At 37.3% G+C, this 72,089-nt stretch overlaps 3 protein-coding genes and 2 pseudogenes across 4 annotated transcripts in view; 2 read left to right on the top strand and 3 right to left on the bottom strand.

Annotated features, from left to right (window-relative positions):
• Positions 1-5,103, top strand: part of LOC143609249 (polyadenylate-binding protein 2-like) — a 6,150-nt gene extending 1,047 nt beyond the window's left edge. The window contains exons 2-9 of the mRNA XM_077084054.1: positions 875-993; positions 1,136-1,792; positions 1,867-1,944; positions 2,210-2,299; positions 2,912-3,046; positions 3,159-3,326; positions 3,404-3,583; positions 4,697-5,103. Coding sequence (XP_076940169.1) covers positions 875-993; positions 1,136-1,792; positions 1,867-1,944; positions 2,210-2,299; positions 2,912-3,046; positions 3,159-3,326; positions 3,404-3,583; positions 4,697-4,927 — 1,658 coding nt within the window. The 3' untranslated portion in view covers positions 4,928-5,103. The remainder of the gene's footprint in view (positions 1-874; positions 994-1,135; positions 1,793-1,866; positions 1,945-2,209; positions 2,300-2,911; positions 3,047-3,158; positions 3,327-3,403; positions 3,584-4,696) is intronic.
• A 1,173-nt stretch (positions 5,104-6,276) lies between these two features.
• LOC143609220 (wax ester synthase/diacylglycerol acyltransferase 11-like) lies at positions 6,277-11,098 on the bottom strand. The gene is made up of 6 exons (XM_077084034.1): positions 10,189-11,098; positions 7,617-7,689; positions 7,473-7,540; positions 6,893-7,105; positions 6,572-6,709; positions 6,277-6,496 (listed from the first exon to the last, which is right to left on the bottom strand). The coding sequence occupies exons 1-6, from the start codon at positions 10,933-10,935 to the stop codon at positions 6,350-6,352; spliced, it is 1,386 nt and encodes a 461-aa protein (XP_076940149.1). The 5' UTR covers positions 10,936-11,098; the 3' UTR covers positions 6,277-6,349.
• Positions 11,099-36,735: 25,637 nt separating this feature from the next.
• Positions 36,736-37,348, bottom strand: LOC143609240 (small ribosomal subunit protein uS9-like). Its single transcript, XM_077084047.1, has one exon. The coding sequence runs from the start codon at positions 37,266-37,268 to the stop codon at positions 36,831-36,833; it is 438 nt and encodes a 145-aa protein (XP_076940162.1). The 5' UTR covers positions 37,269-37,348; the 3' UTR covers positions 36,736-36,830.
• A 19,177-nt stretch (positions 37,349-56,525) lies between these two features.
• LOC143609237 (uncharacterized) lies at positions 56,526-60,032 on the top strand (annotated as a pseudogene). The gene is made up of 3 exons (XR_013149386.1): positions 56,526-56,664; positions 57,286-58,952; positions 59,869-60,032. The product of XR_013149386.1 is annotated as an uncharacterized LOC143609237 (transcript).
• Positions 60,033-62,383: 2,351 nt separating this feature from the next.
• LOC143609239 (U-box domain-containing protein 26 pseudogene) lies at positions 62,384-63,905 on the bottom strand (annotated as a pseudogene).
• Positions 63,906-72,089: the final 8,184 nt, after the last annotated feature.

The following is a 72,089-nucleotide window of genomic DNA, read 5'->3' as shown; positions in this document are numbered from 1 at the left end:
TGTACACATAAGTTATCTATATGTCAAACCACATATAAAGCTTATTTATGTTTTAAGTTTTGGGCAAGTGATGCTAGAAACCTGTAAAAAATATATAAAAAAACAATATGCATTATTCACACCTAGCATACCGAAAGTGGTGTGCTTTTGCACTTCGCACATCAGCCCGATACTCTATCGCCTTGGTGCCCCTCACGCTTTTTAAGACTAAGTGTGCGCCTAGGTGCTCAGGTGAGGTGAGGCGTATTTTAAGCACCTCAAATGCACTTCGGTGTATCATTTGCGCTGAACCTGCCAAAAATGGTCTGGAACAGATTAAGCAGGGCTGCATCAGCCTTGTGGTTCCTTCTCTCGACTTGATTCCCTTTTATATCCATCTCAAATTTCCTCACATGACGGCTATAAAGAAAACTAAATTAGATCTTTATTATATATATTTAAATTAGTATTAAATTATTAACATTATACGCCTATAATATTACATTTTTTGTTTTCTTATTATGGCGCCTTTCTTTGCTTGGGCGTGCGCTTTTTTAGCCTAGGCAACATGAAGCCTTTTGTACTTTGGGTGCTCCTTGTGCTTCTAACTACAATATATATACCTAAAATGAACCACACCAAGAAGTTACTTATGATTAGGATGCCATGTTTTTGTTGAGCTTTTACTGAAAGTGGGAAACATGCGAGAAGGGTGATCCCTGCCATCATTTTGTAAATCTTGCAGTAGAACATGCCATCTTTTGTTGCTACTAACAAAACCCATGTTAGAGAAGAAATTACATCGACGTTTGCTGTTGAATGAAACACATTAACCTTTTTTTATATAATCTTTCAAGTAAGCAGCCCCATATATTTTTTGTTATGCTGATGACAGCTGCAAGAGCAATGGAGGTGCTGAACTTCACTCCTCTGAATGGCAAGCCAATCAGAATAATGTATTCCCATCGAGATCCTAGTGTACGCAAAAGTAGTTCTGGAAACATATTTATTAAGGTATCTAAAATTCTAAATTCTCATTTATGCGTTTTCGAGTTTTTTAGTAAAGAAAATAGAGGAAACATAAATATGTATTCTCATCACTATCTGCATACGTATCTTTACTGACTTGCTTATTTTGAAAATTTGAATAAAACAGAATTTGGATAAGGCGATCGACCAGAAGGCACTACATGACACCTTTTCTAAATTTGGAAACATTCTCTCATGCAAGATAGCGACGGATTCAACCGGTCAATCAAAGGGCTATGGTTTTGTGCAGTATGACAGTGAAGAAGCTGCACAAAAAGCTATTGAGAAGCTCAACGGCATGCTTCTAAACGACAAGCAAGTGTACGTGGGGCCCTTTTTGCGCAAGCAAGAAAGAGAACTTGGTGTTGACAAGTCAAAGTTCACCAATATCTATGTCAAAAACTTGTCAGAGTCCACAACCGATGAGGATTTGAACAAGATATTTAGTGAATACGGAACTGTCACAAGTGCTGTTGTGATGAAAGACGCTGATGGGAACTCCAAATGCTTTGGATTCGTTAATTTTGAGAGTTCTGACGATGCTGCTAAAGCGGTTGATGCGTTAAATGGTCACAAGTTTGATAATATAGAATGGTATGTTGGAAAAGCGCAGAAAAAACATGAGAGGGAACTAGAATTAAAACAAAAATTTGAGCAGAGTATGAAGGAGGCGGTTGATAAATCACAAGGGCTAAATTTGTACATAAAGAATTTAGATGACACGATTGATGATGAAAACCTGAAGGAATTGTTTTCTTCTTTCGGTACTATAACTTCATACAAGGTTTGTGGGTCCCAAAACATATGTTCGGGATATGGTGATTTATGGTTACAGTATATTTTATATATTTTTAACAGGTTATGCGAGATCCTAATGGAGCAAGCAAAGGATCAGGTTTTGTTGCATTTTCAACTCCTGAAGAAGCTTCTAGAGCAGTAAGTAAATGTAATTTATCATTTTTTTAGTATATTGTAGTTGAAGGCCACTCAAGTATTCTACTTTTTTCATTAAGGCCACCTGTTGATTTGACTTAAATGAAACTGGATACGCATACTTGGTGGCCTATAAACTAGTTTTAATACATGGGTGGTAAAAAAAGTTGAATACTTTTGATGACCTTTACATACATTATGCTCCTCTTTGTTACATATTTTAGTTCAGTGTATACGGTATAATGTGAACTTTTTTTTGTTGTGGTAGCTTTTTGAGATGAATGGAAAGATGGTTGCTAGCAAGCCTCTTTATGTTGCACTTGCACAACGCAAGGAAGATAGAAGGGCAAGGTTGCAGGTATGATTTCAGTTTGTTTATATGCAGTATGGCATTGTACTAGGTCAAGAGAATGTTATCATATTAGTTGAAATATGTTAGAAATTTAATGTAGGGATAATATATTGAGAGCCACCTAAGTATGTTTTTCTTCTACTGAAGCTATCCATATATCGAAACGAGTTTATAGACCCACAAGTATGTATCCTTTTTTTTTTATATAAATTTCGAGGTTGCTTTTTATAATTGAAAGAATTATTTAACTGAAGGGTGTAACTTATCTTTGTATTTATATTACTATTTAAATTATTTTGTATTATTTATGTTAGGGGGTACCTTTGTCATTTTACAATTTTCCAGCATACATTTAACCGGAATTGGTCTAAATCAAAACAAATACATATTTGATGGCCCATAAAGTAATTTTGATATTGTGGGCCTGAATGAAAAAAGTTAAATACTTGGGGAGTTGGGCGGCTGCCAAATACACTCTGTTATCAAAAATTCACCATTAAAAGGCATATTTGTCATTAGCCTATACGATACTGGATGATGATGAATAACAGTTGATGTCCATTAAAAGGCAGATTTGTCATTAAATGGCTGATGACAGTTGGACCTTTTTCTATGCAGGCACAATTCTCACAGATGCGACCAATTGCTATGGCACCTACTGTAGCACCTCGGATGCCAATGTACCCCCCTGGCGGTCCAGGTCTTGGTCAACAAATATTTTACGGTCAACAGCCTACATTCATTCCTCCCCAGGTAAAATCCCACTTACATTATTTATCTTGTCTATAGTCTTCAAACACATATTCTTCGCTCTATATTATTTATTCAGCTTTTACTCATTATTTTCTCATTTTATTTTGGATAGCCTGGATTTGGGTATCAGCAGCAACTTGTCCCAGGTATGAGACCCGGCGGGGCTCCAATCCCCAACTTCTTTATGCAAATGGTTCAGCAAGGTCAACGTCCGGGTGGCAGACGTGCTACTGGTCCTGGTAAACAAAACCAGCAGCCTCTTCCACTTATGCATCAGCAGGTTTCTTTCTGACAGCCTGACGTATTGGTGTTCATTTATTTTTGTAAGAGTGTGTTTAATTGCTGAAAAATAAGCAGATGATGCCACGTGGGAGGGTGTACCGGTATCCCCCGGGACGTAATGCGGCTGATCCTTCGGTGAGTGGTATTGGAGGTGCTCCATATGACATGGGTGGAGTCATTCCAATCCCGCAACCAGTTCCTATTGGTGCTTTAGCTTCTGCACTTGCAAATGCTTTTCCCTCTGAGCAGAGGACGGTATGCATTTTTATACTCTTTTAATATACACACCATTTTATCGGTCGAGTATACTAAAAAATCACTATATATATGGATTAGGATCATGTGTGAACCATTTTGAAATTGAGAACTTTGAGAACCATTTTGGACCACAAAAAACTCTTTTTAAAAAATAAATAAAAAAAATTATAAAACAAAAAAAACGCGAAAATAAAAAAGTAAAAAAACTAAAAAAAATATTTTTCCTCCCGGTTTCATAAAAAAAATAAAAAAATTATAAAACAAAAAAAACGCGAAAATAATCAATCAATCAATCAATCAATCAATCATGCCCAGTAAAATCCCACCGACAGCAAAGCTATAAGTAGGGTCTGGGGAGGGTGGGATGTAGGCACACCGTACCTCTATCCAAAGGAATAAAGAGGTGGCTTCCAGAGAGACCCTCGGCTCTAAGTACATGTGTATGAAGCAAAATAAAGGAAATCAAAGTTTAACAGTTATATAAAAACTACTACTACTTATAATAATATTAATAATAAGATCACAGTTTAACAGCTATATAAAAGCTAATAATAATTATAATAATAATAATATATGTAAGGGAAATACCATTATAGTATGTGACCTAAATAAGTTAAGTCTAAGCCCTAAGGTATTCAATTCTCTCTAAAAAACGCGAAAATAAAAAAGTAAAAAAACTATAAAAAATATTTTTCATCCCAGTTTCATAAAAAAATAAAAATATTAGTTTAGCAAAATTATACACATATGTATAATACTTAATTTATTAATCTTAACATGTTATTCTTTACACATGTACAATTAAGATAAATGTAATGTACATATGTGTACATTATGTAAATCGAGATTAAATACAAATATACATGTGTATAACTAGGTTTATATATATATATATATATATGAAACCGGGATGAAAAATAATTTTTTTTGGTTATTTTACTTTTAAAAATTTTCGTTTTTTTCATTTTATAATTTTTCTTAATATTTTTTAGGCTTTTTTGTGACTCAAAATGGTTCTCAATTTCGAAAAGTTCTCTTAGAATCCTCACCCTATATATATATATATATGTTAGTGATGAATTTTAATATTTTAATGTGTCATATATATAGATGTTGGGAGAAAATCTATACCCACTAGTGGAACAGCTGGAGCCCGAGTCGGCAGCAAAGGTAACAGGGATGCTTCTAGAAATGGATCAAACCGAGGTTCTTCACTTGCTGGAATCACCTGATGCTCTCAAGGCAAAGGTTGCAGAGGCTAAAGAGGTGCTGAGGAATGTTGCACAGCAGGCGGCGGCTGGTGGTGCGGCCAACCTGTTGGCGGGTCTCTCATTAGAGTGATGTAAGTGTTCAGTTGGAAGCAGCAACGGGATGTGGATGGTTTGTGGTAAGACTTGTTCTGTAGTTTAGGTAGTGTGCAAATGATTTGATTTATTTAATTTGGTTTGGGTGTTTTGGATGGTTGGATTGTTATGTTTTATAGATTGTTGGTTGTATTGTTAAACTTGTGATTTAAATAATCTATTTGTTGGTTTGTTTATTTATTTATATTTTTAGTTTATTGTCATTAAGCATGTTTTATGTGAAAAGTTAATGATAAGACCTTTTTTTTATTACATCAAGCTTTTGTTCAGTTATCATTTGATGGTATTGATTTGTTACAACTACAAAACTTTACCTTTTCTTTATTTTATGCTGCAATCATTTTAAGATTGAATTGTTTCAATATGTTATTTGAATTCTCAAATCTCAATCGGATAATTCAGAAATCAAGAACCGGTAATTATGTATCTGTAGCATCTAGATGGTAAAAGACAAAAAGACCAAACAATGTGTTTTACAAGATGTGAACCACCACATGTTTTTGATGAAACGACACTTCATGAATCAGTGCATTTGTTTGACAGGTAAATCAATTAGCGTGAATCGACATGTCAACTGACTTTTAACATGTTAATTCTGAGGCAGGTCAAAGAAATTGTGTTTCATAGTACCGCACTACTGCTCCCTGAGGCCTTGACCATGCTATTTGTGTGGCTGGAAATAAGATTAATATCGAAGCATCATTCAATCTGCACCTCCTAATTGTAGTTGTTGAACCCAAAATCTGCACTTGTAGAGTGCAGATGAATGAACAAAAGTATATGGATTTTCCAGGTTTTGTTAGGTACCAGACTAGACAATAATAAATTTGGGTTTTTAAGTAGTTGAGAGAATTGAATGCCCTTCTCAGATGGAGTGAAAACTTATATATGAGAGAGAGAGCCGAAGAGGCCTAGTTCATGCGTTGCATTCATTATGTTGAGCCATTGGGGGCTCTTTAGTTGTGTAGCCTCCACGGCTCCACATGTCCCAACTATTGTCCTATGTTGGGGGATGTCGTGAGTATCCTTTCTTCCGGAATGAAGGTACGATGCGTCGCCGGCGTATATCTCATTGGTAACGAAACTTATTCAGATTTCCTTACAATATTTAGTAAACGCTAATATAAAAAATGAATTGATAAAACTAAAATCACCAACACTGGCCCTAGACAAAAATGTGTTCACCCATTTTCGAAATTAAATTGCAAAATAAGCCAAAATACATAGGTATAAAGACGTTCACTATTTAGTAACTCACAGTAATTGTTTCACATTTAAAAAAAAACCTCGGATGTTACACAAATAACCTACCCCACCTTATGTGGATAGCAAAGAATATAGGATCTTTTGCATTCTAAGAACTTGCTTTTATTTATTTATAATTTTGAAAAGAATTTTGTCATATTTGTACCGAGGCTTGTTTCATTTCGAGTAAAGCATCTTCAAAACACTTAGCCAAATTTTCAGGGTCAGGAATGAGGTCTTTAGCAACTAAAATCTGCATATCAGCCTTTCCAGAGTAACTCACCATATGCATTGTAATTGCCTGCATTCAAAATAAAATTTAAATTCAACTCAACCCCTTTTACAAATATATATTGGTATTGATGTTTCTACTAACATGGGATAAACTTGATGATGTCGTCCTCATGTAAGTGACCGGAATGCCTGCAACCGTGACCTCTTCTCTTGGGCCCACCACATTTGAAATCGTGAAAGTCGTGTTACAAATTACTCTGTAATTAAGCACGCTCGCAACCTACACATAATAACACCGTTAGCTAGAAAATAAAGGCCATAATTTCAAAGACTGAAAAAAAGAGAAACAAACAATTAACGAACTAAATGGATTATTTTGGCCAAACTACGAGGACTAAAAAGAGTAATTTACTCTAGAATATAAAATAATATTTAATAATAAAAAAAAGGATTAAAATGTGACCTTTACTCCAAAGAACTTCATAACAAAGTATCCAATTTGGTGTGACAGAAAAGCCTCCATAGACAACTTCTTTCTATCAATCATCATTTTGGCTCTCTTCAAATATTGAAGTGGATCAGACACATTTCTATGGTAGTATACTGGTAGCAGCATGATACCAACTTTATTTCCCCACCCTGACACTACATTTTTCTTCATTAATTCTTTTATATCCTGCCAAAATTACAAATTATCTTAAGAGTTTGACCATAAGGAAATTAATTTATATTCACCAAAAGTGTAATAAACTTTCATGTTTTTTTGTCAATGTATGTTACTTTTTTTTCACTCTTTGATGTAACAAACTGTGATTTTGTTAACAGAGCGGGTAGAAAAGTCAGGATTTTATTTTTCTTAATATAAACAACATAATTTAGGTGAAGAATTTATTTGGTTTGAATCATTAACCTAAGCATGAGAATACTAAATTTGGTTTCTTTCTTATTTTTATCAAAAGATTCAAATTGGTTGTCTTGTTCTCAACTTCCTTTTATGGTTCCTAACCGAACATGCTACCGCTATGATGTTCAAGATATGTAACCTGGAGTCCAGGTGACGGTCTTAGATTAACCAAGGCAACACCGGTGATTTGAAGGCCCTCTTGAAGAGCTACAAAACACAAGTAATTGAATAATGAATTGTAAAAGAAACTTACAGTCTGGCGAAAGATGTAAAAGAAACTTACAGTCTGATGATCGGTTGCCCAAATACTTTGATAGTCCGAGTGATATTACGCCAAAAAGTACATCATTTATCGTCTGCATTCAATATATAATATGTTAAGTTTTCACGCTTTCATAATCAAATACTTCCAACACAAATGAAAAATAAATGGCATAATAAGTAGATTATGGGTACAAACATTAATGGGTGTGTTGTAAAAAATTAGGACTATCAAAAGGTTCGATTTAAATGGTTTAAACGTCTTTGAAATTGTGAGTTTGTATTAATCTTTTTAAAAATACAAAAAAATGGTTCGTGTATGTTATACAGATACATAACTTCCTATTCAAGAATGACAAAATAAACAAAAAAAAGTTCAACGACCGGTTAGGTTTACAGGGCCCATTTCAAGTTCCAAACTACCATAAGTCATATAAATCTCAAACAATGCTCATTTACCTTTGGACGTTCGAGGTTTCAACTAATAGCCGAGAAATAAAAGCTATAATCAAACTATAGATCCTTTACTATATCAGACATTATATTGTTTTCCCCTTCGAATACCAGAAACGGCTGCATCCATTACATTTGACTATTTGAGGCGTTTAGATATGTACTGTGAAAGTGATCTTATGATGACTAATAATTGGGATAAAACAAAAGATTTATAAGGTTTAACTCACGTTTATACTTTAAAAAACTAGTTCTAATGGTACAACTCAAAGTGCGCCACAGAAACCAGTTTTTTTTTTTTTTTTTTTGCCCCACTGGAAGACTGTATCCATAAACTTAGCTTAAGGAATAAGGATATTAATAAGCATCATATTAGAGAGAGGCCTATTAATTATTGAATTGACCCAATTACCGTTTTGGCCCAATCACTCCTATAAGACATAACCCCATTCACCTCTTTCTAAGAGGAGATGCGTGCTTCGAGTGAAATTTCGACTCTAAAACCAAATCCAGACGTAAAAGTATAATGGAAAGTTGGAAACCATAGAGACGAGAGAACTAGAAGGTATAATCACCCAAAAAAGACTTAAGACCATCCAAAGTATTAGAAAAATACTAATTCTTCAAAAACATCCCAAAAACAACAATAAGAAAATATAAAATCGTCCAAAAACATTGTCCCATCATCACTACCTTTTTTTCTTTTCAACCACTCATTTTCTCTCCATATAATATATATATACTATAATAACATGAAGCATTTTAATGGTTCTTGGCCAAAAACAAGATGGTAAAGCATGCCATCAAAACCAACAACGAGAATGTGAAAAAGATGGAAAAAGTTGGCACATCACCCTATTCCCAACTAAAAGCCGCCTAATTGGCTATAGAAAGTGGACCACGTAAATGGTTTTCTGGTATCCTATTATCCTTCACCTACTCATTAATGTAATGTATGCCTTTAGAAAGAAACAATCAATCAATCCATGTGTCTAAAAAACGATAATAGTACAAATTTATAAAATAAATCTTGAAGACGTGAACGATTTCGTTTGCACATAATATTTTTCTCACCTTTTAGTTATTTACTTCTGTATCTAGCTTTCAATTCGTTTCTTAATTTGGAGCATGCATAGTTAGTTTCCTATTTTTATTTTACATATATTGAAGGTTAATTTTGTACATTTTCTTACATGAAAATGATCTAACAAAGTAATTAATATTTAGATAACAAGTCACTTAAAAAGAATATAAAGACAATAAAGTAGATAGATAGAGAGATAAACTTATTGGTCATGTTCATTGCCGTAATATTTAGCCTACACGGTGTCCCTCTGTATTAGATTGAGACAGACAATTAGGAGTGTAAACGAGCTGAGCTACTCGAGATCGGCTTATGAAAAACTCGATCGAGCCCAAGCTTGAGCCTAAAAGTAAGCTCGTTTGATGAACGAGCCGAGCCTGAGCTTCACTTATCGAGCTCGAGCCGGCTCGCGAGCCTAAATGAGCATGTAGTTTATATAATATTTTAATATATATATTTAATAATTGTTAATTAATACATATGATGTTATAAAAAATAACTAAATAACACATATTTTTTATACATAAATTATAATTGAAAAAAAATGTACAAAATAATTATATATATATATAAAATAAATAATAAACAAACTGAGCTCGAGCTCGAACTTTGAACATAAAGCTCGAAATGAATCGAGCTCGGGATGGCTTGTTTGAATACCTACGGACAATAATATAAACCGGATTTTATATATATTTCAAACCAGTCTTTGTTTGGGCCCTTTTTAAAAAGTTTATAAAACACTCTAGATTAAAAATGTCACGTACTAAATTATGAATTAATGTTAAAGCTTTGAGTTACCAAATTCCAGCTTTTTAGGACATAGTGGCGTTATCCCAAACCCGAAAAAAAAAATAAAAAAAAAGTGGCGTTATCCCAAACCCGAAAATACAGTCATATTTGGTAAAGTGTACCTCACAAATGAACATGCCATAGTGTTTAGTTGGCCAAACCAATTGGACTACGATTTTAAATGACAACACAACACACACCCACCCCCATACCCAATGCATGCATAAAGTTAACGGAAAATCTAACAGACACATTCAAAACTTACCGCCTCCGGAACGGCGTTCTTCACCGTCTTCATATCATCCAAACTAAACTTAGCCGTAGCCAACTTTCTCGGCCACATCTCCACCCCTTCACCACCTCTGACCACCGTCTTACCATCCTTAACCACCACTCCTCTCATTATAAACTCAAACACGTAAATCAAACTAAACCAAATCACTTTCATTAACTTCCAAATTTCACCTAACGTTCCTAATTTACGTCTCCGTGTCGACGAAACTAACGGCTCAATCAACGGCGTCTGATTTAAATCATCCAGCTTCCTCGTCAACGTTAACATCAACGACATAATGGATATTCCGTCACCGAGCGCGTGATGCACACGCAACACCACACACTTATGCGCATTCAACAAGTGAATCTCCCACAGCGGCTTATCGATACTCAACGGAGACGATACAGTGAGATCGGACACGTAATCGTTGACCGCTGACTCGTCGTCGTCTTTATCGTAATCACCGACCGGTTCGGACCGGAGGATGATGTGCCGGTCGATGTCGAGTTCGATTTGGCGCCAATACTCACGGCCGTGGTGATCGGTGATGAGGAGACTGGAGAACCTAGGGTGTTTGATCATGAAAGAGTTTGCGATGACGTGTCTGGCGGCGGTAAGTTCGATTGGACGTTTGAGGCCGAGTGAGCAGTTGATGATCTGGTGAGTTGCTGGTTGTACGAATAACCGTCCGGCCGGAGATAACGGCTCGTCGTTGTGAATATTAATAATACTCATTTTGGAGAGTGTGATGGTGCTGTTAAACTGTTAATGTTATTGTTATATTATATCGGCTTTTATTTATATTTCTTGTTGAAGTATGGATATTTGGTTGAGAAGATAGTTTCTATTTTGTTTGGTTATTTTGTGTAACAAATGTTATTATTTTTTTTAGGAGTCATGAATATAGTTGTTTATTTAGTGGCCTTAAAAACATCTCATAAAGTTATTTATTTACTTGCCTTAGAAAACATTAAATAAACACTTTTCAATTAACACCGCGAATGAGACGTGTAGTTGTTCGGTTAATAATTGGTGCTAAATATCATAATAGATAGTTAGATACAACTAACGCTTTTAATGAAATGAGTCAAATGACCAAAGCTTATAAACAATCTCGTATCTTTCCTTCCTTGTTGTATGTATAAAAAATAAGCCAAAATCGTATAAAACAACTTATTTTGCCTTATTAATGTCAAGTTGTCAATCTTCAATAGTTAAATCAACATATCGATCTTTTACCGTCTTTTTGCAACTTTGCATGAGGGCCGATTGTGACATTCGTCAATTTCGTGTCTCGTTTGTATTCGTTTTTGTATTCGTTTATCATGTAAACCGACCCATTTTGTAAACCAAAGCTTATGCTATAATCAAAATGATGGATTTTATGCTACAATATTGTTTTACACTTGTTGGGTCTTGAAAACATTCATTTTGGTCCTTAAAACTCCTTAAAATGACTTAAACCAAACTTTGGGGACTATTATTGCCATTTATCAAAAACTTGTTTGACCATTTCAACCATCACATGCATCTTTACCTTATTTATATGAACCATACTCTTACCATTATAAAAGCAAGGCTCCATACACCATTTTGGGTGTTCATCTTCTCCAAAATCTCTCTCAAATCCAAGTATTCATCTTCAACATTTTGTTATTTTAATTTCTTAAGGTCAACTAACTATAGTCTTTCATTTTAACTTGTTCATCTAATATTACTAACACTTGAATATGGTGGTACAACATATATATAATACACACCCCTTGTTTCCTTTATTTGTTACTTCACCGACTCCAGTTGATTAAGTTTCGAATGTCATAAGGCAAGGCTTCATGGAGGACTTCGTGTTCTTGATATATATTTACACACATAACTTATTATACATATCACTTATGACTAACTTCTAACCCTTTTTAATTTGTTCATCTTATTTACAAGTTTCATGGTGTGGGTTTGTATAGGACTAACCTCGGTTTAACCGAAACTAGTCCAAACCGGAAACCGAACTTTTGTTTACTAGTTTTGTTAAAATAGTTTTTTAAACATGTTTATTGCTAGATTTGAGTTTCAAAAATCATATTTACAAGTTCTTTGATATTGAGCATATGGAATCCATCTATGAACTCATTGGGAGATGGAAACCGAACTAAACCGAAACTTTTGCTTAAAAGACTTGTAGTTAACTTTTTAGTTGTAAAATTTAAGTTTTCTTCATTTATAAACCAATATACAAGTTCTATGATATTTGGGCATGTAGAAACCATCTATGAACTATTTGTGAGATGGAGACCGAACCAAACCGAACTATACCGACTTTTACTCGCTTAAGACACACAAGTGTGTTTTTAGCTATCAAGACTTGTATATTTCTTTAAAAATAGTTTACAAACTGATTTTAATTATTTTCTTAAGTACTTGGAATTGTTGAATCCAACTTGATCTCATCACATAGTTTGGACCGACAAAACCGAACACTCGCTTAACGTGCTTTGTTAGTTCTAAACAATAGATCTACATACTTGGTTAAGTGTTAGTATATTTTAATAAGTTATCTCATAACAATTAATATGTTGGAAAGTTGACTTTGGATTTGACCATTTGTCAAGACCCGAACCGACAACCCAAACACTCGTTAAAAACCCGTTTTAGTATCTTTGTCCCAACGGAACTTGCATTTTAGCATTTTTCCCACCTCATTACTTAACATTGGTTAAGTAAATATTAAGGTTAGATACTTTAACCCGGTTTTGAGCAAACTCACATTTTTAAAGGGTTATTATTATAAATTATTAAATAGTTACATTTTAAACCTTGAACTTTAAATTGTTTACTTTTTGCAACAATTATTTTATTTAAAGATCTTCAAGACAACCTTCTAAATCCAAGACTTTCTTTTATTTAGGCCTCATACGTTAACTCGTCGTTCCGGCAAATCTACAAATAATCAATCTTTCAAGTTTATTACTTGAACGTGAGTAACTTCATACCCCGTTTTCTATATTTTGTTTTAGGGTGACATTTCATACTTATTCAAATCAAATGCTTTATACTTGAGTCTTAAACCACAAACGTTGTTGTATACTTTACTTGAATAATTGCTCGATTTGGTGTTCTATGCTTATATGCCTATGTGTTTATCGCTTTCGGTTGGTGGAATCTATAAATCCTAGACTACTTGGCATCCCCTTGTAGCAAGGTGTTGTTAACGTAATGCAATTAACGATATTCTATTAAATCCTAGACTACTTGGCAATCCCTTGTAGCTAGGTGGCGCTAACTTAATTCTATTAGCGATTGTCAATTTATCCAAGTTTATAGCTATTATTTATGGTTTTGTATACTAATTTTGTGGCTTTTCATACTATATATCTATTGTTCAAACTTATGAATTGCTCACCAACCTTTGTGTTGACAACTTTATTTTATGAAATGTTACAGGTTTGCATCTAGGTTGATTATGGAGTTCGGTGAAGAAAATGACACAAATACCGTTAGGATATTAGCAAAAATGGACAATATTTGATTTGCTATATTTTGCTATATTTTGTTGTATTTGACTTATGAATATTTGGTTATGTGACATTTTCGATGTTGTGAAATGAAATGAGTTTGTTAAATATTGTCGCTTTAAATAGTGTTACGCGCTTATGGGCAATCGTTACACCTCGGCATGTTCCGCCGCCTTTGGCCGGGGTGTGACAGATTGGTATCAGAGCCATGACAATTAAGATAGGTGGTTAGACGTAACGACCTAGAATTGTTATGCTTAGGGTCCTATACGTGTGTTCATACGTGTTTACTCTATTTTATTGTTCATATCGCATGTTTATTTATGAACTTGTTTAAAATTCACCAATATCCTAAATGTTCACATACACACACTTTCAGAGTATTTCCAAGGTATCCTTACCTTAAAACGCAAAAAGTAGATTTTTATTTTGTTTTATGGATTACAAGATTAACTTCGATCCCGTTGTTTCAAATCCCTTAAAGGTTGCGTTTATATCGGGTTTGTAGCCATCATAGAAAATGAGACATTATAAAATGACCATTTGACAAAAAGATTCCAAGGATCGAAGGTGATTTATTTACCCAGGATGGTTGAGTTATAATGCTCGTTTTCTAAGCCATAAACCGTGTTAAAAATGTTAATTCTTTAAGTAGTCGAATGCGAGCGTTCCGGTCGCCATCCTAATTTTTCGGTGTTAAAACAATAGGGCTACGGTGATTTCGTGGACTAGTGTTTTGGCATGACGTTGCATCTCGATTTATTGTGTTATCATTGTTATTTAAGTCTAAAACATGAAAAAGTCGCGGTGGTTACGTGCACATGTTTGGACTCCAACGTGGTGTTTTATAAAACCTTTTATTTAGTGTTGGAATATCAAGTCATGGTGATTTCATGCGCGATTCTTCCGACTCTATAAATCTCAAAATCTCAAATTTTCAAGCCTTAACTATCTCAAAAAAAAGAAATCATTTACGTTTTGTTTACGGTTTTGTTATTTATAAACAAAGTTTTATATATTATCTAACACTAACATCTTAATCTAGGATTCACAAATCAAAAATCGAAATCTCATTTTATTTTATACACCTTTATATTCATTTCCTTTTATCCAAAACTTATCCCATTTTCTTTATAAATGTTAGCATGCCTCCGCTAAGACGCCAACCGCGATATGACTCCACCCGACGTATGGCCGCTCTCGTCGCAAAGCAAATGGCCGCGGTGATTCCCGAACTTATGACCCAAATACAAGCAAACCAACCCGCACTCGTTGTTGCACCTATTGAACCCAAACCCGCATCCTACCTGCTTAAACTACTAGTGCCAACCCGTCTGAATTATTTGGAACCAACTGTGCGACTACCTTGTTGCAATGGTTCGAATCTGTGGAGAATGTGTTTTTACACAGCGAATGCCCCGAAGCGAAAAAGACAAATTTCGCTTCAAGCATGTTTGGGGGAACCGCCCTAACATGGTGGGGTAGTGTTATGCACCTCCAAGGTACGGATGTGGCCATGGCTCTTCCATGGGCCGAGCTTAAGGCGCTTATGAAGAAGAAATTCTGTCCCAAATACGAGCTCCAAAAGCTTGAGGAAGAATTTTGGAATCTAAAACAAGAAAGTGGTGATAACGCCGCTTACTCGCTCCGTTTCCACGAGCTAAGCGTTCTTGTACCTCACTTGGTTACCCCACCCGAACGTGAAATTAACAAATATATTGGGGGTTTACCGATGAAAATCCGGGACTCGGTCATGAGTAGCAAATCCGTGAACCTTGAGGAAGCCATCACGTTAGCCGGTTGGCTATCGGAAAATCACGTGAAGGCGGGTACCCTAACCCTCAAGAAAGCAAGTGAGAAAGACAAGCCCGAGCCCGCACCGCAAGCCAAGGTTGAACCCACACCACAAGCCATAAACTACTCAAACTCCTCCCGACACAACAATAACAACAACAACAACAAGAAACCGAAAACAACTACCAAAACTTTGCCGTTACCCAACCTCAACAACAAACCCAAGCTCCCCAAAACCGAAGACCCTATACCGGTCCTTACCCGCTATGTAACGCTTGCCAATTTCACCACCCAACAAACTCGCCTTGTCGCCAATGTACCATTTGTAACCGACTTGGCCATCTCAACACCACTTGCCGATCCGCCCAACGAACCCAACCCAACCAACCTAACCAACCAAACAAACCAGAACTTTTCCCCAGAATTCCCAAAACCGATATGCACCCTACCCACCAAACCAACCCCAACCACCCCGAGCTTGTTACAATTGTGGAGATACAAACCATTTCCGCAACAATTGCCCTCGCCTCACCTTTGCTAACCAAACCATGACCGTACCTTACTACCAAACCCAAGCTTACCAAGTCCAAACCTATCAACCCCAAATTCCCCAACTCAATGCACCACTCATCCAACCCATCCAAGCAATCTAAGCACCACCTCCACCTCCACAACAAGCACCTCAAGTCAACCATGGTAATCAAGGGTGAGCTTTTATGATGAATGCAAATCAAGCTCAAGTGGCAAACAATGTTGTGAACGGTATGATTTTGGTGAACTATCATTTGGCTTCTATTTTATTTGATACCGGTGCCGATAGAAGTTTTATTTCTTTGAAATTTGAGTCGAAACTTGCGATGCCTCGAACTAAGCTTTCCCGACCGTTCTCTGTTGAAGTCGCCAATGGCAATTCTATTACCATCAATTCCGTTGTCCACGATTGTTCTCTTATTCTTTCTAATAATAAATTCTCCATCGATCTCATCCCGATGCAAATGGGTAGCTTCGATGTCATAGTAGGCATGGATTGGTTATCTTTGTACCGTGTCGAAGTCGTTTGTTTTGATAAATTCATTCGCATCCCGCTCATCAACGGTAAAATTCTTAAGGTCTTTGGAAACACAACGTCACGAAGGCTAAACCTTATGTCGTGTGCACAATCGCAAAAGTACTTACGCCAAAAGTACGTTCCGTTTCTAGCTCTCTCGGTGACAAAAGACAAAAAGGAAAGGAAGATCCAAGATATTTCTATTGTTCGTGATTTCCTTGATGTCTTTCCCGATGATGTTACCAGTCTCCCTCCCGTTCGTCCGATTGAATTCCAAATCGATCTCGTGCCCGGCGCCATGCCCGTGGCCAAGGCTCCTTATCGTCTAGCCCCGTCGGAAATGCAAGAACTATCAAACCAACTCGAAGAACTTTCCGATAAAGGCTTCATTCGTCCAAGCTCTTCTCCTTGGGGCGCTCCCGTTCTTTTCGTGAAAAAGAATGATGGTTCGTTTCGTATGTGTATTGATTATCGTGAACTCATCAAGCTTACTATTAAAAATCGTTATCCATTGCCACGTATCGACGACTTATTCGACCAACTTCAAGACGCAACTTGTTTCTCCAAAATTGATCTTCGATCGGGTTATCATCAATTGCGTGTTCGCGAAGAAGACATTCCTAAAACCGCTTTCCGTACTCGATATGGACATTTCGAATTTTTGGTTATGCCCTATGGGTTAACAAATGCACCCGCGGTATTTATGGAACTCATGAACCACGTTTGCAAACCATTCCTTGATAAATTCTTTATTGTCTTTATTGATGACATCCTTATCTTTTCTAAATCCAAACCCGAACATGAACATCATTTGCGTTCCATTCTCGAACTCCTTAGAAACAAACAACTCTATGCCAAATTCTCAAATGTGAATTTTGGCTCGAGGAAGTTCAATTTTTGGGACATATCGTAAACGACAAAGGTATTCATGTTGATCCCTCTAAAATTGAGGCCGTTATGGATTGGAAAACTCCAACGACTCCCACGGAAATTCGATCCTTCCTTGGTTTGGTCGGATATTATCGGCGTTTCATTCGGAATTTTTCCAAGATCTCTTTGCCTCTTACCTCTCTCACCCATAAGGGACAACCCTTCGATTGGGGTTCGAAGCAAGAGGAAGCCTTTTGTATTCTCAAGGACATGCTTTGCAATGCTCATATTCTAAACCTTCCCGATGGAAACGACGATTTTGTTGTATTTTGTGATGCATCCCATCAAGGCCTTGGTTGTGTTCTCATGCAACGAGGTCAAGTCATCGCATACGCATCAAGGCAACTTAAGGTCAACGAGAAGAACAATACGACTCACGATCTCGAACTTGGTGTCGTCGTTTTCGCTCTCAAAATCTGGAGACATTACCTTTATGGTACAAAATGTGTGGTTTTTACCGATCATAAAAGCCTTCAACACATTTTCGACCAAAAAAATCTCAACATGAGACAACGACGATGAGCCGAATTTCTTAGTGATTACGATTGCGAGATTCGCTACCACCCCGGTAAAGCGAATGTTGTCGCCGATACCCTAAGTCGAAAGGTTAATGTTAAATCCATTCTGCTTCTAAGCGTCATTGTTCAAACCGATCTTCAAATTCGTATCTTTCAAGCTCAACGTACCTCCGTCGAAGAAGGTAATATGTACGACGAAATGTTATGTGGAGCCGAACTTCAAATCGAAACCAAACCCGATGGCCTTTTGTATTTTCTCAATTGTTTGTGGGTTCCCGATCGCGATGACCTTCGTACTTGTATTCTCGACGAAGCTCATAATTCGCATTATTCCGTTCATCCCGGTGCGGATAAGATGTATTTCGATCTTCATGCTATATTTTGTTGTATTTGACTTATGAATATTTGGTTATGTGACATTTTCGATGTTATGAAATGAAATGAGTTTGTTAAATATTGTCGCTTTAAATAGTGTCACGCGCTTATGGGCAATCGTTATACCTCGGCATGTTCCGCCGCCTTTGATCGGGGTGTGACACCGATGAAAAGGTGATATTGTCTTCTATCTTTAAGTTTTTACCGATCAACTAATATATAAAAGCGAAATTAAACCTATAAATTTCCAATAATTAAACATTATGGATATTTAATGATACGTGAAAAAAGAAAAAGTTTGATTACTTTTATTTTTAAACTAGAACAAAAAGTATTCTTTTTTTTTTCTATTTAGTTCGTATTAAAAAAATGTCAAATACAAAATTTATAAACCTATAATTTATTTAAACTAAGTTTTCTATATTATTTTCCTATTCAACTTTCATTCATCTTCTAGCGATTTCGTCATTTCAATATTCGACAAAGCCAATTGTTTTGCTTTATTCATAACCGGTTAATTGGATCTAGCCATCTAGGCCATGTGCCCATACATGTATCGCCTACAATTACCCCAATCAAAGACTTTTTTCATTCTTGTTTATGTAGTACATACATGCAACTAACCGATAAGCACCAAGCCACCAACTAAATGGCACAAAATAAACATGTTAAATAAGTTGTCCTATCATGCGTAGTGTCTGTTTGATAATGGAAGAGACGGGTGATGAAATTAACAATGGAATTATTTTGATTATTATCATTCTATTGTTATGTTTGGTTAGCATATGTGAATGAAATAAATCAATACTTTATGTTGTTCACTTGTTGGTGGACAAAATAAGCTCAATAGATAAAATAAATGACAAAAATTAGTTTGTTTAAAAATAAATCAAAATAAGAAAAATGGTAATGACAGTGGGGCGACGACGAAGGTGGCAACAGAGGTGGGTGGTGTTAGTGACGAGAAAGTAGGGTGAAAGAGTGGGTGGATGGAATGGAAAAAAACGAGTGCGTACGAATGGTTTTGATGTGTTTAGACTAAGTGTTAGGCTCATTCCACACCCTTCAAGGGTCCTATGTAGCAAGAAATGATGATGATGATGATGAGAATGAGGGAAATGATAATTGTGACCCCTCCCGGCTCCCCCTAATGAAGAATGACGAAGTGCAAATGAAAGCGGTCACGCGAGTCCTTTGACCCCTCATCAAATCATGTTTTTTTTGTTGTTGCTTTTCTTTTCATTTCATTTCCATTGTTATTAAATAAATAGAATGGCAGAGAATTATGGAATAAGGTATAACACGAGTTAAGTAGTGGAGTTGAATGATGGAGAAAAATCTGAGTTCACACTGAGGTAACGCAGACGTGACGAATGATGGAAAATGATGGAGAAAAAATTAGAGTGAATATGATTTCCTTTGTATATTTAATTTCATTTCATTAACCAACTAAACATAATTTGTTCTATTTTGTCACAATGGTATATTCCATTGTGTTGCATATCAAACAAAGAAAACACTACCCAAAACTCATTCCTGACTAGGGGGACTGACGAAACAAACGTACCAGAGAGGTATTCGAATTGGTGTGAGAGAATGTCGAGGAAGGCGTCAAGATACGGATCTTCGAACTCGTAAATGCTAGACTACAAACACCTCCCACTCTCACCATTTCCACTTCACAATTCCCAATCTTCCCTTCAAAAATCACCTCATTTTACAATCTCTTCATATTTATCATATCATTATTATTCCATAAAAACATTTTGTAACACTTGTAAGTTTGTAATCTATAATAATAATCATCACCATGACTCAAAAACACTTACACGAGTTACTCAAAGAAGATCAAGAACCATTCCACCTCAAAACCTTCATCTTCGGCCGTTGATCTCAGCTGAAATCCGCCGGCACCAGCGTCAGAAATCGCCACTAGTTGCAAGAAAACCAAAATCCATTATCAATTCTTCATTTTCAACCACCGTACGCAACTTCTGCATCAACCACGTCTGTCTTTTCTCCTAAAACGACTCACCGGCGTTTAAACAGTCACCGTACCGGAGTCCAAAAATAATAATACGACGTCGTTTTGGAAAACCGGGTCCAAATCGAAGCAAATCGGGTTTGGGTTATTTGGGACTTTGCTCCAGCGGTTGAAGGATCGGAGTGTTCAGGCTAAACGCCGTGAAATTGAACAGGCTAAAGCTCCGGCGAGTTGTTCGGTGGCGGAAGCTTCATGTAGTTTAAGATCAGTTTATGAGTTTGAGGAAAATGTGGGTTTTGGTTCGAACCCGTTTCGATTCTCATTGCATGGATGAAAAAACCGTAAATATAAAAATTTAATATAAAAGTATATATGAAATAGTTGTTTATATACTTCACTGGAAATGTGTTTTGGTTAATTTTTTTTAAACGGCCAACTAAGTAACGTCGGGTGCTCCGTACGCGGCCCCATTGGCTAAAGGTAGCCCGAGCCGGCCATTACTCCGGACGGACGGAGCCCCTAGTGGTCCACCTGTTGAGGGATTCACCGGATAAAACCCGACCCCCACGCCCGCCAAACGGCACGACAGCGAGGAGCCGGTAAAACTGGGTGAGATCAGGACTCGAACCCTGGCAAGTCAGGGTCATCCCTCATATCTCCCATATAAATTGATGGTAGTGAGGTTTAAACCCCATACCTCTTACTAGTAAAGTGAGTACTCTACCATTGATTTTGAAAGCAACGAAAGAAGAGTTAATAATAATTGAAATAAAATAATGATAACAATAGTATCATTGATTAGACAATACAAGTCTTCCAACCCATTTAAGACTTTCATACTTGTAGTATGTAACTTTGATAAAAAGAAGTGAGTAAAGTAAATTAAAATGAAAACAAAGATATGTTTTCTTAAGTGTTTCTTTTATTATTGTCCACAAATATAACATAGCCATCCAGGGTAAAAAGTTAAAATACAAAAGATAAAAAAAATGAAAATGATAAGAAGTAATCCAGTCCATTGATCTTAGGTTTTAATGGTTGAGATTAATTTAATAAATAAAAATTGATGGAAAGGGAATGAAGGTAATTCCCCCATCATTTTAAAATGTCATAACTTTTCTATATGACATTATTTTTTTAAAAAAATACTTCACCATAATAATAAGCGTTTTTTTATCTTTAATATGAGTATCATATTGTTATATAAAAATAAAAAAAATTTAATGGGTTTTTTTAATTGTGTTTTTTTGTTGTCCATGTGTCTTTTAGTTGAGTTTTCATATGAATTGTACTATAGATTTTGATCATTATATTTTTCAATTGGTACTCATATTAAAGATAAAAAATTAAAACAAAGATTACGTCATTATGTCGTTTTGTTCGTCATTAACTTTTAGTCATTGTGTAATACGTTCATTGTTTTTTATTCGGATTGACATATGACAAATTCATTTAATTTGAGAAAAATAGTATTGCGTTCATTGTATATTATGTTCAAGTCATTTTGTAATATGTTGTGTCCATTGTGTTTTACGTTTCAAGTCATTGTGTTATATATATTCACCATTGTGTCTTACGTTTTAGGTTATTGTGTTATACGTATTCACCATTGTGTCTTACGTTTCAAGTTATTGTGTAACATGTATTAATCATTGTGTTTTATGTATTAGATAATTTGTTGTTAATTTATCATTATTTTTACATATTATTATGATGAGTTAAAAGACACAATGGTGTGCGAAAAGACACAATGACGAAAATGAACACAATGATAAGCGAAAAGACACAATGGTGTGCGAAAAGACACAATGACGAAAAAAGACACAATGACGAAAAAAGACACAATGGTGTGCGAAAAGACACAATGACGTGATTTTTATTTTAAATTTTATATAACAAAAATCATACTCATATTAAAGATAAAACAAACACTTTTTATTATGATGAATTTTTTTATTTTTTTTTTAAATATCATACGAAAAAGTTATAAACATTCTAAAATGAAAGCTGTATTAACATGTGCCTTGCATGTTGAGAGAGAAAATGTGTACAATTACCTCTATATCTTTTTTCTTTTGGTCCCCACTTGACACATGTCAATTATTTATAGCTTCTCACGCTTCTCATTTTTGTTAACCTTTGTAGAATAAGTTGACCATAGCCATCTAGCCATCCATTGTATTTTTCCTTTAAATATGAACTCTGTGGAAATTAAGAAACTTTTGCTTGTACGCAAACACAAAAAAAAACATGAAGAGATGGGGCCCATGTACAATACTTCAATCATTCTTTTTGCATGTAGCTGTTGAAGATATTTTCTACTCCAACACTTATTATAAGAACCGATTTCACCTACCAAAAACTATCCTCAAGCAATATCTACATCCGGCCACCAGTTTAACCTTCTTCAATCAACCTGTTTTCACATACCAAAACCTTAACCAGCCTCTTCGACGTCGCCATCGTTTCCCAGCGACCATGAAATCACGTTTACCAGTATAAGATACATGGCTACAATGTAGGTCGATTCAAAGAGCGTAGCATATATCACTAATATGTGTGAGACAACTTAATCAGCGAACAAGGTACGGATCCTTACCACCCCCCTTTGTTATCTGATTCGATTGTGATAACCCCTATGACTAAGACCTGGAATTCTTGACGTCTTTGGCTTTCCTTTCGTTTCATGTTTCTTATGATTATTTTGTTTCATTGCAACAAGACATTTGAAACTTGTATGTTCCAGGGAAGTAATATGAATTTCGAACATCACGGGAAACCAAAATTTGATCACATATCTGGGTGTGGTGGATACGATGCGGTATTTCATATCTACAAACACTCGGCTATATTATCAAAGTACTGTTAACCAATATGTGCGGGCTTCATGTTACGCTCAGTTTAACGATATGTTATACATTGTTTTGTAGTATGTTATTTGTTTGTCACGTTTTAATAAAAACAAGCATGTGGTAGATTTAAATTTATTTTACTCATTACCGCATGTCACGATACCGAATTTTAAATGCTTCAAAAATATATATTTTAATGCTCCATTACCCTGAGTGCTTCGCTTCTCGTGGAGTATCCCACGATCATGTTGTTGTGGCACCGGCAACATGTGCTCCCAGTGGCGGACCCAGGATTTTTTGCCAATGGGGTCCCATATTTTCGGTGTTCAAATTTTCCGGGTCGGTCGTTGTTCAGGTCGGGTCGAGGCGAATAACATAATAAAAAACAATATCATAATAAAACTTTCTTTTCAATCATCACTACCTGAACGGGTCAAAATTGGTCGAGTTGACACATAAACACTTTGTTTTCCCTTTCTTAAACATTTTTGAGATAGAACCTAGATCCACCCTTTCATAAGCATGTGTTGAAAACCATTAACTTAAACTAGTGAAAAATAAAACTGATATTTTAAAGTGTTTGAATGTTTCTAAAGAAAACCATGCATAAAGTTGAAAACAATGATATGTATTTTAGAGGTGTTTGAATGTTTCCAAAGTTATCATTGCAACATTAGCAATCAAATGATTGATTAACACTAAAAATTAACACAAAAAACCAAAAACTAAGCCTTGTAAGACTTGAACCCATGACCTTTCAAAGATAAAACAAGGGACTTTCCACCAGACCACATCAACATTAATAGTATGGGTTCCAAGTATTAAATCTTATGGGGTCCTCAAAAAATTTAATATACCGCTTCTAATAAATTTTTAAAAAACATTGGTGTCCCGGGACCCCGATCCACACTATGTGGGTCCGCCCCTGTGTGCTCCTTCCGTTACGGAGAGATTAGTTCACAGTGTCCCTAGGTACATGTGTGGTACAAAGCTACCAGGAGGCGTATGGAGCAGTCCTAGCTATGTCAGTTTCTGTTTCTAGGAATGGATGTAGGTGTGCCAACCTGCCCCATTCCATGTGATTGGTATACAGGAATGGCCTGTGTATATCGTTACCTCTGTTTCTGTTACTATTCGGCTCATGGGTACATCCGTAAGATATGAACTATCTGTTAGTGTTTAAACTATTTGTTATTGTCATGAATTATTTGTTACCATTATGAATCATCTGCTACTTATCTGAATTATTTGTTGCTATTCTTACTCAGAAGTTATTGTGATTGACATATCCGAAAGTGTTTTGGCTTACTGTTTACGCGAATTTTTTTATTAGCTGTGTACTGTTTAGAAAAAAAAAATGTTTTATTGTTATTGTTACTAAAACTGTTTTGTTGTCGCCATCATAAACTATTTTTTTAAACTTACCGTTTTTATCAAAAATGCTTTAATGCTTCAGTCTATTATTCCGTACTGGGCATTTGGCTTATTTCATGAATTTTTCCCCTCTCAGGTTCACAGCTTACTTTGGGCGGAATGGAGAAAGTGAAATAAATGTTAGGATACTTATTAAGATTTCTAAGCAATGGAATTATGTCTTCTGTCTCTGTATACCTTCGTAGAAAGCGACATGTCAACCCTTTCTGGGTTGGGGTGTTACAATAGAAGTCCGTCGCCAAATCGCCGGAAATCGGATTCTTCGTCGTCGGCGGAATCTCCCAGTCAACAATTCCAACAGGTTTTGTCTCCACTCTGTTTATTATATTATTATTTGTTATATTTAAATTTAGGAAAGTGGGCTTTAATATTATGAAAAACTAATCCCAACTAAATATGTATTTATACCGAGGAGGTTCTTTCTACTAGACTAACAGAGTTAACCATCCGTTAGGTGACGCATTTAGTTTTCATTAAACATACATGTGGCAACATTACGTAAAGAAAATTGCTTTTAAATAGTCTTAACTATGCCTTATTGACAAATAACGGTCTCAACAAAAGGTGTATTTTTTTCAACAATCTATGTAAGCAGCAGTTTAACTCACCATCCGTTAGTTGCGAACCTTTGAAAAAAACAAATATACCTTTTGTTTGAACCGCTACTAACCAAATGTGAAGTAAAGACTCTTATTTGCCGGTATGACATTTTTGGCATTATTTAAAACCATTTTTTCTTTAGTTTAATTGTTCACCATTTGTTTTAATTTATGCAATTCGGTCGGTAGTACAAAGTAAGGATGAACATTTTTTTAATACCGTTATAAATATCATGTTGAACAATGCAGACTGTTTTTCATGCTTTTGGTATCAATGCACTTCGATTTTGGTACTTTTTGATATTTTCAATGATATTGGTACCGAACCGAAATAATCGGTAAGATATTTGTAATCTATAGTTTCAGTCGTTTTCTGCATTAGCATATTTAGATTCGTTACCGTTCAGTGTGATACCAATCTCATCCCTCGTATTCGGCTAGCCAATAAAGGGTGCTGACAAAAACACCCTTGGTTTGATTTTCAGTTAATATGTTAAATTACATGTAAGGGGTGTTTTTGTCTTGTTACTGAATATGTCAGAAAAATTCACGAGTTTAATAAAAATGATTTTAAAGTAGAGATTTTAAAGTGGTAATTATGTGGTTTGTTTACTAAAAACGGTTATATCCTTAACATTCTTTAAAAACCAATTTTATTAGGTAATTTCTAGTTATTTCATTGTTGAACTTACTATTTTTTATCTTTCACAGTATATGGAATATTATATATCTATTGGGAAAATTCCCTAAAAAATTCAAATTAGGAGAGAGAAAAAATCCTAAAAGTAACAAAATTTTCAAAATAACTCAACGAACTTGTACTGAGCCGACGCATTAGAATTATAACCGACAGGATTGTAGAGCCAATTAAAACTTGACAATTACTCTGACAAACCCGACAAGATTTTTAAAAATTTGGGGTTTTCGTCCATATTTCTAATTTAAATTCTTTTGTAAAAAGCAGTTTCTCCATACGGTTTTTTATGTTTCTTATCTGGTCCGTTCAATTATATTTTTCTTGATAAAAGAGCTTTTTAAATTTCTTCTTCCAAGACGCATTTTGAATGAATTTGTTCAAAGGTGATCATATTCTTATCTTTTGTTTTTATAAGTTTTAAAAGTTTAAATGTCGTCTAAAACGATAGGATTTTTTGTATTTCGTATCGACCTCGACTGACAAAGTGTTTAAATATTCCGTCTACTCCGACTATATTTCTAATTAGGTTTCAGGTGGATCCCACTTTCTTAAATTAAACTATCAATTATATCTAATAATAATTATCTTCATCTTCTTCCATTTCTAGCTTTGAACAGCTTTAATAATAATTCAGCTTTAATAATTCAGCTCACGGGTCTTGAATTAGGAAAAATAATTTATGTGATGCAGCTTTAATAATAATTCATTTGATACATCTTTAATAATTCAGGATGGCAGCATGATACATGTGAAGCTTTGCATGCATGAGATGAGTGGGCATCATTCATCAGATTTTGGGGTTATCTTCACTCACTAGCAAACAAAACTTGGTTAATTAGGCTAGTAGTTTCGTTAGCGTGGTTAGTTTTTTCGTTTGTTTGGTTAACCGGACATAACGGGGTTAAATCAATTGTTCTCCTAATCCGCTATTCACGTAAGCGGATTAGGTTCCGATCATTGGCAAATGCAATCCTCCATTGCTATGGACGTATCACAATGCCAAGTTTCTCCTAATCCGCCATTCACAATGGTGGATTAACCAAAATCCTTTTGTTTTTACTTTCCCGTTATCCTTTTTTTTCGATAACACACACCATTTCAAAAAAAAAAATCATGTTCGGACGTATAGTATGTACGGACAACATCATTCAGTGTCAATTAAGCTACCAAATAATCTCTATATTCATCAATTTTCCGAATTACAACTTAACATATGTAGTATGTACGGATGTACAGTATGTTTAACATACCTAAATTATAGACTGAATTAGCATACCTAAATTAGAATTCAGTATAAATTAACTGCAATAAGGAAATATCATTACCGTACGTTTGAACATTAGCTCGTCGGGTGACGTCCTCAAAGCTTTAGATAACCGAATTCTCCGTGAATATGAAGAAGCAAAACCTAATCAGAGGTGACTCGCGTTGAATCAAAAAGCGAACTTGTGTTGACGAGAGAGCATGCGAAGAATTGTGTTGACGAGAGAGCATGCGTGTGTGTGTCGTGTGTGTGTGTGGTGTCGCTTAATATCTCACGCGAAATAATGAAACGTGATTTTACGTGTAATTTATATATTAGCGCAAGTTTTAAGTGTTTGGAAATGACATTGCAAACCACGTCGTGTTAATAAATAGATAGATGTTCGTTAAAAAAATTATGCTAGGTACGTTATCTATTAATATATAATAATATTGTGTTCAAAATCGGATCGAATCTTGTAGTCTGGCAGAAGGTTAAACTGTATGTAACGTTTATAAGGTCATTTCAAGTCTAGATCACGACTATAACATGCATATACAGTCGTTAGATATTTGGGAAACAATATTAATGAGCAAGTCGATAATGTACCAATAACCAAGCATATATATTACAGAGATTTTAGTTAAAAAAAGATACAACTGAAAACTCAATATTCAGTGATGGTTGAATTATGTTTTTCTCGAGTTAATAAAAGGAATTCGTTATCATAAGAATAATGTTTGATACGTTTTTGTTTTATTATTATAAGTACTTATCTAACCTCACCGAGGTTGACATCTTATTGTACAACAAAACAAGATAAATGAACGTTAAAGTAGAGTTTTTAAGTATGTTTTACTCGTTTACACGTTTGCATCAGGCCCGGCTTCAAGAAAGCAAAAAACAATTTGGGCCGAAGGCGAAAATATTTTTGGGCCTTAAGTAAAAAGATTTTTTTTTTGTTTAAACAATTATATGGGTTTATTTGGTTATAATTGGGTTGTCTAAAAAACTTTTGTATATAAAAGGGATTAAAATGCTTCAAATGAGAGTATAACTCATTACCTTTGGGTTAAGACTTAAGAGTAATACCCCTTTGCCACTGACCAAGATAATGGTTATGTAATTGAGTCATACATACACTATATATACATATTGTTTTGATATAAATACATATATTTTGTTTTAAATTCGAGCCAAGCGGGATGTCGGGCCTGTGACCGTCGACTACCCGGCCACACCTTATGGTCGGCGCTGGTTTGCATACGTGTACTAATGTGTACTCGCCTACACGTTTGTAGAGGTGCACAAATCGGGTATTATGAAAAACCGGGTTCGGGTATGAAACCGGGTTCAGGTATGATCGGGTATTGAAAATTCGGGTATTAACAATAATCGGGTCGGGTTCGGGTCGGGTATTGGCTTGAAAAACCATACCCTGTGTACCGGGTTCGGGTAGGGTATTAAACCGGGTCTTCAATACCCCGGTATTTGAAGACCCTATTTTCGGGTATTGAAAAAAACCCGTTTTATGGGTTTTGAATACCCTATTTTTCGGGTATTAAAAAAAACCCATTTTCTACAGTTTTCTTCTATTAACAGGTTTGCTTCATTTTTTTTATCCTAACTCCATTTTTTTTGCATACAAACTTCAAAGTTCATTCAAACATACATAACAACTAAACAATGATACAAAAAACATATATTTAATGTGTTTTCAGTTGTTGTTTGGTATATCAAAAGGTGTTGCTCTAAACAAGTATTTATATCATATACGTGCTCCAAAAAAGATCCGTTGGAGAACGACTATAGATCTGTGGACAGTCACACAAAAACATGTGCACAAAAACTAATATCCTAGCATGCAAAAAATCCGGTTCGGGTATGCAAAAAACCCGGGTTTCGGGTATAACTAGAACCGGGTTTCGGGTATAGTTTAAATCGGGTTTCGGGTATACCTAGAACCGGGTTTAGGGTATTATCGGGTTTAGATCGGGTTCGGGTTCGGGTTTCAACATTGAAAGTCATACCCTATCCGTACCCTACGGGTAGGGTCGGGTTAGGGTATTAAATACCCGGGTTTTAGAAAAACCGGTTCCGGGTTTTTTTTTCGGGTCCGGTTCCGGGTTCGGGTTTTTTGTGCACCTCTATCACCGGGTACAACTCGGGTCCGGTTCGGGTTCGGGTTCGGGTTTTAGTACCGATATGCATACCCTATCCATACCCTACGGGTAGGGTCGGGTATTAAAAACCCAGGTACTAAAAAAACCGGTTCCGGGTTTTTATTTCAGGTTCATTTCCGGGTTCCGGTTTTTCGTGAACCTCTAGTAACACGTATGTATGTGCCGATTAACGAGACCATACCTAACTTATACTTAACCCGGCCCAACCTTTGATTTTATATTATATAATCCAAGCCAATTTTATTTAATGAGACAACTGAAGTTTGGTGACCAGGATCGATAAACACAAAAACAAAAAGTTAGATCATAAGCTCGATCTTTGTAATTCTTATTAGCTCGAAAATTACAATACACAATTCTCTTAACTCATAATGAGATAACCCACAAGCTCGGTTGTATATACTTATTTAAATTTGAAAACCCAACTAGACTAGAATACAAAAACCATAATCATATTTAAATACTAACTAGAATGCTTACCCGCGCTTCGCTTCACGAGCGTGAAATTTCTGAGTAATAAACAACATTTTATTATGTATATGTGTAAAAGTACAAAAAAAAAAACAACCGCAACGGCCGGGTAAAGATATTATGAGAAGGTGGGTAAGTTTCGATCTCACTACAATTTGATGAGCACAGTTAGTCGAATCCATGCTTGCTGCTTGAAAGCCTTCATAAGCAACAATGAACCCATGGATAAATATTTGATTCACCTCGTCTTGAATGCTCAAATGATTACTACATACTTTTATCTACGACATTCAAATTCCTTGCATGAGCCTCATGTCATTGCATTCAAATAATGGTTGCATAAAAGTATTTAGTTAGTTCACTTGAACCACTGATAAAATAGAGTAAAAACAAAATTTGGTACGTAAATTTGACATTTAAACATAAAGCACATGCAACAAAACCTATAAAACTTTTAATAAAGTCACTAAATTCTTAATTTTTATAAATATTACACAATGGCATTAAGTAACATGCCTCTGTATTTTGTACACTTTTTTTTTCTATATATTTACTCAAAACAAAGATTTTGTATCTTTTTTTTGTAAGTTGCATATATTGTATTTACCTTTTAATATCTTGTTTGGCAGCTTATCTAAGTCAAAGTATAACCCTAAACTACGTGGACAATAGACTCTTAAAAACAAAACAGAGAAGACAGAATCATTATCACAAAACCCGAATAGTGAGAAAAAGCACCGAACTTGAAGAATCCTTGAGTCCAACTGTCAATCAACTCTACATAAAGCAAACCTAAAAATACATTAATAATTTGTAAACTCCTTTATCCGCTTTCAAATTCGTATTACGAAAATAAAAATGCAACAACTCAATAACGAAACCTAATTTGTTTCCATATCTCCCTACACACATTAAGTTGATAGTAGAAAGTAATGCATACATATTTAAAGCGCAACCTACACAAACTAAGACTATACAAAATACCATAAGTTATAAAATTGTTGTGAACCTGTAACGACCCAGATTCATGGCTGCGTTAGGTTGTCTATTTCAAGTGACCTCGGACTCATAATCTACAATACCAAATCATTATATCATCTATTGTGACCAAGGCAAATTTCAGATGAGTGGACACCATACTCATCGTCATCGAAATCGACATAAAAAACCAAACTCAATGGATCTCAGATGAGTGTAAACTCATCATGATCGGAACCCACATAAAACTGAAGTAAATTACAACAATCGATATCAACGTCCTCAATTCCCCCCAAATTGGAAAACATAATCTAAACGAAAGTTCATCGGCTTGGAACTCTCACATGAGCTTTGGCTCAGCATCATCAACCTCTAGCAACAGAAGGAGATCGAACAAACGCAGCCACCATTTAAACCACCCTAAACGGTGGTTCCCGGCAACAACCGTCAAGCGGTCCCGCCATGGAAATCCCAGCAACAACCGGCGATTCGAACAAACGCATCCACCATTAATGACAACTCTCGACCGCCGCCGCCACGGGAAACTGCACAGTAGCCATTCAACCGGCGAACGCAAAAGCCATCTAGATGAACGAAACCAACCAGTCATACACAGCATGTATGAAATGGAAGGCAAGGGAGTGACATCTTGGATGGAGTGCAAGTGTAACCAACTACACGCAATAATGACTTGTACTGTACGCTTTAGAAACAGTAGGGCTAATACAGTAGAATATTGAGAGAAAACCGTAACTTCTCAATTAATATATAATAGTAGGTAACCGCGCGATGTTGAAATGCCGACAATTTGCAACGAGGTTTTTTTTGTTAGTTTATCAATTCGCTTGTGATATATTGTATAGGCATTATGTTAGTGGGTATTACCCAAGCGTTTCAGTGTGCATTCGTTTCCTATTGATGCCTATACACGCTCAGAACTGCTTGGTCCATTAATATATCTAGCCACCTATTCAACAATCTTTGCTCAGAACCGGCAATACATTTTCAATGGGCTACAACTGGAATGATCTTACACAATATGTTTACCTACGTTGTCTTTAAACACAGCTTTATCTGAGGCTTTATTTCTATTTTCCCTACAACCTACATTCACACATTCCATCCATTTAAAACAATCACATAAATCATAATCATGAAAGTCTAATATGCATTTGAAGCCCCAACTGACATAAATTTAAAGATTTGTCATACCTTAGCTTGTTTTCGAAGTTTTTTTTATATAGTCAACACTGAAATCCAACATGTTTGATGTGTTTGTTTGTTGTAAGCTTGGAGACCTTAACTATGAGCTTAATAGCAATAATAGTGTTACACTATGTTTTTTTTTACAACATTATTCTTAACTTGTCCTTACTTGGAGCAAAATTTTGCAGCTTCCTCACTTATTCGGGTTCATCTTACCTGAAAATATCCAAAAAGAAGGATTCAATTATCCAAAGAGTTAATTGGTCAACAAAAATGGAAAATTATTGTTTGCAAGTCAACGGACCCGTTTTAACTTGTACTAAAAATTACTTGTTTTGACCCAAATCTATATTGGCCCGTAATATAATTACTCATTTTGACATAAACTCATTTTGACTCATTTTTACATAACATATTAGAAAATATGGATATAACAAGACTTTTAAATAAAGTTGTCAAATTACGGGTTAAAGATGAAGGGAGCAATCGCGTGATAATTTTAAAAATTTACAAAAGGTAATAAAAGTTAAATGTTAATTTTGTAACTAAATTAAATAAAATGGAAAGACACGTGATATTTAATGTCACAATAATCCTTTTATCCATCTTTAAGCTTATACTATGGGGGTGTTTGGGATTGCTTCTTAAAAGTGCTTATGGCTTTTTAGAGAGGCAAAATATCCAAAATGCCCCTCCAAAAGCACCTAGAGCTTCTAGGTGCTTTTGGAGGGGCATTTTGGATATTTTGCCTCTCTAAAAAGCCATAAGCACTTTTAAGAAGCAATCCCAAACACCCCCTATGTGATTTATAAGTAGTAAAACTATTAAAAGCAACACTTTTACTTTTTCTTGTCACTCTTGTATTTTATACCGGGTGCCCCTACGATGTCACGGGGTATGCGTGTAAACACTAACATTAAACGCTTAACCGGTATTAGTACGCACCTAACCTCGCATCGGCATGCGTGTAACCCAACAATAGTGTGTGTGTAACGCGACATCGAGCGTGTATCCGGTGTCGGTACACGCTTCACGCAACAGTTGTACATGCGCAATCCGGTGTCGGTACATGTGTAACCGGTCTCAACCAGACCTGAACCAAATTTAATTTTTATGTATCATGTGTTTTGTTTGTAACCATTTTTGACCCACGACCCGAACCCACTCGACGGGGCCCGTTTCCCGGTCCTTACCGGTAATCACATAACACGTTAAGTTTTTAAAATTAAAAAAATATAGCAATATCATACTCAAATTAAAGAGCATAAAATGCTCGTTTTGATGGAGTATTGTTTTTTAAAAAAATATTAACGTGGAAAAAGTTTTAGAATAAGGTGGTAAATGTGAAAATATTATATATATTAACAAAATGTGATTAAAATTAAAGGACTATACTTGTAACTATTTTTGAATCAATAATTGTTTATTAACCGTAGAAGTGATCGAAAAGTCCATGTTACCCCTAAAGTCTCATAATTTTATGCATTATGCATTTGTACATTGTGCATAATTGATTGGACCTCTTAAAATTAAAGAGGTCCTTCACTCACTCTTTATATATAGTAGAGATATAATTGGTAAAAACAAATATAAATAATAATTAATAAATAAATTCCTTGTTGTCCAAGTCATTGGCTCTATTTGTTCACAAAATAATTTATTCCATGTAAACCAAGTCACGTGCTTAAGTTGATAAACAAGACACCAATCCATCATGGGTAGGGGTGTTCTTCGGGTTCGTTTTTCGGGTTTCAGGTTTTTCGGGTCGGGTTCTTCGGGTTTCAAAGTTTTAAATCTTAACCCAAAACCCAACCTGAATCTCTCACGGGTTTTTCGGGTTCGGGTAATTCGGGTTCGGGTTTTTTCAGGTTGGGTTAATCGGGTTTCGAGTATCATAGAAAACAAAACAAAAAACAAAAATAAAAAAGTAATGCTAAAATTAAAACAACATATTACTCTTTACTCGTAATCAAATAATCAAATAAAAAACCAACATAACTTGATAAAACAATCCAAATAAGAGTACAACTAACTTAAATCACAATCATCTTCGATCGAGCGTGATTCGATTTGTTCGATTACGGTTGTTATTAGCAATAAACGGAAAACATAAATTAACAATAAACAAGCGATCTATAGTAGTTGTAATGACAACAATCGATTAGGGAAAGGTTCTGATAACGTTAGTAGCTAAGACTAAGCATATTATACCTAAAAATATATTTAATTTCAAAACTAAAAGTTTATTCGGGTTAACCCGAAACTTATAAATCAAACCTGAGAACCGACCCGAATTACTTCGGTTTGGGTTCGGGTTAGTCTTTTATCGGGTTTGGGTTTTTCAGGTCGGGTTAGTTCGGGTTCGGGTACATGTTTTCTCAGGTTGGGTTTCGGGTTTCGGGTAAAAGTGACAGCCTTAATCATAGGCTTGATGGGTCAGCCCAACCCGCCTTATTGACTCGAGGACAGAAATTAAGACCAACAACAACCCCGAGACTCGATATTACTTGTCACCTATTCAGGCCATTTCTCTTTGGTTAATCGAACATGCTTGGTTCGAACATCCGGTTCACCTCATGATAATTATCCTTGCTTATTTACTCATTGGCCCAAATAACTCTAAAGACCACATTTTTTGTCATGGTCATCTAGCGGAACAGTGGTTCATTTTATCCTTGTTAAATTATATCATATCGCACCTCTTTGTACATGATCCTCTTAATATAAATTAATACTATTTATTACATCGAAAGTCGAAACATAACGAACAACAAGCCAAGTCACTATCTCCTCTTGAAAAGAAAAGGAAAAAAAACAAATCTCAGCTTGCGAGAAAGAAGTGTATCATAACCCAATATGTGGATGAACAATTCAGCTTTGAGTAGGGGTGAGCAAAAATCGGTCCGGAACACCCGATGCCTCAGAACCACAAATGCGTGTTATCTTGTGGTTCTCGGTTTTCAGAATTTTCATTAAACGATTCCCAGTTCGGTCCCGAGTAAAACCGACAGTTCTAGACATGGAATCGAAGAACCGGAATATTAAAAACGTTTTAACTAAATTTACTAATCCCCAATTTTTATAGGGTAACTTATTAACCGGCATTCATTAAATCGTTCTTTCATTCAAATCTTATTTCTTTGTGTTCAATACCTAGCGGCCAAGATAAATTTTTAATTTAAGCTTTCAAGGTAATTTAATATAAAATGATATAATCTTCTATTAATTTATCACCGCTAATGTTAAACTTCAACAATTAGGTTATAATAAAAAATATAACCAATGTACATGTTATAATATAAATTAATTTTACATTGAAAAATAGAATACATTTGTATAAACTTGTTTCGCAGTTTGCAAAGTTTCCACAACCCATTTACTATAATAGGTTCCGTTCTAGTTCTATTTTTCAGTGCGCTTTTTTTTTAAAATAGAGCGCTTTTTTGCGCTTTTATTTTGGGCGCCAGGTGAAGCCTCAACGCTTCCGAGCGCTTATCGCTTTTGATAACTATGTAAAATTCCTAATTTTTCTGATGACTTGTTATCAACTAATTTTCATTAACATAAAACCATTTATAACCTGCTTGTTCCAAACCACACTCATTTTGTGGAAAACCTATTCGAGGCCAAAACCAAAATGACCACTATTTAATACAGCCATTTCTGACTTGACTCATTAGCCCGCTACACCAAACCTGCTCGTTTGGCCAAGAATTACAACTAACCTCAATATACATCCTAAAGCCCATGCATGCAACTTCTTAATTCACAAAACCTGCCAAAGCACTTCCTTACTGCACCTCAAGTTTCTTTATGCCCGTTTCATGTGCACTTTGGACAACCGTCATATCAAGCAGTTGTGCAACATGGCACCAAATCCAAACTTAAAAGGGCTGCAGTCGAGACCCAAACCAGATTCATTTCGGTACCCACACAGGTTTTTAAAAAATAAATGGTTTTAGGCAGTTTGCTAGAATTTAAGTGGTTTTAGGTAAATTGCAATCCCGAGTGTCAGATTACTAGTACACGTCAGCTTACTTTCCACGTCATCCAATTGTTTAACAAGTGTTGTCTACATCAACATGGTAAGACATGTAGAAACCTCTATCTAAAATAGCGGACTCCAGATGTCACACAACGTTAGCATAGACGATACATGCTAAAAATTTAATAACGTCATACAAACACGTGAAAAACAAAAAAAGCTGACGCGTGCCTGTAATATGCTATCTGAGATAGCAAATTCCCCAAATCCACTTACTCTAGTCAACCACCTAAACCCCCTTTTTTTAAAAAAATCACCTAACGCACCTAAAAATTCCAGCTTATACAAATACACAAACTTTAGTTTTAACTGTTATAAGTATGGTTAAAAACAGATATCCTTATATACCACTACTAAAACAACCTAACTATGCCTTTTTATATTATAAACCTCTAGTGTTCTAACAGACAAAAAAAGATAAACAAAAACTAATCATGGACAATGCAAGTATCATCTAAAGCACAAAATAAACTATAGTGTGTTCTAACATACTAGAAAGATAAATAAAACCTAAACACGCACAAAAAAGCCTAACACACTATTGTAAGCTTAAATTAAGTCAACCACAGAACAAATAACAAAAAGCTCTAACCAATTGCAACATTATTAATCATATCAAACTTTAAACTAACAGATTCCAAATGTAAACAAAACAAGCATCCATAGTCTAACAAAATTAAACAGCATAAAGTCTCAAATTACTCAACGCAACAAAACATAATAATAAAAGATGATCCAACAAAAACAAAACAATTACTCTTTGTTTAACGGTACGACTTCTGGAACCTAGCACGAGCACCACGTCCTCCAAACTTCTTCGGCTCACAACGTCTGGGATCAGCCACAAGCAGAGTCCTATCATACCTGACCAAAATATCCTTTATCTCCTTCTTCTGTTCTTCATCAACAAACTTCTGGTAGTACGCCACAAGCGCCTTGGAGATACTCTGACGGATAGCATAGATCTGGGAGGTGTGACCTCCGCCTTTGACTCGGATCCTCATGTCGACTCCGGCGAACTTGTGGCGGCCGAGAAGGAGGATCGGTTCGAAGGCCTTGTAACGGAGGATCTCGGGCTGGACGAGCTCGATTGGGACGCCGTTGATCTTGATGAGGCCACGCCCGGCCTTGCAGTGAGTCACGGCTACAGCTGTCTTCTTACGGCCGAAGCATTGGACGGAGTTGGGTGGAGCTGCCGCCATGTTGTTGAAACCCTAGCTTTTGGAGTGGTTGCTGAAATGAGAATGAGAGGGTGTACCGGCGTTAGGGTTTGGGCTAATATGATACTTTTTAAGCTGAGGGTTGATATGAAGTTTTGAGTTAATGGGCTTTAGTTAAACTATAAACCCAAAACCCACTACATGAGGAGCATAATGTTAAGCCCATAAATAAAAAGCTTTGTACCAGAAGTTTACCCTGTATACACAAGATGTTAGTTTGAAAATTAATATTATACTAGTGTTTTTCCTGGCGCGTTGCGTTGGGAAAGTCAGTAAAACCCAAACGTTGTTGGTACCAAGCGTTGACGATAAGTCGAATCGCATTCGGTCAGTTTTAGTTACTTGCGCTATTATACCGGAACTAAGACAAAAAATAAAACAAAGAAATTATAACAATTGGAGTAGACCAATGGTGCAGCGTCGGTCGGTAAAACTCGATCATAGGTAAATACCTCGACCGTTATCGATCCCGGGCGTTGATGCGATGAGTCTACAAGAGTTCAGCCAGTTTTCGTCATGTTCGTTACGGTACCGGAACTAAAAAAAGGAAATCAGCATTCGGTCGTTTTCGTTATGGTACTGGAAGGAAAACAAAACGCGCGAATTCGTTCAATATCCACCACGTTTCGTAACTAAAACCAAATAATAAAAAAATAACAAAAACAAAATTGGCATTCGGTCGGTTCAAATTACGTTTATTACGAACCGAACTAAAACAAAAAAAAAAACAAAAAGAATACCACCAATATGGTGCCGCAAAGTGGCCCAATGGGGGCTTTGTGGCACCAAACTTTGAAATTATTATATATAATAATACATTAACATGTTTGTCATGGGTCATTTTAACTCTAACGTGATCCTGACCATTACCCTGGCAGCTATGATTGCTAGCTCGAGACATGATCCCGAACTAATTAACTATGTTTCTTATTTATGTTGTGCTTGTTAGTTACGCAAGACTCAAACGGTCTGCAACGGCTAAATGAATTATTCCAATTAAAAGCTCGATGAAGCAACTGAAATATATATGGGATGAAGATTGAGTCGTTCTTTATTCATGACGGCTAGGGTTCCAGGATTTATAACACTTTTTGTTTTTTTCTTTTCCTATATAAATGGGGCTATTGAGAACGTTATATGACACACATTATGCACTCACATTACTCACATTTGTTAACTAGCTTTCTTTTTCAACTAGTTCCCGAGTTGTAAACACCATTTTCATTAATATATCGAGGCATTTGATAATTTTCCCCTCCCGATGTTGTTTTCCGAGGATCCTCACTAGGAGCTAAGGTTTTTTCCTCGTTATATCGTTGTGTCAATCTTTACTTTTACTACATTTGCTAACTACATTACTAATCATTTACCTCACTACTGAAAAGCATACTACTTCACTTCACTAATTTGCTCAATTATTGCTTCGATAATTTTTTACCAAAACAATGTTTAGTTAGCTTTTTAATAAATAAATGAATATATAACAAAAACATATTTGTTCTTGACTTTTGAAGTTGGGCCTCACAAGAAGCAACATATTTGTTTTCATGTATAAAGGTAAAATTTTGTCTACACCTCATTCTCTTATATCTACTACAGAGTACAAACTACTAGTAAGCTTTTTTCTATGAAATTTATTGGGTACAATAGTGATTGTTTATTTTATTTTTTCTCTACGATATTTTTCTTTTCAATTTGTTTTCTCTTATTTAAACAAAATGATAATGTACAAAACATGTTGACTCTATATACTGTATACACATATATGCATCAAGACGAAAGTATTAAATTTACATAATACATTTACAAACCAATAATGTTATATCGAAAACACATTAAACAAAATACATTTTTTTTTTGAAATGACTAGGTATCTAATAACATTTATATCCAAACTGTTATAAAATGTTATACAAGACTGTTGAAAAACATTTTTCTTAAAAACTAAAGGTAAAGTAATTAAACAAAACTCGAATTATATATAGAATTAATTAATTGTTTGAAAAAAAAAAGAGAAATTATATCAATAACCAATAAGGTGATGAAATGTGTTAAAATAGTTAAAAATAAAAAAGAAAGAAAGTTGGTGACCGTGGTTTGGCATGCGGAGCAACACTTTTGTTTTTTTTTTCTTTTCTTTACAATTAACACGTTGGGCCTTTGGGTCTACAACTCACCAAAGTGTTTGTTAAAACTTTTGTTTTGTGCTTACAAGCTACAAGTGTTGGTTAAAAAGGTAACATAAAAATAATAATCGGTTTGGCATTTGTAGCATATAGGTTATCCCCTCACACATTTATGCTACAATAAATCTTCATATCATCTGCTAAAAGCAATTTAGTTAGCATCATATATGTTCATAACACTAACTAGTCAATGGAGATAAACCGGTTATCTGATTGTAACATATTTTGAGTTTGATATAGCTGCAACTAGTTTTGCATAAGTTTGGAATTGTTTACTAAACTGCTAATTTGATTGTGAAACAAATCATTTTAAACACGAAGTATGTTATTTATTCAAAACCAAACGAATATAACTTTAACTAGTTATCAACTGTAACACAAACGAAACAATTCACTCGCAAAATCATATGCAATTAATTATCAATCGTAATGCCTGTAGTTTCATCGAATCGACAAAACGTATTAGATCAAATACCAAGCATCGTGCAATATCAAATGGCTTGTTTTCGCCCAAAATTAAAAAAAAAATAAACCTATTTCAAAAATGTTAATGAATGGCATATTGATTATTGACCTCCATGGCTATAGGCATCTTCTTGCTCTTGAAGCCAATGCACTTCTAATTTCAAAACCCTTTTGCTGAATTAAATAATCGTTTTTAGCAGGATTGGCTTTGCTGTTCAAAAGGGGGTTGCGGCGCAGCTTGTTGCCCGTTTGCCTGCCACTTTATTGTAATCGTTTTATAGTAAATTATATAAAACTTCGATTATTTAACTAACATCAACATCAAAATCATATTCACCACGATAACTAGCTCGTAAATAATCATCGGACTTATCAGATAAACACGAGTAATCTTCCCTCGTTAGCAACGCGTTATGAAGAATCGAACACGCACCAATATAACCCACCATTGTCTTAACCTCCTCCTTAATCGGTTTACTCAAAACCCCCCATTTCTTCAAACTATCAACCGTTCTAAACCCCGAAAGCATCATCAACTCGTGCGCAGAATTAAACCTTTCCTCATCTGAATCCACCTTCACCGTACATCGATCAAAAGGAACCATTAGCCATGGAAGCAACGGGTACCCACGATCACCAATCAAGTATTGACGTACCGACACGCCATTTACATCCACAGGCTCCGAATTTAACAACCGACCCGATTCCACATCATTATACAGAGTCGACGACTTAAGAACAACCTCATTACTCTTTTTACCACTAAAACCCGTAACAATCCCGAGTATCCTCAACGACGAATCCGCTACAATCTGAGCAGCTACAGGCTCCAATTCATCCAATTCATCACCAGACGCTTGTTTCAAAACCATAAACCGTGTACAATGCATAACCCCACAGCAATTCGGCAACCCGGTTAGCATTTCAAACGACTCGCTAACCTGGCCGAGCTCGTTTTGGGTCGGAAACCCGACCCAAAACCGAAAATCGGTACAAAGCACGCGGCAAAACTGGTTAACACAGAATCGGGCTACGGGTTCGGAAACGTTGAACCAACGGGCGATATCGGGGTAATCCGAGGCCGTGGCGAGGCAAAAGATTCCGATACCGAGGCGGGTTTCGACAGGGAGTTTTAATGGAGAGTTGACCGGGTCGCGGCACTCGAGTAAGGGCTCGAGAAGAGATGATAGCCACTGGAAGGTTGAAGAGTTCATGTTGAAATATAAGTTAAAAGAATTGGGGGTTTTGGGTATACGGGTTTTGGAAGTGGATGGGTCGGGTTCGGGTGATGGGGAACGTTTGCGTTTGTGAACGGAGAGTGTGGCGGCGGTTTGTGAGATTGATAAGAGGTGGTGGAGGAGGGTGGTGTTGGTGGGAGATGGGTGGTGGTGTGGAGTGGGAGGAGGAGGAGGAGGTTGGATATGAGGGAGGAGAGTAGGGCCGTGAGGGCCCGTTTATCCATTGGGTGTTTCGAGGGGATTTGGGAGTGATGATGATTGGTGGGTTGAATTGAATGGAATGGAATCTTGAACACGAGTGGGTGAGTGAGTGAGTGAGTGAGTTGGAAGACACGCTTGTCTTCACCTTATATGGTATTGGTCCATTGGTCTCTATTTGACGGGATTGGTTGAATCAATGGGATCCTGTTGATTCCAATCTTTTTTTAAATTTTTTACTAGGTTGGGTACCCAAATTATATACGGGTTGAACAACTTAAATTCTCTAAGTCATAACTTTTGATAAATAAATTTGAGTAATACATTAAATAAGTATGGAATTAAATTACAGCTACTATTCATAAACTTAAAAATAAATCATAAATCTCTAAATACTTCTTTCGATACAACATTAGACGATACACTAAAAATATGGTAACAACTATAGTTAAATAGTATTATGAGAACATAAATGGTACAATCGGAACTAGTAATCAAAAGAATAAAGCTTTCTATCAGTCGAAGAACGTGTGGTAAAAGATAATCAATAAGGTTTTCATTGGCAATATATGGATAGAAATAAAGAGACTATTGTTACAGGGGAAAAGAAGGCGGGTCGGGTTCAATTAAAGATCCACGTGTTTTTAACAATGAACCCGTTGAGTAAGTTTTAGGAGCTAAAATGTTTTATATATATGTAAATGTTTCGTATATATAACAACGATATAATATATATTAGACATGTTAAATAATGAAAATGTTAATTTTTTAATAAGCAAACCTAACATTTTTTAAAAATAAAATATGTTTTGTAAAAACAAGTAGAGAAATCATTAAACAAAAAATATATAATAAGAACTTTAAAACGTATGTATACTTAATATGAGAGATAGGCGGGATAGAATGACTAAGGTGCTGTTTGTTTTTCAGAGGTAAAATGTCAGAAGACTGCGAAACCACATCTGCCAACATCTGTAGCAGAAGAGGTGGACCAAAACTCTGCAGTCTGCAACAAGAAGACTGTTTGTTTTTTAATAACTGCAGACTACCAAAACTATTCTAAATCTAATCTAATCTAATCTCATAAGACATATAACAAGTTAATGTTTGATATATTAGCTAGCATTCACAGTTCAAGTAACTTCAAAGCAATTATCTTTTCCACAAACTAACGCCTAACATAGCAACAATTATCAAGTAAAATCATGAAAATGTTTATAGCATAAAAATAACAATCAAAACACGTATTCATTACCACGAGACAAACAAACACACACTCTGGTTCAATAAGCCCTAACACTCCCAAACACTACGAGATAGCATAATCTGGTTCAATAAACCCTAAAATCACCAAACTCGATAATAACAGAACCTACACACCAAACATCAATAGTAACAAAAGGTATGAAATTAAACCTGATATGGGGGAATAGAGGACGGCGGGGTTGCAGCGGTGGGGCGGCACTGGAGCAGTAGAGCGGCAGCGGCAGGTTGCGGCGGTGGGGCGGCGGCGCTGGAGCAGTGGAGAGATGGGGTTGCAGCGGTGGGAGAGTTGGGCGGCAGTGGAGCGACATGTTGATGGTGGGTGAGTTGGGTGGCAGTGGAGAGGATGAGGGGATTAGGGTTTGGGAGTGTCTGATGGAATAAGAAAGATGGAAAGAAATTGGTTAGAAGAGGTGAGAAGTAACAATACCAACACTTCTGGGAGAAGAGGGCGCGCAAACGTTTTTTAATGAAACGTCTTCGGAAAAACAAACACACTGCAGAGCACAACGTCTGCGCGCCCTCTTCTCAGTGCAGACAAAAGAGGTGGAGAAGTGCTTTTAAGGAAAAACAAACAGCACCTAAGAATGCATAATATAATGACATGTGGTAAGATAAAACTTTTATTTATTTTATAATTATATAATATAGATTTTGTAAATGTGTACATATAAGCTTGACCATTTTGTTATGTATTCTACACGGTAGAGATTGAATGAACGACTTAGCCTAATGTTTGTGAAATGTTAGCACACATATCCAACATACATTACTAACACAAAAAATGTATAATAGTTTTATCAAGTGACCATGATTTGCTTATAGTTTGGCTTCAACATACCTAGTCGGGTTCGATGTTAATACCAATGTTTTCAGACCCGGCCCGGACGGCTTACCGGGTCAAAGGTCGGGCTGACCCGAGAGGGCAGACCGGTGCTTGACCCGGATGACGTCATAAATAATTTAAATAAATATATATATATATATATATTAATAATAAATAGTAAATTAAAACATATATAACAAAACCAATACAAGGATTTGAAACATAATACAACTAATATTAAACTAATATCGGATGTTAGGTTTCTGTGATATTGAAAGTGTAATTTATTTAAATTATAATAAATAAATAGAAGGTTAAATATACCTAAATATAACTGTGCAAAGTTTATATATAGAGTTTGTTACAGTGAAGATTATAGAGTTTGTTTTAAAGCTTTTGGATGTTCAAAAAAAACCTAAATCTAAGTGTGATTTTATTTTACCCTAGATCTAAAACGAGCCGTCACCATCTTCCTCTTCATAAATCTACTCTAACTTCATCTCATATCACACCTCATGTAAGTTTTATGACTAAATCTTATCACCATCTTCATCTCCATCTTCTTTACACCCCTATTCCTTTTTCTCTTCACAGACATGCTTATTTTTAGAGTTGCCGAGATGCAATTGTGGCCGGATTTTGCAATGTTGGTTAGAATCTTAGATTTAACTACATATTACCGGTTCACTCGCTGGGTCACCGGGTCCGGGCCGACCGCCACCCGCAAAACCCGACCGGGTTTTTAGAAAACGGCCAAATACCCTGACCCGACCCGGTATAGGGACCGGGTCCCGGTCGGACCGGGCCGGGTTTCAAAACACTGGTTAATACAAACCTTACTTGTTTGCAACATATAAATTTATGTATCACGTGTGAGATGAAAACCTCAAAGAGAAGTTGAGTTTATTATGAGCAATCATCATAGGATAAATAAACTATACTATCATTCTTCTTCTATCATATATATAATGTATTGTTTATATGATAAATAGAGGAGTGATTTTGTTGAATTGAACAATTATCTCAACTTAAGCTTCCAATTGAATAATATTTTCCTTTTTTATTGCGTGAAAATGGGCAGTATGAAGGATGAAATATCATAATTGTTAGGTGTTGATAAAGTAAAAGATCGAACGGTATAACAATACCACATAAATGGTTGGATGGGACAGATCTCCGCCATGGTTGCAACATAAGTTGCCACACCATGTTGTAAGTCCACCGTCGTCACCATAGACAACCGCAAATGGATGCTATTCGGAAAAAAAAAATGGCACTGCTATCAACACCCCATATCTCTGCCGCTTCTCTATAATCCCCATATTTAGGTCTCTCTCTCTCTACAAACAAGAACGTGGGAAGTCGTCATGGAGCCTATAGACAAATAAAAGAGCGCAAGTGTTGTTGGAGGTGACGAATGTCATGTAAACAACCTACAAAGTACAAGCTCACCAACTTTCAACAACAATCTCAGTCAACATAGAGAAACAACGATGGTGGGGTGATAATAAATATAAATGCAATGAGAAGAAAGAAAAACAACGTGAGTTACTATCAACTCACAAAGATGCAAAATATAAAGTTTAGCTTATAACAAATGAATCAACTATTAAAATGAATCATAAAAGCACACATAATTTACATTAACATGTGAAATACTAACGAGCATATCCACAAATATATAAGTTTGACATAAATTTAGATATCAAGCAATTTAGCTCAACTGACACTGAAGGGAATTGAAGATTTGGGCCGAAGACACAAGGACCCAAGTTTATACCCGAACCTAATCGGCTTTTATCGTTGTTGGCTTTTGGGCGGGCGGAGTTCTCCGGAATAGAAGGTGGTAGACTTGTGCTAACCAGTGTTGTATGTGATCATGGGTGTATAAGATCAAATTTTACCATTAGATTACCTCATGTGATTAAATTTAAAATTTGTTGATAATTAAAATTCTTTTTAAGATATCAATATTATTCTTACTGATGCCAATATTATTTACCAAGTGGAACGTGTGATGTCCTTGCTAATATAGTATATTGTATTGGTAGAAAATTTCTGTTTATTAATGAAAATCCAGGTTTAATTCTTACACATAATATTTTAGGGGGGCATGAGTGACTCAATGAAGAAGAAATGAGATTTTTATGACCTCTAGTTTAATCCAAATGACGTATGAGTTTTACCATTAGTGGGGTCTCGGACGTGTAAGTTTTCCTCAAAATTAAAGATAAATTAAAAACGAGTCGGAGCTCCATACAATTAAGTTGGGCCAGATGAGAGTGACATTTTACTATTAGGTCACCCAGAAACTCTCTATTTGATGTCTCGTTTAAAAGGGAAAAAAAGGAAAAGGAAAACAAAGTGGCAGGTAAGATGATGAAATCATAATATCATCCAACGGTGTGAAGGTAATCAATCTAGAATAGCCTTGGTATCAGCATATTCTATGCCATACCTCACCCACCGTAAACCCACCAATTCACATTTTTCTTTCTTCATCTTCTTCTTCTTCACCGTCAAAATTCCACACCTCTCTTTTCTCTCTCTTTTCATCTCAATCCATTCATCACTGCCATCGTGAAGAGGTAGGTCCCAGCAGAGCCCAGTTGGACCCGCAAGACTCACCTTGAAAAGGGACGTCTGCGCAGAAACCAACTGGATCCGCAGGACCAACCATGCTCAGAGACGTGACGTCCTTACGCGCAGTACGGAAGCTGTTCCCGCAGGAAATGCCTCCCAATGGTGAACGACTCCGCCTGTTCCCGCAGCTTCGGGTACAAGCCATCAGGGAAGGCCACCCGCGCAGCAAGGCTACACGCACAAGGCACTTAGCTCTCATTCACTCAGTGTCACCTGAAGGAATGAGCAAAGCCGGGAACAGTCCCGCACAAGGGCAGGAGGGGGAATACTCCCGCCCAAATAAGCCAGTCCGTACGATACGGGAAGATCTTCTGTACTGTACCTGACGAGGTATGGGCAAAAGATCTGAGTAAAGATACGACAGCTTATTGACAACAGTATGGCGAGCAGCATGCTCCTGTACTGTATGTCACTATTAGCCGCTGCCTACTTACCAACTCCTGTCATACCACGTGCATAGCCGGCAGTTGGTGGAAAAGGAATAGTACACAGTAGGCCTGGTCACTATCAGCCGCTGCCTACCCACCAACTACCAGCAGGGCACGTGCGTAGGCCACTGTTGGTGGAACAGGAATACTATTGCAGCCGGCCACACCTCCTTGGAAACCTACCTCCGGCTATAAATACCACAAATGGTATGACCATCTCATCTTATCATATCTCAACATATCTTATCATATTATACCTGATATCTGCTCTAGCAATATCTTAATATACATTTATATTTAAAGAGCAATCTAGTCTGATTCTCACGCCGGAGGGTGGTCACAAGGAGGAACCCCCCCCCCTTCTCAGTGACAAGCTCACGGTGTCTGTTTTGCAGGTTATCAGAAGAACCATCTTTACCGGGTCTAACCCCTCGTGGGAAACATCTATCTAACCCCCAGGTTACCCGTAATCTGCCCGGGGTCCGGTTAGTGTTTCTTCATTGGTGCCATCCGTGCATAAAGCTAGAACTTCATTTTTCTCCAGTGTTTTCAAACTACTAGAAAGATGGTTAAAGAAACTCCGGTAACCAAAACCCCAGCTACTGGGAGGAACACCGGCGACTACACAGTCCTTACAAACACTACCCCGGTTACCCAAGCCGGGGCAAGTGAAATAAATTTTACGAACACTACCCCAGTTACCCAAGCTGGGGCAAGTGCAGTAAATAATCGCTCACTGGGATTCACCGATACCCAGTTAGAGAAACGAACAAGACTCCCCAGCCAAACACTCGATGAAGTTAAGGCATGGGCGGAGGCACGTCAGAGGGAATTCCAAGCTGAGTTGGACGAACGTTTGCGTTCAGTCCAACAGGCTGACGAATTCGAAGAATACTCGGACGATGACTCGGAGGAATCCGACTCCGACGCGAACCCTCGCCATAGGGCAAAAGGGAAGCGTAAGGAAACGGACTCCCAACCGAGAAGGCATTTTGGAGAAGCCTTCAAACCAAAAAAAACACAGGTGGAAGTCCACGTGACTTCTCCAAAACATTCAGACCAAACGTTGCAAATGCGGGAACGTCCAAATTTGCAAGGGACATTGCGGAAGCAATTGCCCCAAAAAGTGCTAAACAAATGTCCAGCATAGGCACATATGATGGTATATCTGACCCAGATGATCATTTGAACAGATTCATAGCGGGGGCAACCGTCAGTAGTTGGACGGAACCTACGTGGTGTTACATGTTCCAAATGACGCTGGTGGGGGCTGCTAGAGCGTGGTTCGATCGTCTACCGGTCAACCACATCTACGACTGGGCAGACTTCCAACAGAAGTTTAGCCAACACTTCAGCCAGCAAAGAAAGTATACCGAGGAGCAATGGACAATCCTCAAATGCATTCGAGATGAAGATGAATCTTTGCTAGACTTCATCACCCGCTTCAACTCGAAGAAGCTAAGTCTGGGTAACATTAGCGAAGATCTTGTTCGCGCTGCTTTTATTCAGGGCGCGAACGACCCAGAGCTCATCCGCACCTTAACAGGTAAAGATGGCATGCCATCCACATGGGATGCCATCATGACAGCAGCTAAACGCTTTGCGGAAACGGAGAAGCAACTGGGTAGAGATCTCCCACAAAGCACAAACATCTACACCCAGAAAACAAGGGAAGACAACGTCCTTACCGCCCGATTAAACAAAAAGCGAAAGTTAGGCATTTGGCAGTCAAGGGTCAACTTTGACACCTCATCCGGCTTGCAGCATCGGTTAGGCGGAAGGGATAACGTACAGTCAAACAAGAACTCCAGATGGACGCCGCTCACCAAAAGCGTCACCGAGATATTCGCTACTGAGGAGCTCCCATGGCCAAAGCCTCAGATAATCCGACATCGTCACAATGCTGATCGGAGCAAATACTGTGACTTTCACAGGACAAAAGGCCACAACACCGAAGAATGCATAGACGTAAAGGACATGGTCGAAGCATTTGTCAGAGATGGGACGCTCGCGCACCTCGTGGCGCAATGAACGCTGAGCAGGCTGATGCGTGGAGAACCCCAGCTGGGGAAAACACGAATAAAAATCCAGCTTCAATGTGGAGACTACATGCTGCGTAAAGAACGAGATCCCGAACCAGGTGCGTATCGGCTCGATGGCACTCCCATCCCAACATGGAAGGGAGCTCAATTACACAGTTTGCATGTAGATCAATTCCAAAATTTGTAAAGAAAAGACCAAGAGCCACTTCTAATGGAAATGATTCTCCTTAGAACATCGACGCTGAAGATTTTACATTTATACTTTATGAATTATCAACACTGATGCCGGTTTTCACCGCATACATAAGTGTGAAAGTCGTTGCATGGGGAAGGCGGCAAAACACGCATAAACCAAAAAAAAAAAAAAAAAAAAAAACGGCAAACCTTCACGCAGGTAAGTTGAAGGGGAAAAGTTCAGTCATCCCACTAAATGAAAGTGCCGGTCTATCCGCATGAATCATGATAAAGGAAACTGAACACTAACCTATTAACAACCGCGCGTCGAACGGTTAATTTATTCAACACTGATATGCCGGTTTTCACCGCATAATTACGTGAAGTCGTTGAATGGGGAAGGCGGCAAAACCCGCATAAACCCAAAAAACGAAAAACCTTCACGCAGGTCAGTTGAAGGGGAAAAGTTCAGTTATCCCATTAAATGAAAGTGCCGGTCTATCCGCATCAATCATGAGAGGAAACTGAACACTAACCTATTAACAACCGCGCGTCGAACGGTTTTTCAAAACAGAGAATTTCTAACAAAAGGATGAAGAAAACCTACACGCAGGTCAGATATAGGTAAAGTTTAGCCATCCTAAGTGCAAGTGACGGTCCTACCCGCACAATCACGAAATGGAGCAAAACTTCACACCTATTATCTACCACGTTCAAAGGTTAACTTATCCTAAATCCTTAGAAATTTCAAAAAAAGATGAGGAAAACCTACACGCAGGTCAGATATAGGTAAAGTTTAGTCATCCTAAGTGCAAGTAACGGTCCTACCCGCACAATCACGAAAGGGAGCAAAACTTCACACCTATTATCTGCCACGTTCAAAGGTTAACTTATTCTAAACACTTGGAAAATTGCTAATTTAAACTAAAGTATGCAAGTCATATAACGTTTACAAAGCAAGGAATCCAATGAAAGTAGCGGTCTTACCCGCAAAAAGATTTATATTTCACAATGATTCATTACAAGAATGGCCGGGTAACTACCCGCCTACAAGAAAATAAATCTATACAAGCAAAGTCTATCCTAGCAGTGGGAAGGGATCTTCAGGATCAAGCTTCAGGGCCACTCCCACTTGGACCAGCACCATCAGTAGATCGTGGCAGTTCAAGGAAAGCTTTAAGGATAGCTAACCCATCATCAGCAGCAGCAACTTGATTCACCTTCTCCACCACCGGATGCGGGAAGGCGGCGTACTGATTCACTGCTTGGTCGTAAACAGCTTCAGTATCAACATTATACAAAGGGAAGTTGGAAGGCGGGATGCCTTTCTCAACGAACCCTATACCAAGCAGGAAGCCGGCCTTTTCCCCATCCTCGTGAGAAGCGTTGAGGGCTGCGCTCATAGCATCATCATAAGACGTCTCTGAGAAGACCCGATGCACAACCTACAAGAAAATACACAAGTATCAGAACCTTTTCTATTTACAAAGAAAAACGTAAAGAAATAAAAAGCATACCTGAGACAACGCTTCTCGAAGAAGCCATTCCTTGGCAACCAGAGCTTCTTGGAGGGCAGCTTGAGCTTCGTTACGGGCGCGTTCGGCTTCACTCTTGTTGAGGTTGGCAAGCAACACTTCTTTAGCCGCAGCCTCTTCGACGCCCTTTAGCTTCCGCTCAGTGTGGTCAAGCACCCCCCTCTGGTCCAAGATCTCTTGGAGCTTTTTGGCGTCTTCCATCGCCAAGGCATCATGAGCCTGCTGGAGAGCCTCTAATTTGGCATTAAGCTCTTCATTCTCCACGCGTAGAGGCTCAGCAACAGCTTCAGCCTTGGTGGCCCTCTCGGTTGCGTTCCTTGCAGTTTCCTTAGCCAGCCGAAGCTGTTCATTAACAGCTTGGGCAGCCTTGGAACGGGCCTCGAGTCGAGCCTGAACTTCAACCTCGAGGGCCTTGAAGGCCTTCTCCTTTTCCGCAGCCACTGCGGAAAGCCTTTGGTTCTCCTCCCGGACAGCCCGCGCCTGAGCCACTTCTTTAAGGCGAGCTGTTTTTAACTTGTCGTTTTCAAGACAAAGCAGCTCGACGCGCGGCTGCATCCGGGCCAGGAGAACCCGAAGCTCATTGGTTAGCCTACCCTCCTGGTAGCTAGCCATGGCTTCCCCCAACGCACCACTGGGAGCAGCGTGACGAGCCCATTCCACGCACTCCACAGGGGTGCGAAGGGTTGTTCTTCGGCGAATGTTCCATCGTGGAACATACACTTCATTGGAATCCGACACTGCAAAAAACATAAAGCAGTTAGGAAAAGATGAAGAAAAAATATATATAAAATGGGCCAAAAGAACCCTACGCACCTGTAGGGTCAATAACAGGTCGATAGCCGCCGAACCCATCACCTGAACCCAAGGGAAATCCATCCAAGAGGTCAGGCAGATGGGAAGGTGGCAGAGATTGGCGAGAAGCCCCATGCGTACCTGATGGATCGGCCGTCGTTGTCGATGACGGGGGCATGGTAGCAGCCGCCGCGGTCGCCGCCGCGGAATCCGCTGCAAAAGTAACCGCCGGCTCGGTGAAAGATGCAGTAAAAATCGCACTCACAGCCGGCGGTGACGTCATCTCAGCTGGAACAGTTGGCTCAAAGGAGTGAGCAACTGAACCAGCGGAAGCAGGCTGAGGCGCCTGGGTCGTCGCCTCAGGTAGGCTGACCAAGCCTACCGTCATTGGCGGAGAGGTATTCCTCTGCGCTCCACCCTGGAATGCGTCAACATCCACGCCTGCGTAAAGAAGATAAGTGTCAAACGATATTAAACTATGAAAAAAGATAAAGGGAAGTTTGTACTTACGGGTTTTCTTGAGCCTAAAGGTACGGAGAGGCGGGGACGAACCCGATGGAGCCGGCCTCTTTGCGCCGATTACCGTCGTCTTCTTGGGCTCTACGGAGGTGACAGTCGCAACCTCCGGAGCGGTGGTCTTATCACCACCGGGATTCCCCTCCACCTCTTCGCTCTCGGTCTCCGAATCAGACCGAGGCGCCGGATCGGCAGTGGAGGCCACCTTCTCCTTTCCCTTCCCGTCGGCAGCCTTCTTCTTCCGCACCAACGGAGGACCATATGCGGATTCCTCATCAGAACATACGATTAGAGGAATTCCAGCAGAGGTTTCAACATTGAGGGGTCGAGGGTTGAATAGCGCCTTACCTGGCCGCCTGGCGCTCAGGATCTCGTGGCCTAGCGGGTAGACCTCCACGAACCGATCCGCAGTTTGTTCTAGGATGGGCAACTCGTTCTCGTCTAGAGCGCGAGTACCCATCCGAGCGGGACCGTCAGCCTCCCGCGGGTTCAGGAGCGACTGCAAGTCGTTCCCCTCTGAAAAAAACAGGAAAAAAGTTAGAAGAAATTCAGAATCAACAAAAAGAAACAAAGCATACCGTAAGGAACAGAGTTCGAACCGTATTCGAGGACGATCGGAATCTTCCGCGCATCCGCCTCCTTCCACACCCGGCTCATCCCCAGCATCACCATCCCGGACTCCGCAAACCGGTAAACCGGAGATTGGACTCGGGATATCTTCGAAAACCATTCCGCCTCCTCGTAGTTGGAGGCGTGAAGGCTGGGAAGGGCTTGCCCGTTCTTGAATTTCATGGCAAGGGGGATGGCGCGAGCGGAGATGTAGAAGAACTCCCGCTTCCACGCGCGAAGACTGCGCTCAGTTGCGCAAATCTTCAAACCCTTTATCCGGGTTATCAACGTATACCACCCCTGGATGCACCTCCAAGTGTAGAAGGTCATCAGGCGGTCAACATAGGGCTCAATGCCCAGAATCCGGCACACCCACTCGAAGTGCCGAATCTTGGCAATCGCCATCGGGTGCACCTCGGTCAGGTGCACACCGTGCCTCTCAAGGACACGGTAAACAAACTTTGTTAATGGGAACCTAAGATTCCCATAAACAAAGAATGCAGCATATACCTCGATTTTGCCTCTGGGGGCATCGTACACAGTCTGATGGGGTTCAGGAAACTCAGGCTCGAGAGACTCGAGCATGAACTTCCTGACGACGTACTGGTACAGATCGACAGGCAGAGCACACTGGCACTCGCCAGCAGTACTCTTGTCATCGGCTGTAGATTCGAGATCACGAGACATCTTGCAAAAGAAAGAAGAAAACGATTTCAAGAGAATGCTCGACTGAAAGATGAGTATTCGCCGGAAATCGTTCTAAAGATGAAGAGAAAAGTGAAAGGTGTGAATTACAAAGAACCCTCTCCCCCTTTATATACTAATCGCAATTAATGCGATGAATTTAATGCGGAAGAGAGAGAAATTGAAGGTGCAATGAAACTATGACACGTGGCAAAAAGCAAGCTGGCAACAGTTGTTGACAGGACGCGTACCATTAATTTCGCGGCCACGCGCCCGAAAAATCGCGCCCACGCGCCTGAAAAAGCGTCTGGAATGACCATGTACTGTCACGTCACCATAACTTCCTGCACGTCCTGACACAGTCAGAAGAAACCGTCGCACGACGTTTCAGAAGTTTGGACTGTTCTTATCCTTTCACCAACTCTTCGAATTTCAAAATTCAAAAAGATTCAAAAGTAAGCGGGAAAATACCCCTTACCTTGGCAACCAAGTAACCGTAAGACGGATGCGGGTACAGTGTTAAGGCAAAACCCTTCACATACCTAGCACCCGCAGGGAATTGAAGCCAAGAATAACTCGGCAACCAAGTAACCGTAAGACGGATGCGGGTACAGTGTTAAGGCAAAACCCTTCACATACCTAGCACCCGCAGGGAATTGACGCCAGGAATACCTTGGAAGTAAAGTAACCGTAAGACGAGCGTGGGTACAGTGTCAAGGCAAAACCCTTCACATACCTAGCGCTCCGCTGGGAATTGAAACCAAGAAGGATCTTCTGGGCAATGCTTGCGGAAACGGAAATAACATCCCCGCATAGCGGGAACGTCGAGAACTACATTGTTTGAAGCTCCAGGATGGAATTGGTGGTTTTAACATAATTGATCACTATGTTCAAAACTACCAAAACCTCATGGAGAATCCACACAAGTGGGACTCAACGCTCCTGACTTGCGAGGAGGTTACAGACCTACCCGCATTATACCCAAAGATCAAGCAGGAAAGTCGGGAATTTCTGCAAGTGACAAGGACTTCCGCGGGAAGAATCCCCATGGAAAACCTTAAAAAAACCCTTTTCAAAACCCTTTGCTTAAGTCCAAAAGTTCACCTCACTTTATTAAACACTCATGAGAAGAACATTGGACTAGGGGGACTTGAAGAGGTAGGTCCCAGCAGAGCCCAGTTGGACCCGCAAGACTCACCTTGAAAAGGGACGTCTGCGCAGAAACCAACTGGATCCGCAGGACCAACCATGCTCAGAGACGTGACGTCCTTACGCGCAGTACGGAAGCTGTTTCCGAATGGATGCTATTCGGAAAAAAAAAATGGCACTGCTATCAACACCCCATATCTCTGCCGCTTCTCTATAATCCCCATATTTAGGTCTCTCTCTCTCTACAAACAAGAACGTGGGAAGTCGTCATGGAGCCTATAGACAAATAAAAGAGCGCAAGTGTTGTTGGAGGTGACGAATGTCATGTAAACAACCTACAAAGTACAAGCTCACCAACTTTCAACAACAATCTCAGTCAACATAGAGAAACAACGATGGTGGGGTGATAATAAATATAAATGCAATGAGAAGAAAGAAAAACAACGTGAGTTACTATCAACTCACAAAGATGCAAAATATAAAGTTTAGCTTATAACAAATGAATCAACTATTAAAATGAATCATAAAAGCACACATAATTTACATTAACATGTGAAATACTAACGAGCATATCCACAAATATATAAGTTTGACATGAATTTAGATATCAAGCAATTTAGCTCAACTAACACTGAAGGGAATTGAAGATTTGGGCCGAAGACACAAGGACCCAAGTTTATACCCGAACCTAATCGGCTTTTATCGTTGTTGGCTTTTGGGCGGGCGGAGTTCTCCGGAATAGAAGGTGGTAGACTTGTGCTAACCAGTGTTGTATGTGATCATGGGTGTATAAGATCAAATTTTACCATTAGATTACCTCATGTGATTAAATTTAAAATTTGTTGATAATTAAAATTCTTTTTAAGATATCAATATTATTCTTACTGATGCCAATATTATTTACCAAGTGGAACGTGTGATGTCCTTGCTAATATAGTATATTGTATTGGTAGAAAATTTCTGTTTATTAATGAAAATCCAGGTTTAATTCTTACACATAATATTTTAGGGGGGCATGAGTGACTCAATGAAGAAGAAATGAGATTTTTATGACCTCTAGTTTAATCCAAATGACGTATGAGTTTTACCATTAGTGGGGTCTCGGACGTGTAAGTTTTCCTCAAAATTAAAGATAAATTAAAAACGAGTCGGAGCTCCATACAATTAAGTTGGGCCAGATGAGAGTGACATTTTACTATTAGGTCACCCAGAAACTCTCTATTTGATGTCTCGTTTAAAAGGGAAAAAAAGGAAAAGGAAAACAAAGTGGCAGGTAAGATGATGAAATCATAATATCATCCAACGGTGTGAAGGTAGTCAATCTAGAATAGCCTTGGTATCAGCATATTCTATGCCATACCTCACCCACCGTAAACCCACCAATTCACATTTTTCTTTCTTCATCTTCTTCTTCTTCACCGTCAAAATTCCACACCTCTCTTTTCTCTCTCTTTTCTCTCTCTTTTCATCTCAATCCATTCATCACTGCCATCGTGAAGAGGTAGGTCCCAGCAGAGCCCAGTTGGACCCGCAAGACTCACCTTGAAAAGGGACGTCTGCGCAGAAACCAACTGGATCCGCAGGACCAACCATGCTCAGAGACGTGACGTCCTTACGCGCAGTACGGAAGCTGTTCCCGCAGGAAATGCCTCCCAATGGTGAAGGACTCCGCCTGTTCCCGCAGCTTCGGGTACAAGCCATCAGGGAAGGCCACCCGCGCAGCAAGGCTACACGCACAAGGCACTTAGCTCTCATTCACTCAGTGTCACCTGAAGGAATGAGCAAAGCCGGGAACAGTCCCACACAAGGGCAGGAGGGGGAATACTCCCGCCCAAATAAGCCAGTCCGTACGATACGGGAAGATCTTCTGTACTGTACCTGACGAGGTATGGGCAAAAGATCTGACTAAAGATACGACAGCTTATTGACAACAGTATGGCGAGCAGCATGCTCCTGTACTGTATGTCACTATTAGCCGCTGCCTACTTACCAACTCCTGTCATACCACGTGCATAGCCGGCAGTTGGTGGAAAAGGAATAGTACACAGTAGGCCTGGTCACTATCAGCCGCTGCCTACCCACCAACTACCAGCAGGGCACGTGCGTAGGCCACTGTTGGTGGAACAGGAATACTATTGCAGCCGGCCACACCTCCTTGGAAACCTACCTCCGGCTATAAATACCACAAATGGTATGACCATCTCATCTTATCATATCTCAACATATCTTATCATATTATACCTGATATCTGCTCTAGCAATCTCTTAATATACATTTATATTTAAAGAGCAATCTAGTTTGATTCTCACGCCGGAGGGTGGTCACAAGGAGGAACCCCCCCCCCCTTCTCAGTGACAAGCTCACGGTGTCTGTTTTGCAGGTTATCAGAAGAACCATCTTTACCGGGTCTAACCCCTCGTGGGAAACATCTATCTAACCCCCAGGTTACCCGTAATCTGCCCGGGGTCCGGTTAGTGTTTCTTCACATCGTCATCGTCATCGTCGATCGATTCCTCAAACCACAATGAGCAGCTCCGATTACCTCATCAATCCATTCCCTCGTTATCTTCTTCATCTTCATCCTACCGATTAAAAGCCCCAATTTCAATCCACCCCGATTACCTCAATCGGTAAACTTTTTGCTTAATTACCATCATGTGTTTATTATTATTATTATTATTGTTGTTGTTGTTGTTGTAATTTGAAGAAAACTAACCGTCTAGATCTTTTCGTTTCAATCTGAATCTATCAATTTTGTTTATTCCTAGCTTGTTTTTTTACGATGATAATTAAAAGTTGTTATCTTGATAATTTGTTAACCAATTTTAATCTACAATATTTTGTGTTTGTTCAATTTAATGAAAAATTGTTCTTTTTTGAATTTGATGATAGAAGTTAAAATAAGTTTATATGATAAATTAGGTCAAAGTTTAGCCTTTCTTGTGGAATAATGGATTTTCGAGGCTTGAAACTATTGTAATATTATTCTTGGTTTGTTGTTTATGTGTAATTTGGCTAATCTTTGTGCTTTTGATGCTCTAAAATTCATTATTTTACTATTGCAGTTGTATCTATCATTTGTGTAGACAATGTATATATTGTTTAGCTTTTATTTCTTCATTTGAACTTTAATTTTGACTCATGTAAGAATTAAAAATATAAAATTTTAACTCTTTGTGCTCTACTTCTATTATCTATTTTACAGATGATGCAAAATTAACATATTTTTTCTATTGATGTATAAATCTCAGGAACGCTATTCGTTAAATTTTGGTGCTTTTTATGCATCCAGTAAGAGTGAAGAATTGCTGATTCATATTGTGAGCTGCCAAGTAAATTCTTGAGGTTACCATCTTGGTTAATTTCATAAGTTTGACTTCATGCGAGGTCAAAGGAGTATCTTTGACCCTTTTCCAGAACCCGTTGACCTTAACCAGGGGTCAAGCTCCAACACCACCAGTATGGATGAAGCTGATGATTGGAGTAACATGTTATATCCAGTCGAAAGACGGTTGTTAAATAACGATCTTTCCAACAAGTTGAATTTCAGCTGTGTGAATACGGACAGTCATAATAGTTATTGAAGTTTTAGAAGCTGGGATGTTGGTGAATCAAGTTCTAGAACTAGTTTACAAGGTCAAGTTTCTAATAATGGTCAAAGTTGGTCAAATGCAGTCAACCATGATTTAAGATTAGACCAACCGCAACATCAGGTGAATATGCAAAGTCCTAGTTGTAATCATATTCCCATGAATGTAAATTTAAACCCTGAATTTGAGGGTAATAATAGTGAGGATGATGATGATGATACGATGCATTCTTCGTCTTTTAGCAATTGGGGTTTATCTTGTAAAAGAAAAACTTTAGAAGGTGCATCCACTCAAGCCCTTGGTGTCGGTTCAAGTTACTTTCCAGAAACTTCTAGAAGTTTAAACATATCATCAACTTTAGTCAACCCTGCGCCTGTGAACCGTCAAGAATCACCAAACACAAGAATTGGAGTTCCTGAAAACTCACCACCACCAACGCATTTTCTTAATGATAGTATTAATAACAATATATCATCAACTGGAAACGCTACTAGGCGTTCGAATGGTAACTCGTCTCACCATTCATCTAGTAGACAACTTTTGCTTAATGAGTTTTTGGACCGAGGGCAAATGGGAAATCTTTCAAACCAACAACCACCGTTAACACACGTTCCCAGTATTCAAAGAGACACACATCCATTTCTTTGGGGCAGTAATATCGGTTCAAGAAACGGGAGTTCATCAAGCTTGTTAAGAAACAATGTGCAATATCATAATTTTGTTCCACCATCTGAAAGTAGGAACTTGGTTCAAGATCCCCCTAGTTGGAGTCTTGCTACTGGGGGCAATGGCGGCCGCGGTAGTGGCAGTGGCAGTGCACCATGGAGTTCTAGAATTGGTCGCGGTAGTGACAGTGGCAGCGCACCATCGAGTTCTAGAACTGGCGTTGGCAGTTCTGATGGTTCTCGTGGTTTTAATGACCTCTGCATAGTAATTATGCAACCCCAAGTCAGCAAAGGTCGTCTGAGTTTCCCCCTTGGACACTTTTTCCGTCTGCTGAGGTGGAATCTGGAGGGCGCAGGGGTCATTTAGCTCAGTTTTCTGGTGGGTCTTCTTCTATCTCGGATAATCATGTTCAGAGACACAACCACCAGTCCTTTTCAAGGCCTGCTTTATTGATGGAGGTACCAGGTGATGATTGGCGGGTATTAACTGCTGACATTCAGGGAAGACATAGGCTGGTATCTGAGGTATGTTATTCTTTTTGTTATTTTTTTTGGTTGCAAAATATGATGATATATGGGATAATACATGTGAAGGCCACCCAAGTATTCAACTTTTTTCATCAAGACTACTTTTATAGGCCAACCAAGTATGTACTTGCTTTTGTATGTTAGGTTAAGCTTAAAACACACGAAGATATTGTAAAATTACATAAGAGCACTAGTTACAAACTTACATTAAACTGTTGCTTATGATAGCCTGATACAATTGTTGTATGTTTTTTTTTTCAAATTTTAAGGGCATTTTTGGCATTAATTTTTTTTTGTTTGGGGTTGATATAAGCGTTAAACTCATCATCGAGAAATTAGGGTTCGATGATGATTTTGGGGATTAAGTAAATCCACATTTATGATACACTTGACTATTTGATGGGGGTCAATATGATACATACTGTTGAAACACAAGATTTTGATGTTGAACTACTAAAATGTACATTAAGCACTTCTCTTGAAATTAAAATCTTTACCTGAACACTAATTTTGAAACTTTGATGTTTTCTTTTTCTTTCTGAAAAAAAAGGTTGGTTACTTAAATTAGAATTTGGACTAATGTTGATCATTTTTTATGCAATTATCCCTTTCTGTTATGTATAATAATTAGAACTTCATAGTTCATGAATCATGAATGAAGTATTTGGTCAAGACTGGCTCGATTCTTAGGCGGGCCCCACGTACAATCTTTTTGGTTGTTAAAGCTATGCGTAGTGGAGGGGATACAAAATGGGGCGAATTGCGTCATGTGGCGCCCAGTCAGCAAAGAGTGGGTTTTTGTTTTTGGGTATAATGGTGTTGTAGCCTCATATATATATGTATGTATATATATCACCCACACATACCATTAAAATAATAATAAAAACAAAGTAGGCATGGGCAACAAATATTTCTTGCCCAGCCCCTTTTCGCCCCTTTTTTCGTCCACGGGGGCGGTGTTCGCGCCCCATTTCGCCCAATTTCGCCCAATATTATAGCCCACTACACATATGTGTTCTTATTTATTCAACTTTATTTTTATACTTTACAGGAGGATTATGTCACGGATGACAATATTGGAAGCTTGGATTGCGGACATGACTTCCACACGGATTGCATCAAACAGTGGCTGGCACAGAAAAATATTTGCCCCATTTGCAAGATGCCTGGTTTGGCTACTTAAAGATGTTGCATTTTATTTTTATTTAAGATAAATGTCCCAAAAGATGTTACATTTGAATTTAATCTTATGCTTTGGTTCGCAGACATATTTTTGTAGCTTCTGCATATCCTTTTGGATCCCTCATTTTTGTTAACTCTCAAAACGAGGGCCAAGATAAGGTCATAAATAGATTTCGCCTTTAAGTTTGATTACTCATCACCTCTAACTCTCTTAACTTTGTCCGTAGAAGGCTAGTGGCTTAGTGTGGGCTTCTTTTTCTTACTTTAGTCGAGCAGTAAGCGAATGTTTTGGTGGAGTCTTATGATTGATTTTTGCTAACCGATTTTCATGGTTAAAAAAGTGTCAATAGATGGGAACTACATAAGCATTTATACTTGAATTGTGTTAAATCTTTTAGCTTGAAATTGGAGTATTAAAACTAGTATAATCTAGTAATATATATTTTTTGAATAATTAATTGCTCTACATATTTTAACAAAAGGGCTTGCTTTACATGAAAATTATGTTTCTTTTAGTTTTTAAAATTTGTTACAGTAAGAATTCTTATTTATACCTTTTTATGTGTGGTCGGATATTTTGCGAGGCTTGAGAGTGGACGAAAGTCAATACCCGTCGTGAGTTTTGGCCTGGTTTGGTTTGGTTTAGTTTGGTTTATGGTCATGAATCATGAATGTTGGAAGCTCTTTTTTGGCATGCTCAAAACACATACTTTTGTTGTGAATGCTTTGTTTCTCTGTCACATACCATTATTGTTGGGACAATCTTCTTGGTCAATGGTAGTTAAAGTTGCATTTTTTATCATCATTTATATTTGACATTGTTTGTGTTTCATGACTATGTGAGCATAATGGTGGTTGTTTTAAAGTTTTCCTTTTCAGATGTTTTTCTAAACTCAGAAAGTGCCATCATATATGTGATGACTTTAAAACATATTCTCAACCAAATCCACCTAATACTTGCTCTATTGTTCACCGTCTTCCTTCAAATGTCATATAAAGTTACAAAAACAAGAGTCGAAGAATATAAACCCATTCAGTTTTATTAGTGTTGATATATATTTCTCATGTTAGTGTTTAGATGTGTGAAGCTTAGTGGTTAATGATTGCTGCTATTGTATGCATGTTTAGACGTTAGATATACATCTCCTTGGCCTATTGGTATAGGGGTGTTGTATGAGATTTTGTTTTTTCCAACTAGCAGGGGTTCAAATTCATGATCACAAAAATAAAGAAAACGTTAAAAAATCTTTTATTATTAAAATTTGAGTTGTAATAACAAATACATAAACTACTTCTCATTAAGTCTAGAGTTCAACCAATACAGTCACGATATCCAAAACAAAGATGAAAAACAAGATATTAAATATATGCATGATGCACAATCGCACTATGGATCATTATTCTAATAACTGTCCAACGTAGGTACCATGTCAAAAAATATTGTGAAAAGGAGCTCAAGTGAAACAAAAGTGTACCTATTTGGGCGGGGTACTGCTATTGGTAAGATACTAGACCAATGAAAATACCGAGAGTGAAGAATAACACAACCGAAATCTTTGAAGTCACATACCGGGTACCATACCCTTGATGCTCGGTCAGTATCATTATGGTACCATGCTAGTATTCAACCAAAAAATCCAATCCCTAGGCCAAGTGCCCAACTCCAAATGCTGAATAAATTACAGTATAGTAGCAACATGACCTTAGCTTGACTGTGCTCAATGATGAGCAAATCTTTAACTTTAAAAGACGAAAAACCATGTTGACTTACGGCTCAACTGCAGATCTATCACATTGTAACATTGTCGAATATCTCCATTCAAACAACTAACTTCCAGATTTCGTTGGAACATAAAATTTAATGCTATGCTCACTTCACGTATTCTTTTAATGTCCATCCATCACAAGAGTGAAAGTGTGCAACTTGAGTGAACGATAAGGAATATGCCGCAACTTCAAATTGAAGTATCAACGTACCACACATATAATCCACATGATTTATTAGGGTTTCTACTCAATTTACTTGAAAGATACCATAGTTCTCCACACACATTCGAGGCATAGTACACTGAAGGCATTCTTACGTGTGGCTATTTGAGTCTTTAGGACTAATGAGTTTAAACCAACTACTTTTCCAAGAAAGTGGTGTTCATACTTTTTTTCTGACTTAGCCTATTGTGTAAGATGTTTTCCGCAGTTTAAGACAGATAAATGACAAAAGGTTTGTATTATCGTTAACCTGCATCATCTTCGTATGATGTATAACTTGAAGTGTCAATGCAATAATTTCTTGAATATTCGTTTATCGGTTGAAATTATAAGAAAAAGACGACATAATCACATAATCGAATATTTGACCTAGTCCAAATAATACTTGTTAACATGATCAATGAATAAAAAATGAGCAAATTCCAAAACTAACCTTCAAGTTTTTCCATTACCAAAAAGCAACCAACCCACCAACAAAACTTCTTACATACAATTTCCCCCCCAAATCTTTTATATACCCCGATCACCTTCTAGAACCTTCCTTTTTCTAAAAACTAATTTTGTTTCATAATAATCAACTAAAAAAAGTGGATCAAAATCATCCACAGAAAAAAAATAATAAAAAAAAAGAATCAAAACCGAATGACGTCACTGCACCCAAACTCACTGGAACTCCTAACAGACTTTTCCGGCCACGAGTCCCGTAGCAGTTTCAACAGCATTTGCGCTTTCCGCTTTGCACGTTCCGTACAATCACTCTGCACAAGCAACAACAGCTGCGTCAACACGCCGGCAGCCACTGCCTCCCTATGCAACCCTTCCGCCGCCGAGCACAGCGACAGCAATGCTCCGGCAGCGTACTCCGTCGCTCGGTCGGATATTTTCAATATAATTTTCACTAACAGAGGTACCGTCAGCGCGTGAGACGCAAACGCCGCACATCCTTGTGGAATCCTGCACAGAAGCTCCACCGTCGCTAACGCTCTCTCGGCGTCGCATTTTTTAAAATCCGGCAGCCGGTTAATTATCGCCTCCACTGCTCCGGCATCCACCGCCTTGTGACGGTGTTGCTTCACAAAACATAAAGCGAATAACGCCTTGATTCCGACTTTCATTGCACGTGGATACGTTAACGGATAGTTTAATATTCCGACTATACGTTCGAATACCTCACCGTGATTACTAATTGCCGCTCGGTGCTCTGAAGATCTCGTTCCGGCAACGATGTTTTCAAGTAACGAAGCTGAATTAACCCTAACGTCAATTGAAGGATCCGATAGAAGTGAAATTAGGTGTAGGATCCGATCCGGATCCGACGAAACCAACACACACTCCGATTCGGTTAACGGAAACGACGATAGTATCGCTAACGCCTCCAGATTCAATTCCGATGAGTTTGAATTATTTATTTCCGTGAATAATATTCCGATTAACACCTCACGTGAGTTATACACCGAACCTGAAATAACCGAACGGTTTTTATCCGAGTCACGTGCCAAGCCTCGTAACCGTCGTAAAGCTGACAGCCTGGCATGCCTAGTATTAGACTCATTGCCAGCCTGGTTAAGCAATGACCGGACCATAACCGGATCCGCCGGTTGCTTCGGCGTCGGAATACGTTCCACTCCGTACGATCGGTTCGCCACACACCATTCCTGAATAAGGCGTCGTAGTGTGTGGTTCGGGATTAACGTGAAGTCGGTCAACGGAAGACGAGTGACCGGACACGTGGTGTTGCCGGTTGCCGTCCATGACTCGATGCTACACCGGTCGTATGTCTGACCGGTGCCTACTATCACCGGATCCCTCATTAGCTCTAGCGAAATTGGACATCTGAAATGGTATGGGATCTGCACACCAATATCCAACGGCTCTAACTTCTCTAATCCACCAGGCATGTTTTCTTCTTCTTATTATTATTATGCTTTCAATTTTCAGTTGAGTTTTGATATATAGAGTGTGGCCCCTTATATCTGACCATGGTACTTGTTAAGTTCACCACACGTGTGTAGTGTAGCCATTAACTTGAGGCTTAACCATAGTTATTGTTTGTTCAATGGAGTGAGGTCCAGTCAAAGGTGACTGGGGCCCACTTTCATGCTGGAAGGATATCTAACTCCCATTTTCATCAATTGGGGATTCCACTTTTTCTGTGTTTTGTTTATTACCCAATTCCCATCAGAGACTTTGGAGTATTACCTATTTTTATTTTCAGCATTATCTTTGTCCTTTTCTTCCCCCCCCCCTTTTTTTAACTGCCAACTAAGTAACGTCGGGTACCCTGTACGCGGCCCCCATTGGCTAAAGGTAGCCCGAGCCGGCCACTAGTCCGGACGGACGGAGCCCCTAGCGGTCCACCTGTTGAGGGATTCACCGGATAAAACCCGACCCCCACGCCCGCCAAACGGCACGACAGCGAGGAACCGGTAAAACCGGGTGAGATCAGGACTCGAACCCTGGCAAGCCAGAGTCATCCCTCATATCTCCCATACAAGTTGGTGGTAGTGAGATTTGACCCCCCTTTTTAATATCTATCTTTGACCATAGCTTTACTTCCTAAAACACTAATTAATAATGTTTAATACCACATGAGTTTGCTCTATTATTGCATCATATAGGTTAGTTAATAAAAGCCAAAATATTGCCTATAGTGACTTGAAAACTTTTTAAAAAATTATATGATAAAGTTATTTGGGACCTTAATAAAGAATATCGACTCTTTCATACTAGTATGAGGCGTTAGAATGATACTTTTAAGACTGATTTAGACCGTTAAATTGTATTTTTCGAGGTTTTAATGTATGACTTTTTCTATTTTTAATTCTTTTGAGCTCAAATACAACCCGACATTAACGACAGCCTATCGGATCGTTGTTGCAATAATCTTTGAACTAGACTGATATAAAGCAGTTTAATAAAATCTCTCTTAAATTGGTATGAAAAGAATTTGCAATTTGATGCCCCTTTACCTAGTTTTTTGAATTGAAAAAGGTGTTTCATTTTGACATTATTACATTGCATGATTTCATGCCCACATGGAGACCATATTTGTTGACCAATATGAATGCAATCATCTTGAATAATGTTTTGGGAATGCACATAACATATCTTATAGTTCTTGTTTACATAATTGTCAGTTTAGTTTCATTACATTGGTTGATTTCTTTGGCCATTGCCATGCCACATGTAGTCAAAGTGTCCCTTGTACCATTCAAAAGCCCCACACCACCACTAGCTTGTATGGTCAAAAATAATGTGTGAGGATTTATGGTGCCTTGTTTGTCTAAATAAGACCACTAGCAGTTAAGGATGATGCCATCCACACAAAAATAATCTAATAAATATTACTAAAATGAGGTAGATGGCCGGGGTGATTTCCCCAATCTTTGAATCGTGTAGAACTATGTGTAAATCTATTGGAAAGGGACATTTTATTTTATTTTATTTTATTTTATTTTATTTTATTTTATATGATTACATAGATACTGGTACGGGTGTCCTACCCATTGCAATTTCAATTTAGCTAATTTCAATACAGAAAATCATAAAGATATCTGTTTGTTATATTTACATGATAGTCTGAAACTATGAATATCAAACAAGTTTTTAGTATTGAAAGTTGGCTTTGGGTGCATCAATCATGCCCACTTTATACTTTTAAAAGATTTCAAACTTTTTAAAAAGTTTATTAAAAGAAAAACAAGTTTTCCAAATAAAATCTAATAAATCATGTAAACAAAACACATACTTGAAACTTACACTTGTACTATTCACTATCAACTTTGCGGGTAACACTGCTATTTCTTAACTTTTTAATTAACATTAAAAATTGTTGAGTTTTACTAATTAACACTTATACCTTCTAATTAAAAATCAAATAAATAAACAACATTAAAAATCCTTCATCCAACCCCCCGCCCGACCTCTCCCAATGGATGAAGATGATGTTTGACTAGGGGGGCGAAAGGTTATCATTAGTTTAGTGTTTTAAAGGAAAACTGAATTTTAATAATCACAACTATAACCTATTGACCGATAATAATCCTTGTTTACACTTTGATTAATGATAATCCTAACTGTCATTTTTCTTGATGAAAGCAATCCTGGTAGCATAGCATCATAGATTTATACTTGATTCTCACTCGATTTCTCTCAAAATAATGGCTATGAACGAATGGAGAAACAAACTAGCGAAATCAAGTGTAAATCAAATGAAAATCGAGTGTAAAATCAATAATGATTATGTTACCGGGATTGCTATAGCCAACAAACGTTGAAGTTTAGATTATTTAGTATGGATTATTATCGGCCGGTATGTGATAGTTTGGATTACTATAATCCAGTTTTTCTTTTTCTTTATAGTAATGAAGGTATGTATATATATATATATGATGAGTATCATTACAGAACTGTTAAATTATTTAAGAACTTGAAGGAACCATTGAAAACTAACGTTTTTTATAAAAAAAATTTGTATGTTAACGTTCTTTGAGAGTAGTTTTATCATTTTCTATATCTATATCTACGATTACATTTTTGAAAATTAGTTTTTATACAGATCTATGTTTTGTTTTACACCTATGTAAATTTGTTAGTACATAAATTTTACATATATGTAAACTTGTGATTAATATATGTAATCAAATTTTTTTATATAAAATATGATAAAACTACTCTTAAATAGTGTTAATATATAAACAAAATTATAAAATTGTTTGGTTTTTAAGGGTTCCTAAGAGTTCTTAACTTTTTTAGAGTTCTTAAATGATACCAACCCTATATATATATATATATATATATATTCAATAAAATTATATTCATTGTGGATTACTACAAAATGACAATTAATGCTATGAGCAGTTTATATTACACTTAAGGCCATACATAATGGTTAATCTTCTTTAAGGGGCATTTTCCGTCACATAATCATCACTTTGCTTTAGCCAAAAACACATGTAATGGTCACTGTCTCCTAACGACCGCTAATGCCCCTTCAATTATTATTATTTCAAGTTACATAGGACTTTATTAGCTCCTATAGTATCCCATTACGGATGGTCTAAGTGAATCGTGGACACTATATATGTAACTTTAAGACTTTGAGGTTCAAACCGTACAACTTGTTACAAGTGGAATAGGTGATTAATTCTGAAATTTATTCATATGTTTCGTACCAATATCAATTAGAAATTATTGAAACCAAAATAAGTTTATGCTATGTTCAATGAATAAAAATTATTTATCTCAATCACAGAAGAAAGTTCCTTACAAATAAATTTTGTTGTTTGTGCAAATGACCGTATGATAGTGACACAACCTGTAAACTGCAGTTGGACCAAAAGAGGTTTTCAATTGGTGTTTGTTTCTTGAATTTGGAATTCCTATTTACTTCATATCTCTATTATTGGCTTGGAATTATATATACATATACACACACAGACAAGCATAGGGCTGTTAATAAAGAATCAATTTTAGTCTTTTAATACAAAATTGTGGGAATCTTATAGACATTCATGATTCTTTAAATGTGAGAATCATATAATTCTCCGCTCCATTTCACTTTCTCTAGTTATATAACAATGTATACAAGTAACACACATAAATATACAATTAACTTTGTGTTTGTAACAAAAAAAAAACTATTTAATTATCTGGAAATCTAAATATTACAAAAAAGAAAATTGATATACCAATCTAAACAACTTAATAGTGAATTTAAGTTCTTATATGAGTCAATGATGACTGTTAGAAAATGACTCACTTATATCCTCATAGATTGATCTTAACTACATGTATCATTAGTTCATTACTAATTAACATAAAACAAGATTACAAAAGAAACCAAAATGAACCCACATTACAATTTTATACTATAAAACGAGATCTCTAACGAAATACCTATTAGTTTGTGTGTTTAGTGGACTAGATATTTAACTAATTTTTATATTGATCAATGTGTTAGTTTGTGTGTATATGTATAGACGCCCCCGCTCTCGATGACTAACTAGGCGTAAATGATAAATCAGTAGCTCGAAGTTTAAGCATTATGCATAGTATGGTTTACGCTTAAACTCATTTAAGGATTAAGATACCATAGCAGAGAGTGCATAGGGTCCAAAATGCCATACATTGAAACTAGAGGGATCTTAGTTGGTAAGGGTACAACGATTGAAATGGAATCTTTGTTGTAAATTAAACACATGCTTTTGTTGTTGTTGTTGTGTTGAGGGGGTGTTAAAAAGACAAAGCAGAAGGTGTCGTTTAGCAGCTACAGTAAAGCTGATGCATGGTGGCTAGGGAGGCAGTGAGGACCCACTAGCAGTGTACCCACGACCGACTTTGTCTGTGGTCAAAACCTGCAACATTTTACTGTACAGATAGACACTCGCTTCCAAATTCACTTTTATATTTAACGTTATGTTACACAAATAGATATTGAATATGGTTAAAATAGTTAAACCTTAAAAAAGAATTGTATGCTTAAGAATCATTGAGACTTGAGATCACTCGGATTAGGTGTCAACTCGTTCTGTTTATAGCTTGCAAATCAATCGTAAAAACCGAACCGTTTAAAATGTTAAAAAATAAATAAAGTTGTTTTTTCAAACATACTGAAATTAAAAAAATTATAATACATATAAATATTTTACATTATAATTTGTATATACTATTATTACTTTGACGGAATTTGGTGACATAAAATAATTTTCACTTTTTAAAACCCTTTATGATAAGTTGTAATAAATTAATTAATAATTATGATATCAAACAATTATTTATGTGTTATAATATCACTAATCATATTCATCACTTTACTTTATTTTGGAAAAGAAGTAGTCTAAATAATCAAATGCGTAAAACCGACGACTAGTCCAGCCGACCCATCTAATTCGATCAGATTGATTTATTGTCACTGAAACTGTAGTTCACGGTTTGGTTTAGCGTTTTTGTTAGTATCGACCAAATCGGTTTGTAAACACCATATAATAATGTGCCCTAATAATTATTTTTAATTTTAGTTTGGTCATCGTGAGCAGTGAGCAATGAATAGGTTCAAACTTTATCCACTAAAACATGTGTTGTTGAATGTTGACAGAAAATTGTTAGGAAAAGTCATATGAAAGTATCACAAAAAAAACCTTATGCACGTGATTTGTTACTACATGCACGTGTCAGTCGAAAACCCCAAGGCTCGAAGAGATTAGGAGTGTTGACTCGTTTACAGGTACGGAATTTCAGGACAAGTATCCTCACTCTCTCTCACTTGGAGACTCCCAAAGTAAGCATTTCCAACTTAATTTAATTTATTAATTAATGCTACTTGCTTGTATTTCAATTATATGAAGGTGTTAAAACTTAAAAGAGATGTGGAGTATTTCTTAAGGCTGGAAGGAATACTTTCGGCAGCTTCATTCGGGAAGCAAATTTGGATTGGGATCGTAAGGGGAAGGACAGTGTTCCCATTCTGTATTGGGAGGGGCGGTGTTCTCACTCTCTTGTTTCCTTTTTCAACGAATTCTACTTCTTTCTATCTTTACATTTTCTTCTCCCGATCGGGGTGTCCATATTGTACTCCCGAAAAAAATTGTACCAATTTATTGACGTGAGTGTTATCCCGATCCTTCATCTTTTGGACCCTCTCTCCACCCTAAGTAACTACGGTTCAAGTATTATCAAGTACTAAAAATTTGGAAGTTAGGAATGCGTGAATTAACTGTTAAAAAAAAGAAATCTAATCAATTAATAAATATTTTTGTGTTGGTGTTATAAAAAATATGACTGGAATGTCTGGTTCAACCAGTCAAACATACATCAGTATCGACGGTTTGAGTATGTGGTTGAAGACACAAACTTTGCGGTTAAAAGATGAACATACAAAATTAGTAAATATTGATAAAAAAACCGTAAATGTTTTCCTCCTTTGTTTGTTACCTAAGAAGATGAAACGATTAAATTGGATCTATTGTACAGTTTACTCTTTTAGCCCGTGTTTTGAACCCGAAATACAAGCTCTCTTGTATAAGATGATCATACGTTTTACATTTTCTAATCTATTATGAAGCTCTATTGATATAAATAATGCAACTCTTAAAACATGTTTGTTCTTATACCGTCCTACGTATGAAAAGCCTTGTTAAACAACCACCAAAGACTAGGATAAATTTTATTAGTGATTTAGTGAGTTATTACGAGTATAGTGTTCTTTTTTCTTCGAAAGCTAATGTATTAATACTATGGGCACATTATAATTCCTCAAACCATGGCTGAAAATAAGTTAGGTTTGTACCAAGTTATTCAAGCTCGCTTGAAGTTGTATCGAGTTTGAGTTCAATTACGGAAAACGAGCTTGAAATATATGTAACCGTACGTGTTAGGTTCGGGAGTAAACCTCATAGTTAGGACTTAGGACTAATGCCTAATGAAATATATGTAACACATGATAATGCTTTTATTCTTTAGTTAGGACTAATGCCTAATGAAATAAAAATATTAACAGATTTATTTTAGTGTTTTGAATGTTTGCCATGTGTTCAACCCACATGGCACATGCGCACCCCAACCTCACCTCCAATGTGGTCCATGAACTATACATGGGTGATGCGCATCATTATTTCATGGTCCATCCTCACATCCAATTTCATGCTTTAAAACTTACATCAAATTCTTGAATAATATTTCTAATCATTGCATTAGATTTAGATGTATTCATCAGCAATCATGGTAAAGAGGCATAATATAAAATTATGCTAAAAGATCGAGCGATTATTACTTACCGAAGGTTACTCAGTTTGTCATTACCTCTGTTTAATTATGGAAACTTTGAAATATTGACGTGATATGTTAGTTTTGCGTCCACAAAGGCATAAAGCATGTCATGCCTAGTTTTTGGATGGCTCAACTTATTTCAGAGACTTCTACAAGTTAAATTCCAAGCATTTTCCTAACAAAAAGTATTTATTATGTTTGCTATTATGTTATCCACATTGATGAATAAGAAAATAAATGTAAATTTAATGAACTTAAAGAACGAATCTCCCATCTTAGCTTGATGCGGGAAAGAAGTGATGTAAATTAAAAAGTGTATATATATGCATTGTATGTATCATATTGAAGCTAGAATAAAATGACGGTGAAAGAGATGTCTTTAAAAGTAGTTATGTTTGTTAGCCTTTTAATGATTTCATCAAGAGACTACCTCTGAATCGGTAAGAGGTTAACTGTGTTTAATTAACTTAATGATTTATTGCGTGAGAATGAAAAAGTGTTGTCTGATTGTTCAATTAAATTGAATTATCCATTACACATGGAATCTCATTCCATCAAATTCATTCATTCTCACCCATTCTTTTTATTTTTTCATTCAATTCATCATTCACCATACTTTCTCAACACCACAACCACCTAACAACAACCACTACCGCTACCATCGCCACCGCCACCACCTGTCCGCCATCTTCTTACCACCAGCGCTACAACCGCCGTTGACCATCACCGCCACCTTCATTGTTGTTGCCTGACCAAACCTGACTGCCAACACCGTCGCCGCCACCCTGTCAAAACTTTCACTACCAATTCTAGCACTATTTAACCACGACACCCCCCAACACCACCATAACCACCGCCCTTGCCGCCTAACCGCCACCACTACCACCGTTGCCACTGCCATTTTTGTCACCGGAGCTACCACCACAACCGTCACCATTGCGATTTTTGTAATTTTGGTATATATATATATATATATATTGAGATATGAGTCATGAGTGTTTTTATTATTTTCCATTTCAATCTTACAATTTTTTTAAATACTAAACAACATAAAGTAATAATTTATTTCATTACTATAAATTAACCAAACAAAACTAATGAATAGTAATTATTTATTTCATTCTCTTATTCATTCATTTTTTTCTCATTCCAATCCCCCTTCGTTACATTACCTTCAACCAAACATACCTAAAAAAACACTAAATGTAAATATTAATATGTTTTTTGGTTTCTTCAAATTTAATTGTTGTATGGCTCGCTCTCGCAAGATGATACATGAAGGTACATAACCCAATATCTTTCTTCGTCAACTTGATTGTTTTAGATTTATTTGAG

The sequence above is a fragment of the Bidens hawaiensis genome, unplaced genomic scaffold (assembly GCF_021521415.1).
Source record: "Bidens hawaiensis isolate Kalapana, Puna unplaced genomic scaffold, B.hawaiensis_p1.1 tig00419516_1, whole genome shotgun sequence".
Classification (NCBI taxonomy): Eukaryota; Viridiplantae; Streptophyta; class Magnoliopsida; order Asterales; family Asteraceae; genus Bidens; species Bidens hawaiensis.
This window is presented reverse-complemented; position numbering and strand designations above follow the sequence as displayed.

Bases quoted from the DNA above. Each gene is read 5' to 3' on its own strand.
- LOC143609220 (XM_077084034.1), bottom strand. From the start codon at position 10,935: ATGAGTATTATTAATATTCACAACGACGAGCCGTTATCTCCGGCCGGA. The intron at 7,690-10,188 runs GTAAGTTTTGAA...TATTGAATGCAG, and splicing joins AGAACGCCGTTCCGGAGGCG to ACGATAAATGATGTACTTTT. The intron at 6,710-6,892 runs GTCACATTTTAA...TATTATGTGTAG, and splicing joins TGAAGTTCTTTGGAGTAAAG to GTTGCGAGCGTGCTTAATTA.
- LOC143609240 (XM_077084047.1), bottom strand. From the start codon at position 37,268: ATGGCGGCAGCTCCACCCAACTCCGTCCAATGCTTCGGCCGTAAGAAG.